The sequence below is a fragment of the Vulpes lagopus genome, chromosome 22, assembly GCF_018345385.1.
Source record: "Vulpes lagopus strain Blue_001 chromosome 22, ASM1834538v1, whole genome shotgun sequence".
In the NCBI taxonomy this organism is placed as follows: Eukaryota; Metazoa; Chordata; class Mammalia; order Carnivora; family Canidae; genus Vulpes; species Vulpes lagopus.
In genome coordinates this window covers 23,809,792-23,881,699 of record NC_054845.1, presented here as the reverse complement: position 1 = coordinate 23,881,699, position 71,908 = coordinate 23,809,792, and the positions used below count along the sequence as shown (strand labels likewise).

The following is a 71,908-nucleotide window of genomic DNA, read 5'->3' as shown; positions in this document are numbered from 1 at the left end:
TTGCTTTCAGCTTTCCCCTCACTTGCCTCTTCTCTGTGTCCTCCTTCTCTGGATTTAAGGTTTGAGCAAAATATTCATGCTGATGATGGTGTTTGATCAACTTTTTAACATCTCATCTCACCACCTTTTACCTGGGGCCTTTCTCCTAGCCTTGGTGCCCGAGCACAGTAGGACCTTGTGTCTGTAGTCATCTGCCACAGTGGTCTGACAGATGCTCCCCTGCCACTGTCACCCAGGCACCCAGAGGCTCCCTGCTCCCCTGGTCATCCCAACCTTGACCTGAATCACAGAGGGGAACCCTGGCCCCAAGCCCTGCCCTCTGGATTGCTAGCAAGATCTCCAGCATTCATGCTGAGGCCTGGCAAATCTCCACAGATTGCGCAGAGGAGTGATGTTTCTGCAGCCAGACACCCTACATCCCAACCCCAACTACTTTCAGATCACTGCCAAAGGGCAGAGGACTCCTTGCTCTTCTTCATCAAACCATATTTTCTCCTCTCTCTAATGCTGCACCCACTGTACCTCCTACATGAAATCTGGAAGGGAACTCAGAGGATGTGGGCTATAATTCTGAGCTTCAGTCCCCACAGGGCAGAGGTGGGCAGTGACCACAGACCACCACCTGGGCTGGCATTCTGTGGCTTCGTGGGTCACCACACAAAGGTGGCTCGAGGACAATCCCTTCCATTCTTCAGGTATCCTGCCAGACACACGGGCTTCCTTTATTTGACCATCACCAACAAGTCATGAAGCTGGCCAAAGGCACATATCCTGGCCCTACAGGGGAGAAAAGCTGAGATTCCCAAGAGGAAAAGATTTGCCCAACTTTGCATAGCTAATTATCAGTGGGACTGAGAAGAGAGCCCAGGTTTCTAGTACTTGAACATGCTCTTTCCCTCATAGCAAGTTGGTCCTTGGGGATGTCACCTGATGACATGATGAGTTAACTGATGAGTTAACTGCATGTGCCCACATGGGTGGTGCTGGGGCCAGGGAGGATCTCACTGCCCCAATGGACTATAATGAATGAGCTCTCCAAGCTCCTCAGCTGGGGAATAAGAAACATCCTATATCCCATTCTCAAGGGGCCTGCCACCCCATCCCAGGCTCTTGGGCCCCTCCCCATTTCCAAAGCTCAAGGTCCCAAACCTCTTCCCACCATCCAGTCCCTTATTGCCCCTTCTTCCTGGCCAGAGGAGGCTGCTCAGTAAATAGGTGTGTCCTCCTGGGGTTCACGCTACTTGCTGCTGGAGACAGGGTTCAAACTCCAGATGAAGAGTAGATTCTCCAAAGTCAAAAGCAAAGCTGGCAGAAAATCCGTATAGAAAAATGTTTCTCCAAAGGCATTTCACAGAATACTAGCAATTTTCCTCAAAGCTAGAGTGCTACAGTCAAACACACTGGAACCTCCCAAGGTCTGGTTTGGGAGAGACATGGTTCCCATTTACAGAGGCCTGTGAAGTCCTTGTAGGAAGGGATCTGCTTCCCAAACTTATTAGATTGTGGCACCCTTTGTCAACACTCTCAGAGTGATCCTCTGTGGAATTAGGGCTCAGCACGACTCAATCTAGGCCCAGAATTAATTTTGGAGACATTTAAAACAGGTAACAGCCAGAGAGAGCATCTTGTCCGGGGGTCAACACACTGTGGCCAAATCTGGCCATGGCCTATTTTCGTACAGCCTCTTAACTAGCTTGTTTTTTTGTTTTGTTTTTGTTTTTGTTTTGTTTTGTTTTTAGTTAACATTTTTAAAGAGCTGGGGGATCGGGGAAGGAAAGGAAAAGCATATGCACCCAAAACGTATGTGGCCCTGCAAAGCCTAAAATATTTACGGACTTTTCCTTTACAGAAAAAAACAAAAACAAAAACAAAAACCCCACAAAACTTGCCAAGCCCTGAACCTGCCTTTCCATCTCCCATAGGAGATGTGGCCACAAGCATCCTCCAACTAGAGAGGAGGAGGGAGCAGGGCAGCAAAAATGCGGAAAGGAACCGAGCCCTCAGCCCCGGGTGGACAGGAGATGCCTCTGAGGAGGTGAGAACGCATCCTCCCAGCATCCATCCCTCGGAGCCTGCACCCCCTAGTCCCCTGGTCCAGGGCTGGCTGGGGGGAAGCGAGCTATGTCTGGACCCAGGACCGACGGAAGGCGGCGGGAGCAGGGACAGGCCCGGTGACAGCTCCCCCCTCCCCCCCGGAGAGCCGGAGGCGGCTGCAGGGGGGGTCCCGGCGGGCGGCGGGGGGTGAGGCCTGCGGGGGGCCAGGCTCGGCGGCGGGCAGAGGGGCCGCCCCGCTGCACCAAGGGAGTCGAGGGATTCGGTTACAAGCTGCACCAGCCGCTTCCCGGAATCCGATGGGAGTGAGTTCTGAGAACTGGACGGGGGAGGAGAGCGAAGCGGGAGGAGGCCTGCGCGTGTGCGCCTGTGCCCTGTGCCTTGCAGGTCGGCCGCGGTCCCCGCGGTGGGGGGGGGTCCTGGGGCCCCCGGGGCTGGAGGCAGCCCAGGCCCTCCGCGAGCCCCCCCGCCCCCCCATGGTGCAGTCTCAGCCCAGCCTCCCTTGCCCCAGGAGGCCGAGAACCAGGGTCGCGGGGTGCCTGCGGCCTTTCCCTCCATCCCTTCCTTCCTCCTCCTCTGCCCTGCCCTCCCTCTTCTGTTCCCTCCCTGGAACTTCTCTGCACCTGAGCCTCCCTCCCTGGGGCCCAGCGCCTGGCCGAGCCTCCGCGGACAAGGGCGCAGCTGGGCCTCAACAGCGAGGGGAGACGGGAGGTCGGAGCAGAGGAACTAGGGAAGCCTCACTTCGAGGTGCTTCTGGAGCCGCCCCTGGGCTCTCTCCAGCCAGACAGGAAATCAGGAGGAGCCCTAGAAGGTGACACACAGTGAAGGCTGGATTTCCCAGCCTGCTTCCTCCCAAGGCAGCGAGCCTGCGGAGCCCAGTCACCACTGGTGGGCAACCCAACAACCCCATTTCTCCAAGCCACCCTACCACCACCAGACACACTTCATTCGCCTTTTTCCTCCCCTTTCCCTGTCACCCACCAAGACCAAGAAGGATGTTGGGAGCACTCCCGTGCCTGGACCTCTGTGGTAGCCACATGCATCCACATGAAAACACCCCATGATAAGACAAGGTGGCTTCACCTGCTGTTAGCAGGCTTCCTGAGAGGACAATGTGTGGCTTGTGGCAGCGGGGTACAAGGCTACCGTGGCTGCACTCCCAAAGCAATGCATCTGCACCCGGGACCATCCTGGAGAATGTGTTACATGTGGGGATCGAGCACATGCCCCCAACCAGGTCTGGGAAAGATCTGGAGTAGTTTGAGCAAGGTGTGTCCAATTGCTTCATTGTTTAGCTAAGGAAATCAAGAGGATACGCTGTGGAAATCTGAAGGGACTCATTCCCCACATCATACATCACAAGCCTCCTGCTGTGTGACAGCCTATCATCAATTGCAGATGTACCTAAAAATATAAACTAAGTTGGGTGTCCCTTCCAGGAGGAGCCAGCAGACAGGGTGCCATCCCAGGTTCATCGAAAGTGAGTACAGGGAAGCCTGATCCCTTTCTTCAGCAAGCACATCTTCTTGTTTCCACCCCAACTTGCTCCCGGACCTGCCTGGTGTGTGTACCGTGCCTGAGTCATGTATACAGATACGATTCCAACACACAGAAGCAAAGTAAAGACTCCAGCAAGTTCCTTGGACTCATGTAGGAGGCTTCCCCCAAGTCAAGTCTGTGTTCCTGGACTTGCCTCAACCACTCTTGTCTCTGGTTTTCCAACCTGGAAAGCATGTCCGCCTCTTTCTGTCTACCTCTCCAGGAGACATTCTGATCTTCCTTGACTTGACTGATGTTTCCCTTCCCCGAGCTCCTGGAACACCATTTGCCGGGATCACACATCTGGCCCCTAAGCCTCTGTGTGGGGTAAACTAGATTTTCCAATGTCCACATAGTGGAAACCACCAGGGTGCTGGGCAGGTCCCTTCAGATCCCTCTTACTGGTTCATTGCATGCTTTTCCAGCTCTACTGCGCTTCTTCTTCCCCAGTGCTTTGTACTGGCGTCCATTCTCCTCTGGAGGACTACCCTTGGCCTATTGGAGCCACTTCACCTGCACACAAGTAGAGAAACTGGCATGCCTAGGATTTTATGGCCTCATGGGATGACCTCTGTCTTCCTTGTTATGGGACCTATATCAGTCGGTATCTAGGCTTGGGAGACAGAAAACACACGAGTTATCTTCACGGAGAGAATTTAAGGAATAATTAACTTAGTACTAAGAACCGAAGAGGCCAAGGGGAATATCAAAGTGGCAAAGAGGTGACAATTATTAGAAGTACCTACGTCTCTCAGTGTGAGGGATCGAGAGGGAGTAGTAGAATTCTGAAAACCTGAAGGCCTGAAGGAAGACACCTCCAGAGATGAAATTCAGCCCCCTCAGAGAGGCTGCTGCTTTGCTGGAGGAACCCAGAGCCCTGAGAAGGGACTGCCAGCCCACCAATAATGGCATTTTGGAAGGGGAGAAATGGGCCTCCTTTGGCAAGCTGGAAGCTGCAAAACCAGCTGCTCCTGAAAGGAAATGTCAGTGTGGAATAGCACCGCTAAGTCATGCCCACAGGAGCCATGAACATATAGAGCAATAGGAGGCAAAAAGGGAGGAGCCCTGGCCACCCCAAAGTGGGGGCTGCCTGGCAGAGGGGATTAAGTTTATCCCCCTAGGGACGTTAGAATCACTTTATCTTCCATGTCGTTGAGTTCCAAGGGCCACTTGAAATGAACAGGGGTGGGGCCAGAGCTAAAAAAAGAGAGCTTGTGTCTTGTTTCAGCATGTGCATACTCACTCTGATGTGGGCTCAAGAATTGGACTGTTTCTCTTCCATGTATGGGTCAGTTTATTGTGGGAGGCAATAAAGAAGACTCCTACCTCAGACACTTAACTACCCAGGTCCTTGAATATGGAAACTACAGAACATCCCAACTAGAGTGGACTCCAGTGACTAGCTAGTGGGATTTCCCTTTCTCCTCCCACCCACTAGTACCCGGATGAGGGGCCTGAGTCCCAGAGAGACCAGGGAGGGTCAGAGAGTGGCAAGACCAGCCCTGGAACTGGAGTCATTCCTCTGTTCAGCAAGTATTTATTAAGCACCTGCTGTTCCAGCCCTGGGTCTAAGCCCTTGGAAACATCAATTAATAAGACATTTTAGGAATGGGCAGACATGGAATGTAAGCTGTATAGTGGCAGCAATGTGTCTTCTCTATATCTCTTCCTTCCGGAATGCTATTAGTTTGGGATGGATTCTTCTTTTCACTTATTGTATCTGCAGACCTCATCAAGAATCAAAACATTTAGAGCAGGGATTCGGGTGAAAAAGGGGAAGTCTAGGGAGGCAGCAGCTTACAGATACGATAGAAGCTACATTTTCCTCCATGGACATTGGCCACCATAGTTCTGGAAACTCTAGGGCCATCCCAGTTTCAAATATTCTGCTTTCTGTGACTAGTATATCCTCGGTACTTGCATCCTGTTGGTTTGCATATACTTACATCTATAGCCACACTCCCCTTAGAAACCATCTTGGTGTTGGCACTGGGCAGCACAACAGCTCCTCCTGGTGTTCTGGAGGAATGGCCTGTCTCAGACACTGGTGGGGACCTACAAGGGTTGGAAATCAGCTGTTTACCAAGTTCTTTCGTGAAACTAACCAGCTATCGGTGTTGAGAGCTTTAAAAGATCTAGCAGGAAGCCTCAGAAGAACTGGGGAAGTCAGAATTTATTCTGGGTTTGAGAATCCTTAGATTCGGTTCCCCTTGGTTCCGGTGACACCCAAGCCCATTTCTTGTTGATGACAGATGTGATAAGGAGGTCAAACACGAAGACAGAGGAGGTGCTGGAAAAAAACATAGATGTGGCTGCAACTCGTTGTTCACCTGAGTTCTGATGGAGAACTATGGTCCCTGCTCACTAGTCCAAGGGCTCAATAGAAATCCAAGTTATCTACATCTTTGTTTTGCCTCTTTTCTTGACCACCTTTTAAACAATTATTTATTTATTTATTTATTTATTTATTTATTTATTTATTTGACAGAGAGAGAGCACAAGCAAGGGGAATGGCAGGCAGAGGGAGAAGGAGAAGCCGGCTCCCCACTGAGCAGGGAGCCAGATATAGGGCTCCATCCCAGGACTCTGAGATCATGACTTGAGCTGAAGGTAGACACTTAACTGACTGAGCCACCCAGGTGCTCCATTTATCTCTTTCTTTGATTACCAGTCAGCTCATGGGAAACAGAAGAGACCAAGGAAAATCAAGTCCTTCCCAATCCTGATGATCAATAGCTTGAGAATTTTCCTTGTCAGACTTTCCTCAAAGCATTTGGTAATGTATACTGAAATTCCAACAATCCTAACATATATCTGGTTTATGCTTTTCCACACAGTCATGGAGATTTGAACACAGACTACCTGGCAATTCATTTATTACATGGATCAACAGAAAATAAAATGGAACACATGATGGCACCTTTGAAAACTCAAATATCCCCAAACTGGGACTCTTTGCTAAGAATCTGTTCTCTGGGGGATCCCTGGGTGGCTCAGTGGTTTAGTGCCTGCCTTCAGCCCAAGGTGTGATCCTGGAATCCTGGGATGGAGTCCCACCTCGGGGTCCCAGCATGTAGCCTGCTTCTCCCTCTGCCTATGTCTCTGCCTCTTTCTCTCTGTCTCTCTGTGTCTCTCATGAATAAATAAATAAAATCTTAAAAAAAAAAAAGAGTATGTTCTCTGTGTTTAATGTGTGCAGATGGATGGCCATGTGCTCTTTCCAGCAGATATAATTAAAAAAAAAAAAAAAGCATGCTTGTCATAGAGAGATCGGTGAATCCAGAATGAGTATCATCCATCCCTTTTCTATTTAAGTAGAATAACCCCCTAACCTACCTTAACCTATCCTAAATAAGTAGACATCTCTACTATGCTAAAAGTTGTCTAAGCAATAAGATTTACAAACTGTCTTAATTACCCATTCCCGGTCATAGCCAAAGTTCACTGTAAATACTCACACTGCTGATGGGAGGATAAATCAATGAAACCTCTAGAAAAAATGATTTTGAAAAAAAAATGTATTAAGAATCTTAAAGATGTCATCCTCTTTGACTCTGTAGCTTCATTTCTATAGCTGTATCCTAAGAAAAATTTTAAAAATACTAACAATGCTAAATAAATATGTACATTTCATATGCATTTTTCAATAAAAGCAAATAATTAGAAATGCAGTAAGTTGGTTGGTTAATTATTTTATGTAAATCCAAATAACAGAGCATTAAGCAGATCCTGCACTACAGATATGTATCTAATAAACAATGTATCTAATATATAAATGCAGAAATTATATATATTGTGTATATAAAATGCAGATATAAATAGATTAATCACATATACACAACGTTAAATCTTAAAATGATGCATTTTCCAGCTCATTTTTGGCTGAAGCCCAAAGAATAAAGAACAGAATAACAGGGAGAAAGTATTCCCACATACCAAAGACTGTAGGCAGCCGGGGAAGGAAGCAGTTAACATTCCCTAGGGGAAGCCTTCAACTAGTAGGAGATGAAAATCAATCAATGGATAAATGTCCCAGCCTCCCATCATCAGGAGGGACAATTCTAAGGTACATCTTATATAGTTTCTACCTCCCTTGCCTATGACAGTCATCAGCCCCGTAACATATTCTATGCTCCCCCTTTCCAGGCCTACACTCTCAATTCCCACCATTCCTGCTTCCTAGAATCTACTTCATAATATAAAACCTGTACTCAAGTCCTTGTCTCAGGCTCTACTGGAGGGTGAGAAAAGTCAAGTCACTCCCACAATGTAATACCTTCTTGAGCACCGGTTTTTTTAGATATCAAAAACTCAGGAAGGAAGCAATCTTCAAAGAGCTTTTGTTTTGTCCCCCAGCCAAAGCAAGGAAACAATAGGAAAATGTGGCTCTAGGATTCAAACAAGGAAGAGGAAATGCTCAGAGGATTCACACAAACTGATAATTCAGTGAACTCTCCTGTCACAACATTATCATCAGTGCTGCCGTTGTTACTGTCAAACACCAGAGATGCAGAAGTCGGACAGGGTCCCTGCTGGGCGGGCATTCAGGACGGTGGAAAAGACTCCTGGGGCTAGGACCTGTTTCAGGCAGTTCCTCTGCTTAACACAATTACCTGGCTGCTCCAGCTGTGTGGAAGGGGACTGTGTTGTAGAGACCGCAGTGGGATACCCATCAAGATGTAGTGCTGAGTGTCAGGGATGGGAGGACTCTGATTTGTGACAAGTCTCTCATTCCCAATATAGAACCCGAGGCACATCTAGACAGCTGGCTCTCTTCTTTTTCCCCCATGGATTTCAAACTGTGCTTTAGAAACAAACAGGGATTCTGAGGCCAGGAATGAAATAGCCCCAATAATGTGTGGTCCTTGGGATCTGAATAGGAAGCCAAAAGAGAGCAAACTCTTGCGACTCAATCCCAGGCTCTTACCCTTAGCTCCCCTGCCTACAATACCTAACTGGCCCCCGAACTATTTGATAAATATGGGCAAGAGAGAAGTGGAACCAACAAAGTCAGTAGTTGTAGGTTCCAAAGGTTTAGGAGAGAGGTTACAAAGTCAATGTTCTTCAGGGTTCGGGCCAGTAATATGTCAGTGAAACAAGCAGAGATTTGCAGAGATGATGGTGAAGAGTACATGCCCCAACTCAAAGGTACTTCTGAACTCAAGGGGGATGCAGCGTTGTAGAACAAATTTTTAGGAGCAACCAAGAAGTCAAAAAATCCAGATTGTATATGAAAGTCACTGACTTCAGTGGTGGCACCTAGTTCGAATGTTTATTGCTCACCCCATGTTGGCCTGCATGGTCCAAACACATCTGTGGACTAAAGTTAGCTCCGAAGCCATCAGGTAAACATAATCACGGGAGTAAGATAATCTGCTGTAATTGGAGAGTGTATTGAAATAGACATCAGATGGCATAGTAACAGACAACCATAAAATTTTTGAAAAGTGGAAAGAATGGAGAAAGTCTTTAGAAAATGGGTTGTAGACAGGCAGAAGGTATTGCACTTGAATTAATAAACTTACAAACTTCCATTTGGGGCCAGTTTCAACATCTGCTATTATGAGGTATAAGGATAATGGTGACTTTATAGAGCATTATGACCACATGACATCACATAATGTCCTGACCCTGGGAATAGCCAGTTAACTTTCCTCCTGTCACTGGCTTAACTGCCTCAGGACACCGGGTTCAGTACTAGTAGGTTCTGTGCCCTAGCCCCACTCGCCTAGTCCTACCCTCAACCCCCCAAATGACCTCTTTTACAAGAAGCCTGACTACCACCAAGACAAGCAGAAAGACGGCCCATTGCATGAAGACATCCAGACGGAGTTGAAGGTCCATAAATAGAAAGGATAAACTATCACAAAGGGTTTAGAAAAGGAAAAGTGAAGTTGACACTTACACAAGACCCAAAGAAAGAAGATCCTGGTCCAGGCAGAGCCAGGATGAGTCCCAGGGGCTTAATGAAGCCCAGGGGACTGTGAGAGTAGAAAGGACACTCCATTACCTCTGCCTTTCAGTGATTTTTTTCAAGTTAATCATTCACTGTGTTTGTTCAGTGTGTTTCAGTTGTAAATTTGATATCATTGTTACAAGATAAGTGAAATAATAGCACAAGTTCCAGATAAAGTCTTGTTGGAATGTGGCCATATAGCCACTCACCGTGGCAGCTTTTGCCTGCAAAAATTAAGACATGTACTATCCAGCCCTTTATTTTCCAGGTCCCTCCAAGTGGCCCTGTCACCTGACATAACTCACAAAAGCTGCTGTGAGGTGTAACTTCAGTCATGATTTTTTCACTTCATACAGGACTTTCATCAAAAAATATTTGATGCCTTAGACACTATGATTCAAAGTTCTTGCACTTAATTTCAACCTTGGGGCACCTGCTAGGCAGGTGTCCCTGTGCTGTTACTTTGACTCTGTAGACTATAAGCTCTTCAATAACATATGCACGTGAACAAGGCCAAGTTCTATGTAAATCTGGCAAAAATGGTGAGGGTGATATAGGTGACTGGCACCAGAATGAAGCAGGAAAACCTAATGACCTCCTTTGCTTTCTCCTTCTCTCCCAGACTCCACCAGTGTATGCAAAACATGTGACTACAGCACATTATTACAAGATACAGTAGAGCATTACAACATGGTACCACCTCAAGGCAGAACTATGGCATATTACTACAGGGCACCACTGAAAATATATTTAGTTGCAATGTTATAACTAACCTTTTACTGTGGGGTCCCACTGCAAGATCTGCTTCTATCTACTGTTATAACTAACATTTTGTATTAAAGTACCATCGTAAGATATACTTACGTCCGGTAATGTAACTATAACATTATTGTAAGATGCCTCTGTTCTTGGGCCCAGGGACACCTGCCATAACACCTTGAAACTATAATCTCTCCCCACTCCCATGCTAAGACCAAATGCACCCACCAAGAACAAATCGGCCATCAGAGAAACCCATGTTCCAGCAGGAACAAGCAGCTCATCGATATCTAGAAAGTAGGACAAAACACAGGGACCTACCTAAGATGGCTCAACAATAGGTTCTGCATCTTTCAGGTTGCAAAGAAGATGGAAGAATTGGGTTTCGAGGCCTCAGTCTTATAGATCAACTTTGGTCTGGCTGGCATATGATTTTTTTTAAAGATTGCAGAACTTTTACAATTTAAGGGTAATGCATTGGGGGTAGGAGATGATGTGGTACCTTCATGTGAATTATTTATACAAGTTTCAGGTTCAATGACACAAGGGATTCCACACAGATATCAGAATTACTTGACCCCAAGGGTCCCAAGACTGTATTATATCTAGAGTATACTGTCAGAAGATGCTTGGGGATGTCATCCTTAAAAAAAAAAAAGTTCTAAATACTCATATGCCATTCTAGGCCTCTGTTATGTTTTTGCCCTTCTTCATGTTCACAGTTCCTGGGCTCCATCTTGACAGGACCTGAACTAATTTCTAGAAAAACTGGGCATTTTCATTACTAATTACCAACAAGTGGAGCTAGAAGTATAAGCTGATGATCTGGTCATGGATTTTCTGGCTGTTGTACCCCAGACCAGCCAGCTTAGAAGATCTCTTTCAAACCAAGTTAAGTTCTTTTCACATCCAGAAAGCATCTCAACCTATCCCAAGCCAAAACCCAATCATACATTTCATTAGCAAGCCTCTTAAGCAGGAAGTGTGTATTTCCCCCTGACTCCCTTGTTTATCCCTCTATCTATCATCATACCTCACTTATCCTGTTAACATGAAAAAAAGGCCAGGGTACTCCAGGTTGTCACTCTCCAGCTAAGCAAAAACACACAAAACACCATTTGTCAGTGAAAGGAGACAGATTTTACTTAGAGACCCGGGGGCAGAGAAGTAAAATCAAAGATGATTATGGTGGTCTTGGGCCGGCCACAAAATAGGCTTTTCTTTTTGCTGGCCGTGGAAGAAAACAGGACATGGAAAAGCATGACGTCAAGCAGTGTCTTCAACCAGAGCATTGGTGTATGCTGCTGACTAAGGAGACAAGAATGACAAAGTATAAGATTTACACTCAGGAAACCCATGTATTTTTTTATATATTTAATTTTATATGTATTATTTATATTTTTTATATATTTTTTTTCTCAGCTCGGTTTCTCAGATTTAGTGAGACATAGGCCAGAAAGTTTGAGAAATCCACCTTCAAAAAGGTAGGCTCCAGTGGTTATGTCAACCTCTCTACTGAATGGGAAGATTCATGGGAGGCTCTAGCATAAAGAAGACAAGTAATGAATGCAGAATGTTTAGGGTTTGTTTTTGTTTATTTGTTTGTTTGTTGGTTTTGCAGGACTGGTGGGCAAGTGGGAGAGCGCTGCAGTTTTGCAAGGAGCAGGGAGGCTGTCAAAGAGTTGGAGACAGTCTCTGGAAGGCAAAGGGAGAGCTTTGCTTTGACAAAGGCATGACACTTTGGAACACCTGCAAGCTAGGATGGCAGCTCCTCAAGTCTGAGAGTCCCCTTTTGTAATCAGAAAATGTCATCAATACCTTGTCTTCCTGTTCTTTTTCTGGCATAATTTCCTTGCTTTTTTTCTCTGTAGTAAATCCTTCAGATGGCACGATGAACACTTACATCTACAAGCCTGCACCATCTTCTTACATTTCCCAATTCTGGCCAGCCCCAGGGGTCTTGTTGCAACAGCAGCCTCTGTCTGCTGTCCCCCTCCTTCACCCCAGGTCCATGTATCCAAAGCAGCCCACCCATCACTCCCTTTATATAGAGAGACAAGTGGCCATGACATGGGAGCTCCTGGTAAAAGGACCTGATGATTGGTGATGCCTGTCACAATGGCTGAAAGTCAACAGAAGAGCTTGGTTGGGTGGTTGGGAAGCACTGAGACATTTGGATGAAATCAAGAAAGGACCTGTTAGGACTACTAGAATCAGCTGGCTGCCCATCAATGTAGCCCATACAAACCACCCTGTAGGATACAAACCAAGTAAAATTGTACTAGTCTTTCAGACTCCGTATCTTCAAAGTCTTTATTGGCTGGCACATTTAGGTATGCATTCCTGGTCCCATCATCTTATTTCTAGAAAGAACTTTTTTAGCAAGGATTTGAACAATATGGATATTTTTAAAGAATGTATTGAGGACAACTGACATACAATAAACTGCACATATTTAAATGTACAATTTGATGTTTTGATGTAGGTGTACGCCCATAAATCTATTTACACAAATCGATAATAAACATATCCTCCACTCCCAAAAGTTGCCCTGTGATCCTTTGTAATCTCTCCTTCCTGCCTCTCCCCTCCCCAACTCCAATCTCCAACAATGTAGAGTTCAAACCTGTAGCCCAATTTATCTTGATTATCTACTATCCCTGCCATGTCCCCCAGAACCCCGCAGAAATAGGGCTTCAACCCCAAGAAACTAAGTCTGGGAAGAGAAGACATGCATACAAAAAAAAAATTCTGGACAGAATCTGGTAAATGATGTAAAATGTGCCCAAAAGATGAAGAGTTTGTTGAAGAAGTAATTATAGAATTCGGGGCCTTTGTTTTGAGTTTTGAAGGACACATAAAAATTCAGTAAGTAAAGATGCTAAAAAATAAAAAATCAAGTAAGATACTGAATTTTTCATGAACACCTGTACTTTTTCTGTTTCAAATAACTCAACTTAGCTGGAACAGCAGAGATTACCTGAGGTGGAGAAAAGAAGACATGGCTAAAAAGCAAGGTTGAGGTTGAGAAGGCAGATATGAAACCTTGTAGGGTGGTAAAGAGTTTCCCAAACATTCTGACCAAGAGTGACATGATTAGTCTTGCTTTTTAAAGTTTCACTGGACAACAGTTGGCATGAAAATAGAGATCCAAGTAGCTTCCACAATATGTCCAAAATTAACAAGTAATGGTCAAGGGTTGCCACCCCAGAGCATGAAAATGTCAGGATCATGAAGGAAGATTCAACATGGACAAGAAAGGAGAGGGAAGAGTCCAGGAACACACTTGGATGGTTGTTAGGTAGTGCCAGAAGGCAAAGACCTGCAGGGAGGCCCCAGGGGACAAGTCCTCTCTCTTCCTTTAAAGCTTGGTTTCAAACACACTTCTTGAACAATGGCTCATCCTCTTTAAGAGGATCCACCTCTTGCAGGGGCAAGGGAGATGATAATCCAAGCGCCTCCCATAGTCCCTCTAGTTTTCTGCCTCTTGCAGACACTAGAAGGCAAGAAATTCTACAATACTCTTGTTCTTGGGCAGCCTGGGTGGCTCAGTGGTTTAGTGCCATCTTCAGCCCAGGGCGTGATCCTGGAGACCCGGGAAAGAGTCCCATGTCAGGTTCCTTGCAGGGAGCCGGCTTCTCCCTCTGCCTGTGTCTCTGCCTCTCTCTCTCTCTCTCTCTCTCTCTCTCTCTGTCTCTGTCTCTCATGAATAAATAAATAAAATCTTTAAAAAAAAATACTCTTGTTGTTCTTTTAATGTAAGACCTGTGGTTTTATTCCTAGGGAATGCAATATAGGTTGAGAAGAAAGAGAAGAGAGATACATAGAATTGTATTTTAACTACCTATGTACACATATGTGAAGTTGAGTTTAATTTATTCTATGTCCTCTTTCATCAAAAGTTACTAACAGTCCAGTTGTTTCCATACCTAAAAATTGAGATCTTTAAACTAAAAGGATTAGAGTGGATGATCATGATATGCCCCAGAGATGATTTGATAGAACAACTGATTTATTCATCCAAAATTGTATTGAAGATCTGCAGTGGCCTCTGGGCCTATATGTTTCTGTGTTCTTTCCTATGCATTCGCGGTGGTGTGGGTCAGAGTGAGGAATGGGCAGAAAGGAAGTGATGGAGCCATGTTTGTGAGATCCCAAATTATGACAAAAATCTACCTAAGAATTTACCAGCCTAAGTACATATCAACTTGGATCCCTCTCCCTTACACACACCAAATACCTGAATAAATCCTCACTTTGTAAATAAGATATCTTTGTTCAAGAACTTTGTTTTGACAAATAATAGTGATCCACCTCTCGATTAGCAGGGATTTCTTGAGAATTTCTTGAGTGCCTATCTTTATGCTTAGCATTTTTTTAATGTAAAATATGTATGAAACAGTCTTACCTGAGAAATTATTCCAGTTCCTTATGCAAGAACAACTCAGCTCCTCCATTTGTTAGCTGCAGAGTCTTGGACAAATAACCCAACCACCCTAGTCCTGTAATGCAGCAATAATAGTACCAACCTCACAGGGTTGATATAAGGATTAAATAAATAGGTAAATATCTCTAGAGTACTTACCAATTCCTGCCACTGCTCCAAGCACAAGCTATTATCTTGGCTCTGTACTCCCAGAATATAAGGTGCCTAAAGGAAGACACAGAGTGAAATAATAAGGACCAGTCAAGATTGGATGTCCATCCCAAACTACAGACTTATCTCTAAAGGAGGAGGTTGAGGGCAGGTAGAGGCAAAGGACACATGGGTAAAGTGAGTCTGGAAGAACCTTCTATGTCAGAGCAATAATGGTTGAATAAAGCCTCTTTAGAGAAGCTTGGCTGTAAAGCAAAGGACAGAGTGGTTGCCACAGAGAGGGTTACCTTCTTCTGCTCCAAACAACCTCCACTCTCCACTACCTCACCTCCTGTCTCTCCTCTACCCACTGCACTCCTGACCACACCCCCTTCCCCTTTGTCTTTGCAGGAACCTAACAGTCACGTGCTCCACAGGGTCAAATAAGGATTGGAAAGCAAGATGACCCTCCTCCAGTGCTAGGCACAGTGCCTAGCACTCAGTAGGTCCCCAGTGAGTAATATGAGCACCCCAGGTCTGGCGCTTCCATGTATGAACTTCATATAGTTACTTTGCAACCTCACTCTTTCTTTTTATTCTGCTGTCTCCTTCCAGCTACGTCCCCTAAAACATCCAAAGGCTGATGACAAATCCTGTAATTTTGCCCCTAGACCATCTCTTCTACTCCTGTAGTTTCAACTACACAAAACTCTACTTTACCAATGCTCAGCTCTACATCACCAGTCCCCATTGCTCTTCTCAGCTAGTTATCTATATCTCATTTGTCCTCTGAGCACATGAGTGAACATTGGGTCTATTCAGTAGGCATCTCCATCTGTGCAAAACTAAAACCAGTGCTTTATATACAAATATAGGTGCTATTTCAGTATCTACTGGTTATTCACTCAGGACAGAAGTCTAAGACTCAAACTTTCCCTTCATAGCTCTTCCCTTTACCTCCTCAGTGTTTTATAATCCATCCCTTCTTCTCCATCCCCATCACTGACTTGGATAAGTGTTCTCTGGGTTTTAATATTCAAGCCTTTTGTCCATATCTGTCCTCTTGATAAACATGAAGTGTGTGCCACTCCCTGGGTGATGAAACTCCCTGCCCCTATCCAGCATGGCAGCAAAAATACATGAGGAGACACTGTGCAGAAGCACTAAAATTAAGTAGACACAGATTTAATTCCCACCTCAGCTATTTAGTATTTATGTGTCCTTGAGCAATTTCCTGATGCCTTTAAGGAAGTAATTTCCAACTGGGCATTTAGTTCCCTCATTAGTAAAATAATAGGATTGCCATTAAGTCCCTGTCCTTCTGGCTTTAACTAAAAGAAGATTTTTAAGACCAGAGAAATGAAATAATCTGTCCACGTTTAGTAGATCAAGAGGCTTGGATCAAGAAAATCAGTCTGAATAAATGCTGAAGGAGATCATCCCAGGTCCTACTGCTCAGCCCCTCTCCCATAGGTTTGGTCGCTGACCTCATGTGGACTTTGTGACATCCCAGAGTGGGGAAATCCAAGTCCACAGTGGCCTCGTTTCTTCCGATGATCCCCCTCTGCCCCATCTCAAGGCTCAGAAAATCATTTTCAGGTAAATAACCAGAAAACCCACGTTGGGATTCTAACATCTACCATCACTGAGTGCAGCCACTCTAGGATATAGCATTGTTGCCCATTCCTTAGGACTCAGAGGGCTTTCTTCAGGAACGTAGAAAAATGTACCACCAAGAAAAGGGGGGGGAGCAACTGTCAAGTTCTTGAGTGTGTGGTCCTGAGGGAGTGTAGAAGTAAAGGGAGCAGTTGGGGAATGTTTTGTAAAAGGAGGAGAGAGAGAGGAAGTAGTGATGGAGGCATTACTGAAGAGGCTTCATTCATTTTCAGTCATGAGGCATTGCTTCAGTGAGAAGCAAGGCATTTGCAAATATTCATCAAGCCCCCATTATGAATAAGACATCGATCAGCTCTCCTGGACTATAAAGATAATTAGATAGAGATTCTCTGGATCTGGATGTTTACCATTAGAAGTGCCTTAAGTGAAAAGGAGCTTCAGAGGCTTACAAACAGCCCTGTACTCAGGGGACCTGAGGCTTGGTTTATGCTCTGCTATCATCATCCGGAACATCTCTTTTAACAAGAGGCCAGTATAATCATCTTGCACTGGATCCCACCCACAATGTAGCTTGTTCCGGGGACACATGGCCTATGAGGAACAGGCATCACAGGAAGTTTCAAGTAAGTCAGGCCAAACTATAGCTAAAAAGGTAACAAAACCATAAAGGAAAACCTGGAAAATGTCAAGTTGGCCTTATGTGCCCACCTAAAGAACCTTCTGAGACTCTCCTACCCTAATCAGGGATGTTTATAACCTCCATTTGTCTTTGCTTCCTTACAGCATGGCGAAACCACCCAGCACTATTGCAGGACAGTGGTCTATAGGAGATACAAATATTTCCGCACGGTGATATAGTCCTTACCAGACCTCCAGAGCACCTCTGTGGCATTACCCTCCACGTTTCCTCCCAGAACAAAAATAAGACTGCCCATCATTGACAAATTTTTTGATCAATAAAATCTGGTCACTGCAACACACAAAGAATCCGCATCTTTGGGGTCGAGGGCTGGGGGAAGGAGGTCATTATCGAAAGCAAAGCCTTTGTTTTGAAGATTTCCCTAGGGAGTCATCCCTGCTGTCCCAGGATAGGGTGCGAGGGGAAAGGGTCACCAGATCTTTGTGTTTTGGACCACAGAATTCTGAGATCTGTGAAAGAGTTACTTTGTTCTCCTTCTTTAGTATAAATACAGCTAAACTTACTTTTCAAAATATGAGCAATTCTGCCCAAAAGAGCAATGAAGAAACCAAATAGGCAACAAGTCTATCAGGCAAGATTTCTTTGTCACTTCCAATTTTCAAGATCCTCAAGAGCCAAAGTAAAATTGTTCTTCCAGCATATCTTCTCTCCTTCACCCTTATTGCTCATCACTAAGAGTAGGAAGTGGAGTTTGGAGTTTCTTCACAGCAAGCCAAAGAGATATAATTGGATTATGATGTTCTTTCTTGACCAAATATTGGTCAGTGGAGTTATAAGAGACAATTATACAAAAGATAATCCCAGAAATACTGAGAGTCTCCTCTGGCCAATGTACCCTACCAACATGTTGGTCACAATGCCTTGCAATCAATTATAAAGGCATTGACCGTCAAGTGTGACAACACTCTGTCACTCTGATCCTTAGCCCCTTTGGGTGTCAACTCTTCTCCCTTTCACAGGGCAGGTACTCTCAAACTCAGTGACATGATAGTGCTTGGTGGGTGGGATAATATGAAGAGGGCAAGAGTTCATGGCTTGTGGCTTTCAGAACATGAAGGGTGAAAAGAAAAACAGAGAAAGAGCACAGGGGAAAAAAAAAAAAAAAGACCATAAATCTCAACAGTAGTACTTCATGGCACAGTGGCAAGAAGCCTGGCCTGGAGATGAGGAGATCTGGGCTTGAGATCTAAGTTTGCCTATAATTTGCGACTTTGGCCAAGTTACCCTTCATCCCCAGACCTATTTATTATGAAACTGTTCTCTAGCAACCCTACCAACTCAAAGTTCCTTACTCTGGTTGGTAGATGGATAAAACACATTTGTTCCTAAAGACCACATGAGGCCAAATGATTGAATATGTGTGATATTTTCATACCATAACACCCCTTTTGTATTCTGAGGCCACAGCCCTGTTTTTGCCTTATTACTGAAGGGAACTGTATCCCCAGTGCATTCCAGCAAGAGACAGCTTTTTCTTCATTATGGTATAGACAGGGGTTAAGATCAGTGGGATCAGGGGAGTAGCTAATGTGGAAACTTTATTTGGAAGCTTCTGAAGCCTAAAATTTAGAGTTACTCTGTGCACTATTACACCATGCAGCCTTATCGCTAATAGTTACAAAACGAATGGACGTATTCAAACAACATTTTGAAAGTCCAAAAATAACAAAAATAAAACTTTGAATTTGTTCCAAATGAGAATCTCAAATTTGTGCAGAAGACCTCCAAATTCTCACACCCTACCTCTAAGAATTCACTATCTTCCCCCACCCAGTCCTCCATCTTCCTTCAGTATTAGATTCCTTCCCTATGGCCCTAGTGTACCTGTAAAAGAGAAAAGGCAAGCAGATGGAAAGTGAAGGCCACATCTACTCCTGTCTAGCAAGGAGGGTAGTAGGGAGCAGTAGGCAGTCTCTGGCATGGGAATCAACAATCCCCGGTCCAGCCATAGCTCTTGCACTGCCAGGGTGTAGCCCTTGGACAAGCCTCTTGACCTCCAGAAGGAGGGGGGGTCCAGGTGACTCCTGAGGAACCTCCCAGGGCCACTGGTCTTGTGATGTGTCTCCTCCCTTTTAGCAGCCCAAACTCTCTCTTCCTGGAAAACAGAAATTGTTTATGGAAAAACAGTTTTGGGAAAGCAATTCAAAAAGGTTGGGAAAGGAGCCTGGAGGACAAATGGGAAAGAATCCCAGCAAACCTTCAGGCAGAACCCAGTCATCCTCAGAACCAAGATGCTTCCTTGTTTCCCAGAACTATATGGGAAGAGGCAAGTGGAGTTGAGATCCCTCCTTCTTTAGCTTTGGGCTCTGGGTTCTCTTTATTCCCTACAGGAGACAGCAGATGAGTCTTGAGCTCAGAGACCTCTGCCCCTGGTGGGACCACTCTCCAGCAGCGTTCCCATCCCATTGCCTGCCCCTAAGCCCCCTTCGCCTGCCCAAACAGCAGCAGCAGCAGCAAAAGCAAAGGAGACAGGGCGTGCATGTGAACAGGGTAGAAGGTCCCCACTTCCCAGCTGAGGTCAACATCTGGAGAGACTTAGGTTTTAGAGAGGGATTCAGACTGAGTCATCAACATGTGTAAGGACTGTCAGCAACTTTTCCATTTTCCTTCTTAATAAGCCCCAATTCCCGGCCTGCTGGGGAGATCTAGCCCTGGGAAGACATCTATTGGACTAAACAGGAAAATTATGGAGTGAGTTGGAATTGGAGAAGTGAGATGGGACCCCACCAGAGATCTGACTTCTAAAACAGTGATGCCTAAAGCCCCTGCCCCTTCCTAATCTAAGAAAAGGGCTGTTGAGAGTACTGACCTCCAACCCCTTCCCCACAGCACCACTTTGGCCATCCCTCCAGGAGATAAAAGACTGCTATTCTGTTTATCCACCTGTTTTCAGGCAAGATAACACTCAGCCCAAAGACAGAGGGAGCTGATAGCTCCTCTTCTAAAAAGACAAGAAATTTAGTTCTCTCTCCATGTCCCCTTAGCAATACCAGAAAATATCCATTTCTTTTCAAGAGAAACAAAACTAAGACCCACCAGGGAAGCCAAAGTATGGAACAAATAGTTTTACTGGGCGTCTCTGCTATTCTTGTGCTGGATTATTTGAAGGAGCTCATGGAACCACTCTGTGCCTCAGTTTCTACATCCAAAAAAGAAGAGGAGTTGGGCAGCCCAGGTGACTCAGCGCTCTGGTGCCTGTCTTCAGCCGAGGGCCTTATCCTGGAGACCTGGGATGGAGTCCCACATCGGGCTTCCTGCATGGAGCCTGCTTCTTCCTCTGCCTGTGTCTCTGCCTCTCTGCTCTCTCTCTCTCTGTGTCTCTGTGTCTCTCATGAATAAATAAATAAAATCTTTAAAAGAAAAAAAAGAGGAGTTAAAAAACAGAATTAGAGATAAGAAGACAGTCAGCAGACTGGATTCACAAACACTTTGCAAAGGTTAGCTCCAGGTCCCCTAAGGGTCAGGAGTGAACTCCCTGTGCTCTATCTAAATCTCCCTTGGCTCACGCAACACCGAGGCAGAAATGGAAAGAGAAACAGAGACGGGCAGCAATGCCTAATGCTCAGCTCCACTCTGTCCTCACTCCAGGAGGCCTGACCCAGAAGCCAACCCAAACACCCACAGCCCCAGCCCCGACTGGCCTGCAAGCGCCTCCCCCCACACAGGACTCTGCTGCTGGAGTTTCTCAGCATGTGTGTCTGAAATCAGAACTTCTCCTTAATCCTAGGCAAAATGGGACTCCTCTTTGTTCATCAGTTCTCAAGTGTGACTGCCTTATTCCCTGTGATGTCAGCTTCCCGTTGGCAGAGTGGGTCTTTGGGGATGGGATGGACTTAGGGCACTGGGGATAGAAATATTATCCAGTCTCCAGGACCATCCAGAAAATGTATTTCCAACTAATGAGGCCAGTTCCTCTACAAATGCTTCAGCCAGCAGGCTTAGGAATAATGGGGCCTATGATGGAGACAACGTCTTTTTCACCCTTCCCTGTCTAGAAATGCTCTTGTATGGTATCCAGAGTCACTTTGTGTCTTACTGTCTGTCTTCATAATGCCCAAGAGGCAAGAATGAATGAATGTTCATTGACCACCTATCGTGGACTCTGTCAGTACCCATGGAAAACACAGTAGAAACTTAAAAACACAGCCCCTAACTACAAGCAGCCTACTACAAAAGTCTGAAAATGTCAGGGATCACCTAACCCAACCAGTTTATTTACAAAAGAAAGGACCTGAAGTCCAGAGAAGTGATGCTTATGGTGTACTCAGGACTGGAACCAAGACACTGCCTCCTCTTGAGATCATACTCGCGCACACTACACGGCAACATGGGCATGGATCAGGGTGCCACACACTTAGATTTGGTTGACTTTAAGAACAGTATTAAAGGACCATGGGCCCTGGACAAATTACCAAGAAAAATGAAAATTTGAAAAGTCAGGAGCACCTTCCCTGGAGAGGTGGGACAAAACGGAGAGGAATGAGGCAGTTGGAAAAATAGAAGGACTTTTTATTTATTCAACAAATACCCTACACATCCTTATCAGGCTCCTGCTCTGTGGCAGGAATGTTCAAGGCCTCAGGAACATATAGCAGCAAACACAATTTTTAAATGTGTGCTTTCACGGAGCTTGCTTGTAGGGGTGCACAGGAAAGTCCCAAGATACAAAATGACAAGGCTGCAGCCTGTTTCCTGGAGCTCCTCCTTCTTTGAGCAAATCAAGGTCTCCCAACAGAACCCTCCTGGAAATAGGATAATAGAAAGTATCATTTCTGATGGCTTTTCAAGGAATCTAGGTTTCAAAACATGACGTGTACTTTTACCTATAGACATCAGAAACGCCAAGAGTAGAACTTGAATGAGTTCTCTTTTCTATTCAACCCACTTTTGCTAAGAGCCTGCTGCATGGAAGGTGCTTGGTTCTTGAACGAGGATGATAGCAGGGGAGAGAGAAGGGGGAACAGAAAGAGGGAATTCTTTTGAAATGTTTTTCCAAAAGACTGAATATAAGGTATGAATGAGGAAGAAGAAAAGGTTGGATATTGAATCCATTACTGGGGAAGTTGGAGATGGTGGTGATCTCCAACTCACACTACCTGGAGCTCCACGCCCATGTACCCAGCAATCATGCAATATCTCTATTTGGAAATATCAAAGGCACCTCAAACCTAAAATGTTTTCAACCAAAATGCATGATGACCACTAGCCTTTAAGCCAGTGTGTGGCACCAGCATCCAGCTAGCTATATTACACAGGAACAAAAGCTACACTTTGTACACCTTCTGCTCTGCTCTCATCAACCAAAACCAGTCCATCCATCACCAAGTCTGTGCCTGTTGTCCACATCTCTACATCCTAATCAACACCCCTTCTGGCTCAGGCCTGAGCCACAATCAAATATGCCTCCTCCTGAACCACTGCAATTGGCACTAGACTCTCCCTTTATTCATTCTACATCCCCATCAATCCACCTTCTACCCAGCAACCTCTAATCTCATCACATTACCCTCTTAAACAATTTTCTGTAGCTTCCCAATGCACATGAGCCTAGTCTGGTCTCTGCCTCTCTCTCCAACCTCATCCTGCACCCTGTCAAGATGTAATTATCCTGCACCATGTTGGGAAGTTATTGTTTACTGATTTGTGCAGATTTCTGATGACTTTTTCCCTCCCTGATGAGGCTGAGGGCCACCATGAAACCAGGCTCTATGTCTGGTTTTATCCACAACGATTTTTCTAACACCTAGGTGCATAATGCATACTATGTGATCAATAAATATTTGACGACTGAAGTTTTTTAAATGGTGAAGCCAATGGTTCTCAACGGAGGGTGATTGTGCCCCTCCCCCAAGGCAATGTTTAGAAACATTTTTGGTTGTCACAGCTACTGGCATCTACGGGTAGAGGGTCAGGGATGCTGCCAAATATCCTACAATACACGGACAGTCACAAAATTAGCCCATGGTGTCAGAGTTAGATGAAAGAGAAAGAATATTTATATTTTGCTCATATTGAATTGGGTCTCCTAGAGTCACATCCTTGCAGAAATACATTTGTGATCTCCCAGTGGTGTAAGAGAGATTTAAACACACATGCACATACACACACGAACAGTCATTAAACTTCCTACAGGCAGGAGATACCTATTTTAATGGTCTCTTGTACTCCCCCAGAGGCCTGACACAGAGCAGAAATTGAGTTGTTCAATAACACCTGTCTGGAAGTCCTCATTTAACATAAAAAGGGCCTCAAAATTGAGGATAGCCTTGAGCTGCACTCAAGGGGCCAACTTATTTCTCCTATATGACAAGTGTAACAAAGCTCAGTGACATCACAGTGGAGCCCCACCCACCTGCTAAGCCACACCCCTTCACAGTCACAATGGCTAAGGCCTTAAATACCCAGACTCCTGGCCTCCGGGCCCTGCAAAGCCCCTCATTTTGGCAGAAATTACAATGTCTACCAGCCGCAAGTTAAAGAGCCATGGCATGAGGAGGGGCAAGAACCGAGCTCCTCACAAGGGAGTCAAGAGAGGTGGCAGCAAAAGAAAATACCGGAAGGGCAGCGTGAAGAGTAGGAAACGGGGCGATGATGGTAAGGATGAGCAGGCGAGCACTCAAACAGGAGCCCTCCCTCGTGGAGAATTTCCTGTTTAATTTCTACTGGGGCAGGAAGAGGAGAATGGGGACGTTCCAACTGGTGTCCCTGTTGACTGGTGTCCCTGTTGCAAACATGTCCTTCCCCTACAGCCAATCGCAATTACCGCTCCCACTTGTGATGCCACCCGTGGGCTCTGTCCTGGTGGACTTCACACAGCACCAGGCAGCAAAGAGAGGATGACGGCCAGAGAAGAGCCTATCGTGTGGGTTAAATGCCAATCGTGACGAAATGAGGAATGTATATGTTGGCTGTTTCTTCTTAACATCTCAATAAAACTTTGAAAACTGAACATTCTTTTTGATCTGTTGGCTGGAAAATGGGCTTGGGCAGACTTGGGAGAGAATTGGCAGGTATGAAACCATCCAACAGGTTGGGAGAGAATTGGCAGGTATGAAATCATTCAACAGGACTTGGAAAATATCAAGAGTCATTTGTCGTTCGTTGACTCTCCCCCCATGCACCTCAGCACTGGCTGGGCACCATCACCATACTCAGGTCTTCATTTCCATGTGCAATCTCCCTCCCCACTATGGAAAGGGACCAGTGCTAATAGACCACCTGGAAGAAATGCAGGGCCAGTTCTGAGCTGTAAAATATAACGAGAGACCTTGAAACTAGAGCTAAAAGTAAAGCTAAGAGACAGGTCCCAGGTGTGGAGACACTCTGACCGTATGGGTAGGACTAGCAGACTGTTAGAGATGGGGAGACACTCCAGGGGGCCAACAGTCTGCTAGTCCTACCCATACAGTCAGAGTGTCTCCACACCTGGGACCTGTCTCTTAGCTTTACTTTTAGCCCTAGTTTCGAGGTCTTCACACTCCGGGCAGCCAACATGGTGTTCACCCTATGTCAGCAGGGATATTGCCTGTGTGATCCACTGGTGCACCTGTGATGTCATAAATGAACCTCAGCCACGTGTGTTTATATCACACCTTGGTTATATCTGCAGCCAATATCTCTGGCCAGGGATCCAGCACCTCTGCTCAACATCCCCCCACTAAGGGGATATTTGGCTTGAGTTACCTCCGAGGTAGCAGGCAGTACCAGGGTGGCACCAGGTGGCACTGAGACTCCCTTTAAACCAAGCCACGCCTTTGGGATCCTGAAGGGGAAGCAAGCAGGAAAAGGGAGAAGAGGGAATGAGAGGACCGTGGGTGTGAAGTTTTCACCAGCGAGGGAGCAGGTGGCAAAACCACTAGTTAGGAGCCGCATGGAGATACAGGGGTGGTCAGATGATGAGAAGGCGACACAAGCCACAGAAAACGTCTAGGTCATGGAGCAAAGATTTTTTTCCTGTTTCCTAACCCTAGCGAATGCACACTGCTTCAGAGCAAAATCTCACCTGATGTTAAGACATTGACACTTCTGGATGCTTCTAACTCCTCAAACTTGTGTTTCCCTCCAGTTTCTACTTTTGTAAAGAGAAAAAAGTATCTAAAAAATACATATAAAATGTACTCCCTCATCTTCCACGGTTTTACTGACACTTCTGGACGCTCCTAACTCTTCAAACTTGTGTTTCCCTCCAGTTTCTACTTTCGTAAAGAGAAAAAAGTATCTAAAAAATATATATAAAATGTACTCCCTCATCTTCCACGGTTTTACCTCCTCTAATATCCCTTTTGTTTGTTTTGTTTCGAACCCTCCGGGTTTGCACAAAGCCCTGCCGTCCCTAATCAGAAATGACAGGCTTTCCCTACATGGAGCCAGAGCTCCCAGGGGGCACGAGAGAATGTGAGGGCCATTAGCTGCCTTCCCGGAGTTCTCTTTCCTCCATGTAAAGAAGGCTTGAGGGATCCTTGCGACATGTCAACCTTCTGCTGCTCTGGATATAAATAGACGAATTTATTGGGTTCTGAGGACACAGTAAGATGGAGTTTGGGTGCCAGATGTTTAATAGAGACCAATACTCAAGAGTCAGGGCAGTGCGGGACCCAGGGCTCAGAAAGGAGGTGAACAAAGCATCGTCCATCAGGGACCCAGCTCAGGTTCCCACATGGGACCGAAGCCCTCATATTCCCCAGCCGCCCAGTCAGGCTGCTCTGGTTAGGAGAGGAGCTTGGGCAGAACTTGCAGGCCCCCCACCCCCAGCCTGCTTTTCCTTTTCCCCTGCCCAGTGCCCAGCTCACCGCCCACCACTCCAATGCCTCAACTCAAGACCCTTGACTTCTGCCTTGACCCTTGACCAAAGTTGCTCCAGAAAAGGTGGAGCAGTGGGCAGGTGCAAAGGGGTGAAGTCAAGAGTCAGGAACAAGCGAGAACAGCAACAATGCTGGCAAGGGCAGCTCTGAAGGAGCGGGGGAGCAAAACAGTGTCCCAGGAGCCCCCACGAGAGCCCAAACTGTGTGTGTGGTGCAGGAACGGGGAGGCCGCAGCTGCCTCCAAGTGGGAACAGACTGGAAAAATCCCAACATACCTCTCCCTCAGCCCACGGGTCTCCACCTGGTGCCTCCACTGGCCAAACTCGGCCGGAAGCCCTCAGGTCAGGGGTCCCCGGTGATACAGAACCCAAGGCCCAGCCTCGCAGGGCGTCAGGAGTGGTAGCTAATGCAACTCTGGAGGAAACCGTCTTCATTAGCCGTCCTGTTTGTCTGATGCATGGTCACAGGCCAAGGTCTCTTCAGGAAGCGACCAGCAGAGAGGCCCCAGACCATGTTACCTCAGGGCTCCAGAAGCCTTGGCTTCAAAAGCCCGTTTGCCCATCATTTGCCAGACTCATGTTCTCCCCAGACAGAATGTTCGAATACACTGTTGTATTTCAATAATTCTCTCAGCATTGAAACAATCTAACTAATTGGGGAACAGCCCCAGGCTAGTCAGGGCAGCCAGACCCTCGCCTAGTGACTTCAGTCAGGTTGTGAAAGGAATAGCAGCCGCCCGGAAAACTCTGTTTTGCTGCAAGAACATTTTCCAGGCCCACATGCTGGAGCTTTTCCAGCACGAGTGTTGATTTAGTCCCTGCCCTCCAGGAACATTCATTCTGCCTCTCTGTTGACAGCTCCTTGCAAGCTCAGCACCCACCAGGCAGGCCCTGGGAGCTGAACCAGCACAGGGGTCCTCTGACCACGTGATGCCCAAAATCTCGCCCTCTCAGTACTTGGTACTTTTGCTACATCTCCCCGAGCAAGGGGGACTCTGTTCCTCCCTCCAGTTGTTTCTGGAACGCCATGTCCTGAAGTCATCACTTACTTGGCCTTTGTGGAAAGGCAAAAAATAAAAAAATAAATAAATAATAGTAAAGTAAGGGATCTTGGCCAGAAGCCCTTCTGGGTCACCTTGACCTTCTTGGGAGCTGACTTGGATACAGGGCCTCTGCTCCCCTGGCCTCAGGGTGCAATGAGAGTGGTCCCAGAGGACCCGGCTGTGTGGGTGGACGGAACCCAGAGGAGCGGTGTGGAGAGCACGGCTGACCCCCATCTCCCACTCGGGGCTGCACCAGATGACCCTGGGTGGGACCCGTGCGACTCTGCAGCGCAGGCAAACAGGAAGTTCTGGAGAAACACTCAGGCCTGTGCTGAAGAGAAGGTCCAGCATCGGCAGCTGGGAGGGGACTCCGCATGCCCTGGGGGCAGTCAGGGCAAGTCAGACATGGCCTGGGGCTCGGCTGTCAGGGGCACCCAATGGTTCTGTCCTTCAAGACTAGAGGAGAGCAGCAGCCTGGCTCTGGAATCTGAGCCCTCGCTCCCCAGGTGCGTCCTGGGGCAAGAACCCAACAGAGCAAGGTCTTCATGGCCAACCCCCAGGAGTTGGTCACTTGGTCACTCGCCTTGTGACGAGTGGGGAAGCAGGTTACTCTTCAAGAGAGCCTCTCCTCACTCTTGGACCCCCCCAAGCCACTCTCCGTCTCCAAACTTTCATCAGTCCAACCGTAGAGACCTCACCCTCAGCTGAGCCCTGCAGCCAACCCATTCCTGCCACTTGGCTAGCTCAGTGTCCCCAAGGCTAGACAGGTGACAGTTCTCACTGTGCAGCATTATACCAGGGAGAAGGGTCCAGCATGTGGATTCCATCGACACCAATCCTCCCCCTTTGTGACTTGATGTCTCTTAGTCCTGCTGTAGTCCCAGCCTGGCACGCCTCCTCTCCTGCAGCTGGGGCCACTTCATCTCTACCTCCAGCCCTGTGCCACCAACACTGTCACCCAGCCGGACTCGGGCGGAAGCTCAAGTGACCCACCTCTGGGCCGGCAGCAGGGTAAGGCAACGCACCTGGGCACTGCCTCTACCCGCCGTGGGATCTTGGCTGAATTTTGCATCCTCCGCTAGCCTCATCTTCCTCATCTATAAAACATCAGTCACAAGATCCACCTCACAAGGGCTTGTAAGAATATAAGCTGCTATGAATCACAGCCCTGAGTAAGTTGGACTGTGCCTTTCGGTATCATTGTGCTTGTCCGGCCCTGACTTGGGACCCTGCCTCCCGCCTCAGCCTCTGGATGCCCCACAGCTGAGGCTGGGCCCTGCACCTGTAGACAGGCTTTCCCTCGCTCTTCAGAAAGCTCCAGACTCCCACTGTGACCTCCTCTCAGTCTCTCCTGGCCCTTTGGCCTAGGCCAGGTCTCACAACTCTTAGTGGTTTGTCTTGCTCTCCTGTAAAATGTAGGAGTTGAGAACGATCTTTTCTCTCCCATTAGAACTATACACTATAAACTCCAGACTATAAACTCCTGGGAGCAAGGGCCACACCATCCACGAGTGCGGGATGGAAGGGTCACATCAGGACATACGAACACCATTGTTTCTTGGGAAACAAATCAGGGAATCCATCTCTTAACCTCATAGGCGGTGAAGAATAAAATCTGAGCATGGATGTCAGTCAAAAGGATCAGGGATAGATTAATAAACTCACCGATTAGGATCATGTTAAGTTTTTCCATTTGCAACAGGCAAGTATCTCTGTAATTAATTAGCTATAAAGTCCTCAGGCCTAACACACAGGTGGCTTTTATTGAAAAGACAAAGAGATTGAATTTCACAATTTGCAAGGATCCTCCTCAAAAGTGACTCCAAATGGAAGCTTTCAAGAAGAGGGAACTCCTCGCAGGACTAGACACCAGACCCTGATGTATTGACTTACTGTTTCCTTCAGGAACACAAAGCACTAATATCTCACCGGGTATATGAAAAGCTTCTGAAAACTTTCACATGCGTAGAACCACCTGGCATCAGATAAAAATGCAGATTCAGATTCTGTAACTCATTCTGTAGGCCAGGTAGGGGGTCGGGGCTGGCACAGATTCTGCATTTCTAAGAAGCTCCCAAGTGATGCTCTTGCTTCTGGTCCAGGGACCACACTGTGAGTAGGGAGGAGACCCAGAACACTCCACTGGAAGCTCGGAGAGTAGGTTCCAGCTCATCTCCATCCAGACTTAACGTGTGGCAATAAGGGCCTCTCTCTGTGCCTCTCTCCAAGAGTCCCTTCCAATTCTTAAAATGGTAAGAAGTCCTACAATTCTAAAGAATACGATTAAGGAAATGTCACCCAGTAGTGGCCATCTCTCTGATTTTTTCTGTCCTAGGAACAGAAAGCAGTGGCAAGCATCATACGTAGGGTCTGGATCAAGGTCTTTCTGTGCCACCTCTGAGCCATTGGGCAGGCCGCCTCACTTAACGTGGGGATCACACTTCCCAGGGATATTGTAAGAAGTGAGCGAGAGGAGGAGAAAAAGCTCTGGAAACAGAGAGCCCCCTCCCACCCTTGCCACCACTGGAGGCCAGCAAAGCAATCTCTGGTTTGACGACTTAATCCCCCTTCTTTTCCTTTTCTATTTGCTACAGAGCCTGAGCCAGACCACAAGTCCACCTGCTGCTCAAAGTGGGCATCTGTTTGTGTTTGGTCGAGAGCAACAGACATAGATCCCAGCTAAATTAAAAGAGGGGAAAATGGAATCTACTGGAAGGATGTGGGATTGCTGGGAGAATAGAAGGTAAGGCTGGGCAGCTGGGCCTCGTGATGGGAGCCAGGCCAAAAGCAGAAGAAAGTCAAACCGCTCTCTTTGCCTTGCAGTGGCTCCAATTGTTTTCCATTCTTACATCACTCCCCTGCAAAAGTCAAGGTCCCAGGAGACAGAAAATGATGGTCAAGTTTGGGTTTGCAGCCGGGCGGGGTTGGTCCTGAAAGGCAAATGGAGGAACAGTCGCCAAAGAAGGGCAGATGTGTGCCAGGCAGCCGGGTACAGCGATGCCCACTGCGGAGTGTGGACCGTGACTTCCCTACGATGCATACAGTTCCAGGGGGCCCGCCTCGTGGGGAAAACAGCCATGTGTGAGTGCACCACAGCCACCTCTCGAATCCCTTCCTCCATGAACCCTTCTACCATATGCCACCTGGCCTGCGAAACTGCCATCTTAACACACAGAATTAACTTAGAACCTACAGATTACATTTTGCTTTCGCTGCCAGAACCAGAGGTGGGCTTTATTCTCAACTCCACTTTCCCCCCACAAAGAACATTTTCACTCTATTGAACGAGTTAGCAGCAAACAGGAGAGCAAGGACAGAGTCACGGAGCTACATCTAGGGCTGCTGCTAGGGGGACACTGATGCCTCAGCAAAAGTAAATGGTGCCTGGGAGTCACGGATTGTAGGGAAGTGTTGGGAGGGAGACTGTGAGCTCTTTGAAAGTCAAGACCACAGGGATGCCAATTTGGGCACCAAGGAGGCCTTTCTTCCCTTGCCTGGCTCCTAAGAAGAATGATTTCTCTCCTTCCACTCCAAATACTCAGGCAGCAAGACATGTTCTGGAAGATTTAGCAGATAGAAGCTTCTGAGAGGGGTTGGGTCTATGCAGTCCAGTCTAGGAGCCACAGGGCACACACAGCTACCGAGCACCTCAAGCATGGCTTAGGTCACATTGAGAGGTGTGCTGGCTGTCACACACACACTGGCTTTCAAAGACTTACTATGAACAAAAGAATGTAAATGTAAAATATCTCATTAATAATTTTGACATAAGTTGTACATTGAAATAATATTTTAGATGGCTCCAATTAAATAAAAGAACCAAGATTAATTTACTTTTGCTTTTTTTTTTTTTTTTTTTGCTTTTAAAATGTGGCTACTAGAAAATTGAAAGTCACAAACGCAACGGTCATTATATTTGAATTGGACAGGGCTAGCCTAGGGTCTCCCGTCTGTAATTCCTCATTCCCCCATACTCTCTGTTCTTTTCATTTAGTGCAGAGCCTACTAAGCCAGGGCCTGATCCAAGCAAGCACCACAGAGGAGTGAACATTACCAACCTTCACCTTTCCCATCTCTTTATCACACTCACACACACAAAGATGAAAATCAGAGAAAGTGGTGGCACCCAGATTTAAATTCTCAGTATGTGTTTCCCATACGTTTGTTTTAAATTAATAGAATTTTGGAAAGTTTCACACCCAGGAATAATAATAATAATAATAATAATAATAATAATAATAATAGCTTTGTACATATTAGCTTCACCCTTACCACAACCTCATGAAGTTGGCAGTTATCTTATGACCTGTGTTTCAGAGTTAAGAAACAGACCCGGGTAGATCAGGCAATCTGTCCAATCAACCACCTTTCTCTCACAGGGGGAAAAATGGGGTCCTCCAGACTGGAAAAGACACGTTTCTGGTGGCAGGACCAGCACTCTCTTCTGTGCGGCCTCCTTCACCGTCACAGTCTCTGGCTCCTGCCACCAGACCATGTCAGTCCAAGGCAAAGGGGTATTTTGATAGGAGTAGCCTAGGATCCTTGGGGGTGGGAGACGGGGAGAAGTAGGCGCAGACATTTCTCATCTCTCCTGACCTGGTAAAATCCAGGCTGTTCTTTTCAAACCCTAAGCAACGAACTCTAACAGGAAAAAACAAAGGCTTTGGCATCAACCAGTTCTAGACTCAAGTCTTGCTACAACCACATTAACAGTTATAGGACCTTGAACAAGTTGCACAACATCTCTGAGTGTCTGTCGCTTGCTGAGTAAAATTGGGTTAAGAACACCTCCTTCTGGGATCACCAGGAGGCTCTTCAGAGGATCCATATGCAAAACAACCTGTACAATTCCCAATGTATCCTGAGCAAGTGTTTTATAAATTCCTCTTCCTCTCCAGACTACCCCTGCCTCAACTTCAGCTGGAGCCAAACAGGGACCCCTGGTATTTCTGCGTAAGGTCTATACTGGAGTGGAATAGGCGTGTAGGTCTGGAGCAGTGGCCCCAGGGACTGAGGAATGGAAACATCCATGCTGTTTGTAACATAGCAAGTCAGGCCAGGGTTGCCTCCTCGAGATGCTCCCCACAACCTCACCCTGTTGCTGGAAAGAAAGAGGAGGGTTGTGAGCTCTAGCTTGAGTCACAGAAGCCCTTTGTGTCTCCCAGGAGAGGGGTGGGCCTCGGCCGGGGGAAGTGTGGTGGGCGGGGTGACCTGGCAGCCTGGATTTCGTCTAAGAAAGGCTGGCCTGATGCCCAGCCCCCGGTGTTGCAAGGGCTGGCGGAGGCGCCCCTGTGAGCTGGGGGCAGGTGCAGACAAAGAGCAAAGATGGAAAAAGAGAGATGTCTCTTCCCCCATTTCTTTCAGCTTCCAGTTTCATTAATTAAAATTCGTTTTTAAAGCTTTTGGTCTTAAAGAGGTCCTGCTTTGCATGCCTTGGTTTCTTTAACTAATAGACTTTCAAAACATCAGAGAGCTCTTAGAAGTTCCTCTAGGGGCCATCTGCTCCTTTTCTCTGCCTGCAGCACAGACTGCACCTCATCTCTACCGAACAGCTGGAGAGCAAATGAGCAAGACTCCAAAGGTCCTAGAGACAAGAGGGCATCTTCTCTCCTAGGTCTACTTGACTTTCCGTGGTTTCAACTGCAAGGTAATCAAGCCAGAGACTAAGGGAAGGCTCCCTTCCAGAAGGAGAGAAGGAGACCTCTTTCATTTTTCACTATCACCTCTCTAACATTCCTCCCATATTTTAAGACACAGCTCCCAGGATTTTTTCCTAATCAACCTGGCTAGAAATGAATGGGCTTTATCACCTCTCCGTTTCCAGCTCACTGTGTTTGCCCTTCTAGCAGACCTCCCTGAATACAGTAATAATATAGCCACTGAGATGTGGTCTCAGGGCCCTAATGGAGCATAATTTCCCTGAAGACAGACCAGCATCAGCTCGGATCACTCGGGTTGGAACAATGTCCTCCCCACTAAAGGGGGTTTTATTGAATGTCTACTCTGTACCCAGAACTGTCTTTATACATTTCCACAGCCATCCAAGACAGCAGCCAGTGTCCCATAAATATCTATGGAGTAAAAGGCCATTATGTTATGCCAGTACTTATGTTGAAAGAGTGGTCCTTGGTACCATTTGCCAAGAATGTGTCAAGTACCTGTAAGATGCAGACTATTGTCTTGGGCCCTTCAGGGTACCCACCAGAAGTTCCCAATTTTGCTGAGTCCATAACATCTACATGCTAAATGTGTCCATTTGGCTAAAGAAGGAAAGGGAGGGCTCCATGAACCCAAACTGGTAGTTGAGACCTGGACACTGCCATGAGGGCAGGTAGCATGAGGTTTTGTCCATCACTGTGTGTCCTGCCCCTTGTCTAGTGCCTGGTATGTCATGGTTGCTTAACAATCATGTTGAATGGATGGACACATGGATGAGATAAACGCTGCTGACAAGTGACCACAGATGTCTCCCATAAGATAGAAGCAAAGAGAGAAGAATATAGCAATTAGAAGGGATTGTAGAACAGCCTCTTCTGTTTACATAAGAACCTGAGGGCCAAGGCCGCATGGTGGAGTGGAAAGGAGCAATGAAAGGGTCTTGGAGCCCGGAATGCTTTTGTTCTGACAAAAGGAAAAAAGACCTGTAAGTAGCAGGTGCTGTTAGGGTAGCCCTCCTGGCCGCTCCTCCATCACTGGCTAGCTCACACCCACTTTTATACTCTCAACACACACGCGTAGTCTTTGATATGTCTTTTCATATTCATGATTTTATTCTACTATAATTCTCCGTAAGCTTCCTGAAGCTGGAGGTCATGGTTCTGGGTTTTTGTTGTTGTTGTTGTTGTTTTAAGATTTGTTTATTTACCTGAGAGAAAGAGAGAGAGCACACCAGCAGGGGGAGGGACAGAGGGAGAGGGAGAGGGAGAATCCCAAGCAGACTCCCCACCAAGGATAGAGCCCAAAAAGGGGCTCAATCCCACGACTGAGATCATGACCTGAGCCAAAATTAAGAGTCAGATGTTTAACCAACTGAGCTACCCAGGCATCCCTGTTTCTTTCTCACTGCCCATAGAATCCCTTACATCCACCTGAATCACATAAAAAATAATTATCACATACATGAATTTATTAACTATACATCCCTTCTCAGTTATGTTAAATTTCTCATGGAGGCCCGAGGGCTCTCATTGCAAAGGCAGTCATTTTACAACTATTAATTAGTGTTTGAGAAAACTGATTAGATCTGAAGAGGATTGAGTCGGGAGCTGGAGAGGAGATGTAGAAAGCTGTATGGCTGTCAGAGCAAAATAATGAGGTTCTGCCTTAGAAGACGGGGCAGAGGAGGGGTGTCTTTCAAAGCTCAGACTCACACTAATCTGAGTGGAGAGAACAAACTTGAGGGAGTTGCTCTAGAATGCAGGTCTGGCGAAGACCAGAGTGCCGAAAATTCTGCTAGTGGAACTAAGAGTGGCCAAAGTGGCAGCTGGGAGAAAAGTTTGGACCTGAATTTGGGAAGGTCCAAACCACCAGAAAGGCCATCACCTAGCATCCTCCAGACTCAAGACTAAGAGAGGTGGTGGAGTCAGCCAGACAGTGAAACATAAGCCTGACATTTTTATTCTGATTGTGTTAAGTTGTACCAAGCCGTGTGCCTATAAATCATCCTCCAGTGTACAGAGTGTATACTGAGATTTTGAGCTTTAAGCAGAAAAGTGAGACCAGTATCATGAGGCTGATTTCTCTGCAAGGAAAGCTTTCAATTTAGAACATGAGTGAGGAGCCAGTTCCTGGTTCTAAGGTCTAGTCTGAGAAGAATATTGTGACCGACCAAGCAGTGCAGCCGAATCATATAGGCACCCGTAAACTGAGAGAGGAGACACAGGGCTACATCTGGGTTGTTCAGGCTGACTCAGGCCTCTAAGATTTTTCAGACTCTGAAAGGTAAAAGAAGTAGAAACCAAAAAGAAAAAAAGAGAAAAAGAAAAAAAGAGTTTAAGAGCCTATCCATCAAAAATGCAAATGGCCAAACTCTTAGACCTACCTGTAGACATCTATCTATTCTAGAGAAATCTTTCTATCTCTACACAAGTGGGTGTTCAATAATATTCATGGCAACATTTAAAGTTAATAAGACTCTTTTGCAGAGTGACTTAACTAATAAAAGTGAGCCTGCTGTAAAGTCTGATAGGGGACTCGGCAAATAAAGTAAATGACATCTACACCGCGATACATTCTGTAGAAGTTAAAATGTAGATATAAGGGACGCCTGGGTGGTTCAGTGGTTAAGCATCTGCCTTCGGCTCAGGGCGTGATCCCAGAGTCCCAGGATTGAATCCCACATCAGGCTCCATGCAGGGAGCCTCTCTCTACCTATGTCTCTCTCTGCCTATGTCTCTGCCTCTCTCTCTCTGTGTCTTTCATAAATAAATAAATAAATAAATAAATAAATAAATAAATAAATAAAATATTTTTCTAAAATGTAGATATAAGTGCATATGTGCATAAATCCACATATACATACCAATGTTGCTATGGAGAGATCTCTAAGACACATTATTAGATGGGGAAAGAAGCAAATAGTGAGATAGTACCTACAGAAGGATCCCCTTTAAGAGGCTAGAACTTTTTATATGTAAAAATAGGGTATGTGCATGTGTGTGTGTGTGTGGATAAACACACACATATATATGCATATGCATATTTATATATTTACAGGCACACACACACGCACACACACAACTTTGTACATTTTTAAAATATTTGCACCAAGCTGTTGACAGTGATCATCTCTGGGGAGAAGAATGAAATTAAGTGGTGAACAAAGAAGACTTTTGATTTATCTATATTGTTTGAATTTTATTACATATTACTTCTGTAATTAACTTTTTTTTTTAATTCCTTCAAGCTGCAAGCAATTTCTGTCTGGCACAAGATGGAAACATCAACAGCCCTTTAGTATAGAGAGTCTCTTTGTTCTGAGGAAATTGTTCAAATGAAGGTTTTAATAATATAAATGGAAAGTAAAGACTGGCTTCTGCACTCAGAATGTGGTTGCCAGGAGAAAAAGTTCTTGGCAGGGGTGGGGGTGGTTTAATATTTCCCGTGTAATATGTCCCTGTATTGGAGCAGAGCGAATTGGACTGGGAGATTTGTGAGGACATGTGTCCTACCTATAAGAAAACAGAGGACCCAGAAGGATGGTGGGGCGTTTATGTCTCATCCAGCAGCAGCATGCTCTGGGTTAGAAGTTTGAGGACAAGAGGTTTGGAATATTTTCATAAGATCTTTCATGAGACCCGGCTGCAAGCTATGTTCTTTCTATGTCCAGGTGACAAAGTGAAGCCCTGAGTCACAAAGATGCTCTTCCTTGCTGCCCTATGTGAAAATGCTCCTGGACTGAAGATGAGTAACAACTGTGAATGGAATCTCTTTTTCATTTTATTTTCTAATAGGTCATTACTGGTATGCAATAAAGGTCTCCATATTTTTGGATATTTATTTCATATCTGACTGCCTTATTGATCTCTTATTAGTTCTCATAAGTTTTTAGTTCAGTTTCTCAATTTTTTAGATACTTCATCTATCACGGCTGAACTGTAGTCCTCCCAAAATTCATATATTGAAGCCCTGGCCCCTTATACTTCAAAATGTGGCTGTTTTTGGAGGTAATGCCTTTTAAAAGGTGATTAATTTACAATGAGACCTTCAGGGTGGGCCTTAATCCAATCTGACTGGTAACCTCATATGAAGAGGGAATTTGGACACACAGGATGTGTGTGCACAGAGAGGCAACCATATAAAAAAAGGTAGCGAGAGGGTGGCCATTGGCAAGCTAAGGAGGGAAGTCTCAGAAGAAACCAAACATGCCAACACCTTGATCTTGGACTTTTAGCCTCTACAACTGTAGGAAAACAAATTCCTGTTGTTCAAGTTAAGCAGTCCGTGGTATTTTAGGTCAGCCTTAGCAAATGAATGCATCATCACATAAACAGAAAATAATAACAATTTTGGCTGTTCTCCCCCCCACACACATAATCCTGCTACTTATTTCTATTTCCTGCACTATTGCATTGGCTACCACACACATTCTTTTAGACCTTAAGGTGCACCAGGAAAGTAGATCCACATTCAACTTTCTAACACACACACTTCTATTAAGTCATTTTATCTGAAAGCGTTTTGTTGACTTTGGAGGGTATTGCATTTCATTCAATTAATTCTGTGAAGTTGGCATGTTATCCTAGTGATTAGATGAGCAGATGAGATTCCATTAGGGTAAACGACTTATGTCTGGGGTTACAGAGCATGACTGGACTAAAGTTTTCAGATTCTAAATCAAATCCTGTGCTTTTTTTTTTCTATCTTAGCCACCAAACAACTAACCAACGATAAAAAAATTTATATTAGGGGAAAATAAGTATTTACCATTATCATGGTTTTGTCTTTCTGGGGTTTAAAGCGTCCTTTCTGCCTCTAACTCTTGTTCTACCTTCCTTGAGGAGAAGAGTGTTTTCTCCAACTCAAAAGCAGAGAAGAATGGAACACCCACCTCCTAGATTTCTGCTTTCCCAACCCTTTCTGCCGTATTGCTGAAGGAGGCAGCAAATAATAGTGGAAAGTATTCGGTACGTTAGGCAGCTTCTAAGATGGCTCCTAAAGATCCCTTCCTCCTGCTATTCAGGAGTATGGTCTGCATGTAGTGACTTGTCACAGTGAAGGAGATAGAGCAAAAGTAAGAATATATGTCACTTTCAAGATTAGGTTAGAAAAGGTCTCTGGCTGCTGTCTTGCTCACCTCTTTTGCTTTCTTACTGATACAGACTGATGGAAGTCAGCTGCCATGCAGAGAATGATATATGGCAAGGAACTTATGGAGGTCCCTGGCCAATAGTCAGTGGAGAACTGAAGTGCTTGGTTTCACTGCCTGTGAAAACCAGAATCCTGACAAGTGAGCTTAGAAGTAGATCCTTCCCCAGGAAAGCCTTCAGACGAGGATGCAGCCTTTCCTAACACCATGATTGCAGGACTATGAGAGATTCTGAGCCACAGGACCCAGTTAAGACCCATAGAAACTATGAAATAATGTGTTCATGGTTTTGTGTCACTAAGTTTTCGGGTAATTCCTTACGCAGTAATAGATAATGAATACACTCAGTCTGGAAGTAAAGAGGCCTGGGTCCTGTCTCTATCAGTAGCTTACATCGAACTCTTAGGCAAGTACTTCCTTCTCTGGAAGTCAATCAGCATCCTCTCGCATGAAATGAGGAGTATAGGAGAGATGATCTCTAAAAATGCTTTTCAACTCTCAAACTTTATTCAATCTGTGACTATTCCTGGCTCAATCTCCCAAATCTTTTCCTATGCCCCACCCCCTCCACCCTATAGTCTTGTCATGCCCAACCCCCTTCCAAGCCCCAGTTCTTTCTAAGGGCTCTGTTAACCCTGCTCTTTTCAATCCTGAAATAAAAGACAAGAAATCTTACTGGGGCAAAAATCCCAGTCCCTATAAAGTAGCCAAGACCTTTATTAGAACTCCAAGAGCTGAAGCAAGAGGAGACAATGCTGCTATACACCATTCATTAATTGCTCCTATCTTTTAGACTCCTATTGATTGCTACTGACTGCCAGGCCCAGCCCTCAGTCTCCTTTCAACTTTATGATAATTCATGTCACATCTGCTTCTGTGCTCTTCAGAAGGGAACTCCCAGAGGTCCTAAAACCCTGTCACCTGACTTTTAAAAGCACCTGGAGCCAGAGTCAGCCCAGAACAGTGAACTGAGGAAATGGCATCTCAGGGGAGCAGGCCTTTCCGCCTAGACTGCTGACATAGTGCTTTCTCTAGAACATCTGGTTTGGTTCCAGGGGAAGCAATGAACAAGACAGGAGGAAGCAAAGAGGTCATCTAGAAGGAGAAGACTGATGGGGGAGTTCAGACTCTGGAGCTCAAACCTCTATAATGCTACTGGGTTGTCTGAGTGTTACAGGAAGGGGATCCAAATCTAAGCCTCAGTTTATCTTCCTATGAAACAGAGAGACATCCCTGAGAGATATCTCTGGGGGTTGTACTAAAGTCTTTCCTCCTACCCACACTCTACAACCGCTCTCCTCACACCTTCCCCTTTAAACTCCACCCTTCCCCACAAACCTTCCCCACAAACCTCTCAATCTCGAAGAAAAAGGATGAGGGAGAGACAGTCTGCTTTCCTAAAGATAGTAAGCATGGAAAGAAAAGCTGCTAGTGAAATGTAAATACAGAATCTCTACCTCTACTGCCTTCTGCTCTATTTTTTTAAGAACACTTGTCCATGCAGCCCAATATAATAACCAATAGGTTCTGGCAGCCATGCAGGTGGCATTTGTGTTCTCCAGAAGAGGAAATGATATACAGAAAAAGAATTAACTTTTTAAAAATCCATTTTAATTCTCTTTTACTCCACCTGCACCCATGAAAGTAATTAAAGAGGCTAAGTTGTTTGTTCATGTTTAGAATACTGTGTGCCAGAAGAGCCAATGCATCCTCCTGCTGTGTCTTTTGACTTCATGTAGAAGAAAACCTGACTCAAATAGCTTAAACTTTAAAGGGAATTTATTGGCTCCTCCAATTAAAAAGATGACAGATATACTGGCTTTAATAGTTTCACTTAGAACCTCTTCTCTTTCTATGTCTCTGACCTAACTTCAACTTCACCTTAACACTGGTTCCCCTACTGTTCTTCAGAAGGCTGCCAGCAGCTCCCAAAATCATGAGCTTCCTCACTCACATCTAGAAGAAATGCAGGAGCATCTTTGTCCCAACATTCACAACAAAAGTCCTGAAACTCACTCAGACTTGACTACTTTAATACACATGCCACTTCAGAAATGATCATTGCCAAGACACCTGGATGGCTTAATCAGTTAAACATTTGACTCTTGATTTAGGCCCAGGTCATGAACTCAAGGTTGTGAGATCAAGCTGTGCTCAGTGGGGAGTTCTGCTTGAGATTCCCTCTCTCTCTCTCTCTCCTTCTGCCCCTACCTCCCATGCTGTCTCTCTCTCAAATTAAAAAAAAAAAATCTTTTTTTTTAAAAAAGGGGAAGAATTATTATTAGCAGCAAGTAGGATAGCCTATCTGATTAAGTTCCTACTGAGTCAATAGCAAAGTATCATCCTCCAAACCAATTGAATTCCCAAATAAAATTGGACAATTGGGTAAAGAAGGGAAAACAGATGCTGGGAAGATAACCAATTAGTATCTGTTATAGATACAAAGTATTTTTTTCAAGTTCAGAGTCCCAGGGTGGGCAGATTGATTGGTTGGCTGGTTGGTTGGTTGGTTTTAAGGCTTTATTTATAGAGCAATTTTAGGTTAACACTAAATTAAGAAGAAGGTATGGAAATTTCCCATACACCCCCTGCTTCTACATGTATGCCCTTCCCCTTTATCAATATGCCCTCTCTCTTTATCAATATTCCCCATCAAGGTAGTACATTTCTTACATTTGATGAACCTACACCAACACATTGTAATAGCCCAAGTCCACAGTTTATATTACAATTCGCTCTTGGGGGTGTACATCCTATGGGCTTGGACAAATGTATAATGATAGGCATCCATTATTATAGTATCATACAGAATATTTTCACTGAACTTTAAGTCCTCTGTGTTATGCCTATTAATCCCTTTCCCCAACCCCCAAGCCCCTGGAAATCACTGATCTTTTTACCTGTCTCTATAATTTTACCTTTTCTAGAATGTCATATAATCGGAATGCACTTGTGTGGTCTTTTCATGTTGACTTCTTTCACTTTGTAGCATATATTTAAGGTTCCTCCATGTCTTTACATGACTTAATAGCTCTTTTTTTTTTTTTCAGAAGAGAGCGAGCAAAAATGGGGGGCAGAGGAAGAGGGAGAGATAGAGTCTCAAGCAGGCTCCATGCTTAGTGTGGAGCCTGACGTGGGGCTTGATCTCACAACCCTGAGGTCATGACACTTAACCAATTGAGCCACCCAGGTGCCCTTTAATAGCTCATTTCTTTTTAGAACTGAATAATATTCCATTGTCTAGATGAACCACAATTTATTTATCCATTCACCTACTGAAGGTTCTTGGTTTCTTTCAAGCCATGGCAATTTTAAGTAAAGCTGCTATAAACTTCCATGTGCAAGTCTCTTGTAGACCTAAGTTTTTGGTTCCTTTGAGTAAATACCAAGGAGCATATTTGCTGAATTGTATAGTAAAAGTATGTTTAGTTTTGTAAGAAACTACCAAACTGTCTTCCAAAGAGGCTGCACTATTTTGCATTCCCACTAGAGATGAATGAGAGTTTCTGTTGCTCCACATCCTCGTCAGCACTTGGTGTTGTCAATGTTCTGGATTTTGGCCACTGAAGGAGGTATGGAGTGGTACTACACTGTTGTTTATGCATTTCCTTGATAACTTTTGATGTAGAGCATCTATTCATATGCTTACTTGCCATCTGTGTATCTTCTTTGGTGAGGTGTCTGTTAAGGTAATTGGCCCATTTTTTAATCAAGTTGTTTGTTCTCCTATTGTTGAGCTTTAGAAGTTCTTAGCATATTTTGGGTAATAGTCTTTTATCAGATGCACCCTTTGCAAATATTTTCTCCCAGTCTATGGCTTATCTTCATTGTCTTTTGTAGAGCAGGAGTTTTTAATTAAATGAAATCAGATTACAATCCAGATTATTATTATACTTATTAATAATTATCATTTTTTCATGGACCATGTCTTTGGTGTTGTATCTAAAAAGTCATCACCATACCCGAGGTCATGTAGGTTTTTTGTATGCTGTCTTAGAGGAGTTCTACAGTTTTGAGTTCTACATTTAGGTCTATGATCCATTTTGAGTTAATTTTTATGAAAGATGTAAGGTCTATGTCTAGATTCATTTTTTTCCATGTGGGGTCCAGTTGTTCCAGTACAATTGGTTGAAAAAAAATCTCTGCACTCTGGTACTACCTTTACTCCTTTGTCAAAAAGCAGTCATCTATATTTGTATGGATCTATTTCTGGGCTCTCTATTTTGTTCCATTGATCTATTTTTCTATACTTTCACCAATGCAACTGTTTTTGATTACTGTAGTTTTATAATAAGTCTTGAAGTCTGGAAGTGTTAATGTGAGGCATTCTAGGCTCCAGGAGACCAGTGAAACATGCCACATTTAGTGCTTCACAGAGTATTAAATGACCCAAAAGACTATGTAGACAGATACAGTTGGCTTCTCAGGTTTACTTGTAAGTATATATACATACAAACCCACAGCTTGAAGGTAAAGACCACATCTATTTCATTCCATTTCTCTATTTTCCATTCATGATTCTCGTGCCCATATGGTGTCTTACATACAGAAAACATATCAAAGTTTAATGAATGAATGAAGGAAAGAAGAAATGAATCATTTGGTTACTTAGTGAATTCCCAGGCCATGAGTTTGAGCCAAGAGAAACAGGTTGCTCTTGGATACATCAGGAAATCCCTTTGCTAATCTACCATTCCAAATAGGTGCAAAACACTAGCCTGAGAATCATAAATCTGTGGGAAAGACAGAATTTGAACCAAATTGAATTACCTGTGCTGAGAACTGGTTCAGACTTGTCCAAGTTCTTGCCCACAACCCTCAGACACCCTCGTTTCCAGTGTACTTGGGTATGTAAGGACTAAGTGATTCTGTTAGGTTATTTAAACGTCTTCATTTGATGAGCTGTTAAGGCAGCATTGTAAGTGGTTAGACACAGTCTGGAGCCAGCCTTCCTGGACTCACATCCCAGCTGTGCCACTCATCATTGGTAGAATTTTAGGCTAGGTGTGTTAATGCCTCTCTGCCTTGGTTCCCTCATCTGTAAAACCAGGATAATAATAGTACTACTTCATAGGGTTTTTGAGAGGTTTACATGAGTTACTATTTTAAAACTGCCTAATATAGAGGCTGGCCTAGAAGAAGCACTATATAAATATTTGCTGTTATTATTCCTCCTTTTTACGTGCAGGTGTAGCCTGCCTGATGGACAAACCCAGAACCCACAGAGCTTGACTCTTGGCCACATAGTACTTCAGTGTCAGAAGGACTCAAGAATCTGTAGACATGAATTCAAGCCAGGAAGCCATGCCCATTTTCTTGTCCCATTGACAAGCTTTTGCCATATCCACTGCCCATGCCCTGGCCCTCCTTTCACCCATGATAACCTGCCAACAAAGTCTGAGGAACTAATACTACAGGCTGAGGAGAGAGGAGAGAACAGTAGAGGCAGGAAGAATGTCCTCCATTCTCCAATATAGACAGAAATATTGAAGGAAGCCCTGCTGACTTTATATCAGATGGCTTCTTTGCTTTGCAACAGCCCCCAACTCCTTTTCTTTCCTTCTTTTTTGAGCGGAGAACACTGTCATTTTGTGAAAAGAATAACAAAGATGCATATATGCCTATAAATGGAAGATGAAGTGGTGGCTGAGGGCTTCCTCCTGCCAAAGAAAACAAGTGCAAGGCAGCTGGAATAGAGGAGCCAGGGGGCCTGCAGAATCAGAAGCTCTCCATCTCCTTGGGAGCCGGCACTAGCCGGTGTAGGCCAGGCTGTCTGGGAAATAGCAGTTCCTCAGTCCTGCGGGAAAGCCCTGCCAGGAACCTTGGGGCCATGGACCAGGGGTTGCCGGGAGCTGAATGCTGAAATTTGCCATGGGAAAGGAAGAGACAATTGGAGGCTGGTGTCCCAGAGAAACCACGGTTTAATTCGACAGGCATCAACTAAATGACTGCTGTGCTCAAGGCATGGGGTTGTGGGGCAGAAGAAGCAAGGGAGTCATGTTTTCTGTCCACAGAGACCTATAGTCAATGGGGATGGGCTCGTGAAAGTGAGGGCAAGACGCACATAGTTGTAACAATACCTTCCAATCAACAAGAACTACAAAGTTCCGGGACGCCTGGGTGGCTCATGGTTGAGCATCTGCTTTTGGCTCAGGTCATGATCCTGGGGTCCTGGGATCGAGTCCCACATCAGGCTCCCCACAGGGAGCCTGCTTCTCCCTCTCCTATGTCTCTGCCTCTCTATATATGTCTCTCTTGACTGAAAAAATAAAATCTACAAAAAAAAAAAAGAAAAAAAGAAGTAGGAGGTTTCAAGGAGCAAGGGGTTCCATTCAATATGAGGAAGTGATATTTGAGGTTAGTTTTAAAGGAAAGGTAGGATTTTGACATATGGAGAGATGGGGTCATGGGTGTTATGAGCAAAGTGACTCATGCAACCAGGCACAGAGGTAAGGAGACAAAGTCACCTCTCAGGGGAAAGATGGGGTCCCAAATGACAGGCTGAGCAAAAACATGAGAACAATGTGTAAGTGCATAATGTGGCAGAGGACTGTGAAAGCCAGATTGGAAAACCAGTGCCTGTTTCAGGAGGTACTGGGAACTCACTGAAAGTTTGGGATCCGTGGAAGCACATGACCAATACTGGACTTTTAGACAACCCAATGGCTGAGAGTGGGGATGGATTGGAAGAAGGAAGAAAAGAGACTCCTTATGATCATCATCCCTCGGAGAGCAAGATATTAAGGTTATTGTGACACTTTTTAAAAATCTAAATTCCTGTGATGCCTGGGTGGCTCAGTGGTTGGGCATTTGCCTTCAGCCCAGGGTGTGATCCCAGAGTCCCAGGATTGAGTCCCCACATCAGGCTTCCTGTATGGAGCCTGCTTCTCCCTCTGCCTGTGTCTCTGCCTCTCTCGGGATCTCTCATGGATAAATAAATAAAATCTTTTGTAAAAAAAAAAATCTAAATTCCTCACCAGAGCTTAGCTATAAGTATCCTGCTCTGCCTCTCATTCCTGCCTCATCTTGAATGCCCTGTCACTATAGTCTAGCAGTACGGGCTGTCTTTCCAGTCCACTAAGATACCAAGCCTTTTATATCTCAAAGCCTCAGCTTGTCTCTAAAATGACCACCATCAATCCTTTCCCTCCTTGAATAAACCAGTCATTCTCCTTTTTACCAGGGGAGTCAAATCCTCCAAGTCCTAGAATCTTGGCTGCTCTGTGACAGCTTTGATGTATAGGTTACTACAGAAGTGACACTAGACCAGATCTAAGTCTAGTCTTTAACAAGATGGGCAGTTTCCTCCTTCCCATTCATAGGAGAAAGCTATCCTCCATATAAGAAGCCCAATTATCCTGATCCCTCTGTGCTGTGAGGAAGCCCAAGCTAACCATATTGGAGAAGTCACATGAAGAGGGAACCTTGATAGTCAACCTCCAGTTATTCCAGCCAGCCCAACCCACACACCAGACAAATCAGCAAAGAAGCTCTTGAATATCCAGCCCATTCGAGCCTTCAGATGACTCCAGTCCCAACTACCATTTGACTACAACTGCAAGGGAGACCCCCAGTGAGAACTGACACCCGGCAAAGCCCAATCAACCCACAGAGCTGTCATAGACAATAATAAATTGCCACTTAAGCCACTACATTTTGGATTAGTTTGTCATGTAGCTATACACACCTGAAGAACTCGTTGTCTTTCTCTGGACCCTCTTTCCCTTTCTGCCATCCTGTCCCATGTTCCTCATCATTGATCATTGTTTAACTCCAGGCCCCACCCTCACTGTAGGACATTCCTTATCCACCCCATCCCATTATCCTGGGTCCTGCACCACTCTGAACATTATTATGCTGCCTCAGTTGTCTTTGCTCCCTCCCCAGCATTTCTCATAATTGAGTTATTCTGTTCTTGGCTTTGGTCTCTCTCCTTTCACTAGACGTGGGCTCTGAGAAATCAGAGCCCATGAACACTTTGATCACTATTTCATCCCCATTTCTAGCAAGTAGCATGTGATCAATAAATATTTGTCAAATGGATGGATAAGTTGTAACCTATCCATACAACACAGAGCCACTGGAAGGTTGATGATGGGTGGGAGACATATTTTCAGAACCTCCATAATCTACCAAGCTGCTACGTGAATAATTACACATAGTGTTGGCATTAATCTTGATCCAAGAGGTTCATACACTTGCTGAAAAGTCTTAGTAGTGTTTTTTCCTTATCCCCCAAATCAGCTGATTGAAGAATGGCCTCAGAGAAGCTGTCATTACATATTCGCTGATTAATTAATAGAAAACTGTTTTTAAAAACTGATGATTTTATGGATGGGCAATAATAGAGACAGTTCTGGAAATGACTCCTGCCACAAGGATCTCCAAAAACCTGGGAGACATAAGTCAACAGAGAAATCCTGAGATTTTGTCCTTTTTTGCCAATTCTCCTTGACATAGAACTTCACCTGCACAAACAGAATTCCAGGAGCATGTCTGTCACATGCCTGCAGTTGCCAGTTCCCAGGGGGAGAGGGGTCGGTGGGAAAGAATCTGATGAGAAGTCAAGAGTAAAGTTAGGTAGTTTTGCTCTTCAGATCACTGGACCCTAGGGAACCAAATCACAGGCAGTGTTTGTCACACCCATGATTATTAGAGGCCCAAGCCACTTTGTGTGTGCCATCTCCTCCCTTACCACAGCACTTGTTTTGATTTATACAAACTATTCCAATTTTTATGTGGGAGGCTGTCACAACATCGGCAAGGTCCATGCTCCTGATTTGATTCTCCCTGGGGCATGCCTCTTTCTTCTCCAGTCTCACCAGTGCCCCTTACCTCTCTCAGTGCTCCTGATCTTTCCTAAATTTTCTTTGCCTCTGCCCTCATGGTCTCTGAGTTCCTGCCTCTTTCCTACATTCTGATAGGACTGGGCATAACTGCTAAGACTGCTCAGGGTTTCTTCTCAGTCCTCTTCAACCAGAGGTGGCCAGGGAGGTACAGAGGAGAGAGGAGGGTGGCTGGCTGGTACAAGCATAAATTTTGGTGTTATGGGCACGTGATTGAAAGTCAGAAGACCCCCGCTCTGCTACCTCTAGTCGGATGACCTTTATTAAATTCTTAACCTCTTGAGCCTCAGTTTACTCATCTGAAGAAATGAATAACCATGTGGAGGCTATATATAATATACAGATAGAAATTATTATGCCTGCCCCCTCCCACAGGGAGATGGAAATCAGACATGCTGTGTATATTTCTAATGCTACGTAAATGTATTAAAATATAGTTTCTGCTGTCTGGTTGTAAGGGGGTCTGGTTTCACATAGGCTGTTTCTATGTTCTTATCCTAGTTCTGCCCTTAACTCGTGTCACTTTAGATGAGTCATTGCCACAAAATCCTCAACCATAAAATAAGGGAGTCAGAGTAGATGATCTTCTAGAGTAGAAGATGCCATCTGGGACTGGTATTCTGGGACTACTTTACCCAATCTTCTATCCCCAGCATTGTATGTGGTGTGTAGTAGGAATTTAACAAATAATTGCTGAATGAGTGATATGTAACATGTACAGTCAAGCCATGAAAAGAGCCATCCATCCATTAGAATTACTAAAAGAAATCTGGGAGGGAGGCTCGGCAGTAGATAGAGGAGGATCCTAATGAAAATCCAGCAGGCCAGAGGCCACATCCCACCCCTCCTTCCTCATTTTCACATCCTCTGCTCTGGTTTCCTTAGAACCTGGCCCAGGATGCACTTTGGGCAAAGACTGACCATCTCCAAGTCAGATCAGAGTAGAAGAGGCAAAGGTAAAAAAAAAAAAAAAAAAAAAAAAGAGGCAAAGGTAGTAGAAGACAGATGGGATGGATGCACAGAAGATGAGAGCCCCAGAGAAGAAGGTAGGAGGTTTCAAACTTTAGACTCTGACAACATGAAAACCCTTTTTCCAACCATGTAATCATATAATAAAGTTGCTCACTGGCTCCTGGAGGAAACTGAGAGACATCAAGGTCTCATGTAAGTTCCCACCTAGCCAGATCATATGGACCTTGGAAGCAGGGACAAAGTCATACCACATCCCCTCTCTTTCAGCTCTCTTCTCTCCAGACTCAATTCCCTACCCCTTCCTCAAAGCACGCAGCAAAGGGGCTTGGATGTGGAGCAGATGGCCTGTTAATCATGAGGACCCATGGGCTGGGAGCAATTTTCGACTCACTATATAGCCACTCTCTGTCTTAATGCCATCATATCATCCATATCATCCCCCACCACCACCATCATGGAGTGGACCTTTGATCTCAGAGAAGGAATTCACAGAGTTTCTCAAACACCTACCTGAGAATGGGTGGCAGCCAGAGGACAAGGGCCATTGTCAGAGCTCATGTGAGCACTGGCCTCGCAGCCTTGGCAGCGGAGGTAGCTGCAGAACTTTCACCATGACCCAGTCCTGGGGGAACATCTGCAGAGCCGTGGTTGTCTTGGAATAGGCCATGGGAAAGTCCAAGAGAAGCCACGGCTCTTGAAAACCATCCCAGAATCCCACTGGAATGCTTTGCCAGAGTACGCTGAGCCTGAAAGGTCTTGGGTTTTAAGCTATTTTATTCATTTTTATTTTGGGGCTGGACTTTTAAGTTGGAAATTCAGAACACTAAAGCTCTCCCAGGCTATTGGTTCCAAGCTGATCACTAGGGGATCTATGCTCAGGCTGTTCAGCTCACTGTTGTAAATGTACCTTGTCCCCGCGCCTGTGACTGAGAGATCCAAGACCATGAGGCAAGAACGGAGTCCAAAACCCAAATCCCTGCCTCCAGGCTGTAACTCTTCCCTGATGGCTAGGGAAATGTAAGCTACCTAAAGCAGGCACTTTGCCTTATTCATTTCTGAAAGCCCGGAACCCACAACAGCCCCCAGCACATAGTAGGTCCTCAATAAGCATTTGACTGAATAAATGGACAAATTGTCAGACTATACAAGGAAAACCTCCAAGCAAAGTAACCTCATCTAACCTCTGTACTTCTCTTCTTAGGCTGCGATAGAAGTGATGGCTTCGCCGACTGTAGCCTGTGGGCCAAATTCAACTTGTGTACAGCCCATGAGCTGAGATTTCTTTTATGTTTTCAAAAAGCTAAAAAAAAATGCAAAGAGACATATTTTGTGACTTAGGAAATATATGCAAGATCTGCATTTCAGTGTCCATAAAGAAAGTTTTATCGGAGCACAGCCACACCCACTCACTTACCGGTATTCTCCATGGCTGCTTTTGCAGAGCGACAGCAAAGCTGAGTAGTTAACAATGGAGAACACAGGACCCGCAAAGTGGAAAACATGTGCTAGCTCTAGACCTTTCTGAAGAAGTTTGCTGACCCCCAACGCAAAGACTTTTCCTGGTAAAGTAAATAAATGTCTAAATCGCCAATATTTGTGGTTTGGATCAAGCACTACTCTTGCTATCAATATCTTATCTCTATCTCTATCTCTTTCTCTGCCCTTCTTTTTATTTTTTTTTAAAGATACTTATTTATTTATTTATTTATTTATTTGAGAGAGACAGAGAAAGCAAGCACACAAGCAGGGTGAGAGGGTAAAGCAGACTTCTTGCTGAGCAGCGAGCCAGATGCAGGATTCCATCCATCCCAGGACCCTGGGATCATGACCTGAGGTGAATGAAGGCAGACACTCAATCGACTGAGCCATCCAGGTGCCCCCCTGCCCTCCTTTTTAAATAGAATCTTTCTAGAAGTGCTTTAAGTTACCTTTAGTGGTATAATTTATTTGTCTGACAGTTTTTCTCTGTCGCGAAAAAGAGGCCCTGTTCAAAGACAAAGGGTTCTAGGGAAGAATTTCTAAAAGACCTAGAAGATTCAAAACAGAAGACCACCAAGAAAAACTTGATCTATTTTATATATTGCTAGAGCCTTCCACCAACTTCTCTGAGCTCACCGAAGGACCCAGTGGCTTCCCCTGAAACAGCTATGCCCTCTATCCGGTCCTGCTTTTCCCATCTTGCCTCCCCAGACTCCTCAGCCATCGTGGGGCAGCATGAATGACACTCCTTGTGAAGGTCTTCCCTGGGCCAGGCCACAGTGCACACGTGGCTCCCTTGAGCATCAGGATCATGGTATGGTTCATCTTGATCCAGACATAGCACAGACACACATAGTCGTGGCAGGCACAATCAATCACAACAATCTAGTCAGCAAACAAAATTATAATCCCTTGTCATCTCTGGTCACATTGATGTAGAAAAGACATTAGGGTTCAGGACTGACAGCCAAGAAAGAATTCTGAAGATATCTTTGGTGCAAAAAAAAAAAAAAAAGATATCTTTGGTGCAAAAAGGTGGTTTTATTAAAGCACGGGGACAGGACCCATGGGTAGAAAGAGCTGTACCGGGGTAATGAGGAGTGGCTCATTATATACTCTCAAGTTGGAAGGGGGTTAGGGAGAGCATAAGTCTCTGAGGAGTTTTGGAAACAAGGTTTCCAGGACCTTGAGGGGCTAGCTATCTTTGGAAAAAGTCATTTATGACTATCTAGTAAAACCTGAGTCATGAGACCCTTCAGATGTATATCGGTGGGCCATATGCTTGGGGGACGATCGCCAACAAGTATCTTGGCAGGGGAGGGGGTAGAGATAAAAGAAGTTTCCGAAGGAATTTTTATATGTTAAAAGTAGACTTACAGGGGATATTGACGGGCTGAGATTGCTTTTTGCTCTTAGCAAAGTATTAATACTGAGGCAGCTGAGTCCCTAAAGAAATGTCCCTCTGCCTGTTTCTAGGATGTGTCAATGGGCTGTAAGTGGGAAGGAAATTTAGTTTTTCTTTTGCCTTGGTTTTCCTCACCAACATGAGCCTCCTCGCGTGTAGAAACTTTGCCTTATTGATTTTTATTTCCCTGCACCTAACACAATGCTGAGGTCGAGGTAGGTATTCAACCCATAGCAAGTCCTCTCCTCCTTTCCTCCCACTGCCTTATGATGCCACCGGAAGGTGCAAAAGGGAAGCGATGCTCTTGCCACTGAAGTGCTGCTACCCAGCTCCCCAGAGTCCCTATAAGGGAAGAAAGTCTTCCCAGATGAGAGAGGACTAGGACCTCAGCCCAGGAGTTTGGCTCAACCTGATGTCAATACCCATCCAGGGTCACCCGGTGTGGCTTTTGTCGCCTTGGATAATGCCGTCTGTGCTTCAACTTGCAGAAAGAAGAGCCTTCGTTTGTGTTTCCTCTCTGATCTTCTGATGAGCTAGGAAGGTTCCCCATCCCATCTGAGTCCTCCTCTTTCACTTGGGCAGCAAGAGAAAGCAACAGTCACCTCTACATACACAACTCAAACCCCTGGATCTTTCCACGCCAGAGGAAAGTAACTTCCAACCTCTTCTCAACTAAGAAAACTCTCCTCTTTTTATATATATATATATATAAATTTATTTTTTATTGGAGTTCAATTTGCCAACATATAGAATAACACCCAGTGCTCATCCCATCAAGTGCCGCCCTCAGTGCCCGTCACCCAGTCACCCCCACCCCCTGCCCACCTCCCTTTCCACCACCCCTAGTTCGTTTCCCAGAGTTAGGGGTCTCCCATGTTCTGTCTCCCTTTCTGATATTTCCCACTCATTTTTTCTCCTTTCTCCCTTTATTCCCTTTCACTATTTTTTATAGCCCCCAAATGAATGAGACCATATAATGTTTGTCCTTCTCTGATTGACTTACTTCACTCAGCATAATACCCTCCAGTTCCATCCACGTCGAAGCAAATGGTGGGTATTTGTCGTTTCTAATGGCTGAGGAATATTCCATTGTATGCATAGACCACAGCTTCTCTATCCATCATCTTTCGATGGACACCGAGGCTCCTTCCACAGTGTGGCTATTGTGGACATTGCTGCTATAAACATCGGGGTGCAGGTGTCCCAGCGTTCACTTCAACTCTCCTCTTTCAACAGGTATTTTCAGAGGCTAGCAAGGGAGCTTCAAGATATTTAAATATAATGGCCTGTCCCCTGGCAGCTGCAGTTACCCTGACAACCTCTAACTTTTACGAATTGCCTTGGATACCGAGGACCTTGGTGACAGACTTCTTAAGCAACCGAATTCCTCAGAACTGACTCCTCTGGGGACTTTTACAACTCTTGCAGAGCAGAACCATCCAAAACTTCTACAGAAAGAGAAAACTTAAAATCCCCATTTGCAAAAATAACAGAAACCCCACTAGGTGTTTTCATGTCACAAACCCACAATGCTATGGACACGGAAAATTTAGAATTTAGGTTTCACAAGTCACAAAAATCATGACCAAGTGAGAACTGAGAACGGGAGCTGGAAATCAGGTGGACCAGCAAATGGAAGGAGAATGTTGGGGGTACCGATTCCCAAACCCAGACTGGAATAGACTTACCTGGGGAATGTGCTCCCATACAGAGTCCCCAGCCCTGTTTTCCCCGAGTCTCTGATTCTCTTGGTCTGGAATGAAACCTGGATCATTTTTAAAGGCATTCTCGGTGATTCTGATAAACATTCAAATTTGGGAGCCAAGAACCTGAAGAATACTCCTTCCCGCCCCCCACCACCACCCCCACACACACCATCTCCCAAGGGTCTCCTAGGCCTCAGATCCCTCAGTTGCTGCCAGCCTGAATTTCTAGAAGAACAGGAATTCATTTTCTTTAAAGTGAAAAGAAGCAGCAGCCACTAAGTGCTGTGCTCGGCCCTATGCCAAGGAAACCTGGGAGCTCGAAGCTGCATCTGGCCCTGGGCTGTTGCAAGGCTGTGTGGTTTCTTTTGGGCTTGCCGCCTGGTTTATTTTAGGTGCTGGGTCTGCAGACTGGTAGGCTGACCTTCCTTGGCTCTTCCCCAGGGAGCAGGCTAGCAGGCCCCTGCTGTCCCTGCAGCTCCAAGGCAGCATCTCCATGGCATCCAGGTAACGGGAGTTGACTGGCAACATGGCTGGGACCCATATTAAACCTGGAGAGACAGCCTGCTGGGGACAAAAGGCTCCTACGGTGAGGCTTTACAGGCAGTGTCTACACTGCTTCTCACAAGCTGAGTGATTTGGGGCTAGTTACTTCCCTTCTCTGGATCCCACTTCCCCCAGCTATGAAACAAGGGGTTAAACTAGGTAGGCACAGAATGGAGTAGTAGAAGGAATGTGGGTTTTGTGGCCAGACTTCCTCATGAAATTGTTCTGCAACCTTAGGCAAGTGACTGAATCTCATTGTGCATCAATTTTTTTCACCTGTAGACTGGGTCTTCCTTCAACAGTACTTCCTTTGAAACATGGAAGTGCCAATCTAAGGAGATAATACGTGTCAAGTGCTTGACTTCAGCTTCACTTGAGATCCAAGAGACACGCACATATACACACACACGCACACCTCTCACCCCTTAAACAATGATCTGGTTAAAGTAGGTTCCATAATCCAGTAGAAATGGTGAGGTTGAAGGGAGTTGAGGAGACAGACAGATCTCTACGCACACAATGGATAGGGAGGAAGGGACATGTGACCTTCTGAAGAAAGCAAGGTTTCAGTCAGGATTTGAACAAATGACCAGAATTTGAATGAGCAACTGAAGGAAGAAACACGGAAGTGTAGAAAGAAGATCAGTAAATTTAGATTTTAATGTCAGCCCTCTCACTGCCTCTCACTGCTCAGGCTTGTGGTCTTACTGATTCTCTGCTTCTTTATCTATAAAATGGAGTTGTGGTGAGAATGGGTAAGACGACATAGGGGAAAACACCTTGTGTGGTGCCTGGAACGTGGTAGGTCTTAGATGGGTGGATGGATGGATGCAAAGAAGAAGGCTCAACCACCTTTACAGGTCAGTGAGTATATTAGTAGAGCTCAGCAATTTCCAGAGTATTCATGGAACACTAGAATCCCAAAACGCTCCTGAGCGAGAGGAGGTGTTCCCTGGTCAATTAAATTTAAAAATGGCAGCATGATCTATTCCTCTCTTAAAGATTTGCAATTTAATGTCAACACATTAATGATTCTGCAAAGTCTTTTCTAACTTTATTTACACCCAGTAGTTCCCAAATCTAGTTCACTTCTAAACCAATTTTCCACAGTAAGCCTACGAGCCTCCCAGTGAACTTGACGGGGGTCTTTCTAGGGTGAATGTAAGAGGATGGTGGCAGAGAAAATTAGAAAAATTGCTTTTCCTTTGTGTTTCCACTGTGTGCAGCTTGAGGGATGATCTGTGCAGTGGTGTGGAGGAGGGCAGCCCTGAGGAACAAGCATGTAGGTTTGGAAACAGAGAACCCCATGCTTAAATGCATCCCAACGCTTGCCAGCCATGTTGCCCTGAGCAAGTTCCTTAGCCTCTCTTTCCCTCTAACTCCTCTTCTATAAAGTTGCAGCTCTTGCCTCCTAAGATCATTGAGACTCAGTTGAACTAATGTACTTGAAGAGGTTAGCATCGTGCTCGGCACAGAGCGGGCACTCAGGAAGCAGAAAAGGGTGTTGTTATTGTCACACCCCCGTCTGGACATTGTCTACCAGTCATTTTACAATACCCAGCATGACTCGGACATTGAGCCCTGGGAGCAGGAATCACGTTAATCTCTGCCTTCCTCTCCTGTGTGTGGGCCAGCCAAGAGCCCCATCGAAAGGGGATAAGAGAGGCCATTTTAAAGGAGACGGTGGTGGTGGTGTCTGCTTTGTGCTTTTTCTGAATACAAGCAAAGGAAGGGGGCTCTTTCAGAAGGAGGGCATGTCCTCTCAAACCAGTCTGAGCTGGCAGTGTCAACCCACAGGCTGGCAGCTGGCCACTGGGAGATGGAGAATCTGCTTAGTCATTTCTCAGCAGCAAGAGCAAGTGGCTTGAAGAAGAAGCCAAATATGCCCTTTGGGAGGCCAGCCAAGTGCCTCCTAAAAAGAGAAAAGGAGGGGCAGTGCAGAACTCTAGGCACCGGGATCCGATCAGGGCCACAAGGCAGAGACAGCTGGCCGATGTCAGAGACCTGTGTCCTGCTCAAGTGCCACCATCCTGGGCTGGGGGAGTTTGGCTGGGGTTCACCCTTGGCCATCAAATCCAAATACCCAGCCCTACTCACTTTGCTAAAAAAAAAATGTTAGCCACCAGGAGCTGTGGTCTCTGCAGAGGTCCTACGGTCAGTTTATCTTCATTCACCCATTCACGCAGCTGATACTCCCTGAATGCTGACTACATTTGCCAAGAGGCACGTAATTGTACAAAAGATAGACAAAGTCCCAGCACTTATGGAGTCAACGTTCTAGTGGAGAGAGAAAAATACACAAGTGACCAAGTAAGAGAATAATCTCGAGGAATGTGAAGCACTTGAAAGAGAAATGAGACGGTGAGGGGAAGTCGGTGGACTGGGAGATAGAAAAGGTTGGAGAAGGTGGACACTCAGGCCCCCTCAAAGAAAAGACATATGGGCTAAGACCTCCATGGAGCCAGGGAAGGAGCCAGAGAGGCTTGGAAGGAGAGTGCCCCAAGCAGAAGGTAAGCGCCATGGCCCTGTGACAGAAGTGAGCCCAGGGTTTTGAAGAAGGGTCAAAATGGGGGCAACCAAGTTAGGTAGTGGACGGGAGGGTAGGGGGAAAGGTTGAGATGAGGTCAGAAATCTCAGCAGGCCAAGGCAAGGAGTTTGATTTTTTTTTTCCAAAGGTGATGAGAAGTCATTGGAAGATTTCCAGTGGAGGGGAGAAAAACAAACTGTCCTGACTATTGTGTGAAAACCAGATGGAAGAAGGCAGGAGCGGGAGCAGGGAGCGTGGTTGGCCCAGTACAGGGGAGAGGCGATGGTGGCTAAACAAAGTGTTGACAGGTGGGGTGAGATCTGGAATGGATTTTGCAGGTAGAGTGATAGGACCTGCTGGTCAGTGGGATGTGGGCTGTGATTGAAAGTAAGAGGTCAAGGACACTCCCGGAACAGCTGCCATTTTACTGACACGTGAAAGGCCTCAAGAAGAGAGGTTCCAGGATAGAACATGGCCATAATGCCGACGATGGACATGCAAGGCTCCAGACATCTATTGGGCCTCCACAGTGAAGTGTTCACCTGGATGTGGTGGCCCACCTGTAAGCACTTGGTCATCAGCATGGCTGTCTTAGGCCCTCGGAATCCCTGCACTCTGACAAGATTAACGCCTTCAGAGGTATACTCTTTGGGAATGGGACTTGAGCAAAATTTAGTTGGTTCAATCCCTTTGTTTTATAAGAGGGACACTGAAGCCCAGACGGGGGAAGCAGCTCACTCACTCAAGATCAAATAGTAGTTTGCTTGTAGAGGCAGGACCCGCCTCCATGTCTCATGTTCTCCCTTCCTTCTACAAACCATTCTCCAAGTCTGAGTCCTTTTTCTGCTGATCTCAAAACTGTTTCACCATAATTTCTTGAAGCTATTTGCACATTCCCTAAAACCTTCCCTTGTTCCACCATGGAGGAAGTTATATGTCATCTAACTTAATTTTCTCTGCCTCTCATTAAAGCTTATTCTCTATTGTTATCGTTCTTGTATTTTTTCTCAAAATGTACGTGGGGTTGCTATACCTGACTCTTAAGACGGTGGTGTCAAGTAATTAAGCGCTTTGGTTTCCATTTACATCTGAAGAAATTGGAGCATAATAGTTAAGTAAATTCTATTCAGGTAAAGAAGATACTCCCAAAACTGGAAACTGGGGTGTCTTGAGTCTTGCTTACTTACTTACAAGTCTTTGTGGGGCAGGAAATCTTTTTCGGCCCAGGCCCTGCCATTCTTCATCAGACTGTTCCAAGTTCCTTATAAACAGGAGGATAATTGGCATCACTCCCACCTTACTCTTTCCCACTCCAAAACACACCTTTTTCTCTTTAGCTTTCCTCTCTGTGGCACAGATCGGTTCCTACTGACCAAACCCACTTCCTCTTTTTCCTGGGCACACAGGTAAACTACCTTTCCCAGGCTTCCTTGTAGGTAAGTACCTCCATGTGACTCATTTCTAGTCAGCATAATTAGAGCAGAATTAACACACACCTTCCCAGTCCAGCCCATAAAAATATCCCTAGCTCCATTGTGCATGTTTTTTTCCCCTTCTATCAGCATGGTGCAGTTGAGCATTGTTGCCCTAGAGCATGGATTCAAAATGGCAGAACCTGAAGATGGAAAGATCTGGACCCCTGATCACTACTTGGGGGAAAGCGGCCTGCCAATCAGGAAAACACATTTTACACTTTTTATGAACAACAAACTTCTACCGTGTATGAGCCATTATAGTTTTGGGGTTTGTTTGCTACAGCAGCCAGTGTATCGACCTGGGTTAGAGACAACTTGCACTGACCCAGGAAAACACTTTCCAACACTTAGACTCTTAACATGAGACTCATGATTGAAGAAGAAGCTCAGAGACCAGAGGCCATGGACCATGCCCTTCTTTATCCAAGAGAGGAAATGAGATCCAGAAAAGGACAAATCTGGCATCGTCTAAGGTCATGGAGATCAAAAGGTCTCTGCAGGACTAGAACGTTCATTTCCTGGCTCCTTTTCAGGACACGATGTTGCCATTCTACTGACAGATGTCAAGTACAGTGTCCAAGACAGGCTTTAGGACAGGACTCAGACAAAGCTCGCTGTCAGAAATGTCTTCTGTACTTGTAACCTGAATCTCCCCATTAGCAGTTTATGTCCTCCTGTTTGTGCTCTGTCCTCAGGGAAGTTGATGAGTGTCTAGTCACCTGCCTTCCTATAATAACCTTCCCGACACTGAAGGTCAGCGTTGGATTACCCTTCAGTCTCCATTTCTCCAGCACAGCTACAGTCCCCCAAACATGGCTCCTTTTCTAAATAAAAACAACCATGACCACAACAGCCCCACACCCTTGACTAGGGTGGCTGAAATGCTGGTCTAGCCTGAACCGGCCCCATCACGCAATTGTTTCTTCCATCACTCACTGAGGCCTGTGGTTGTCCCGTAACTCATAGGATTTGCTTTGGCAGAAGGACCAGAAGAGGGTTTGGGTTGAGTCAATCTGCCCACCCCCGCATTCCCTGAAGCCCTCTGAGCACTAAGCTAGAGACTATAGCTTTGGTCCTATTTCAGGCCAGGTGGTACAAATATCTGCTTTTAAGGACTATCCCAGCAGTCTGGAGCCTTTTCTGATCCACATTTCTATCAATAAGATATTTTGATCACAAATCCCCAATATACACAAATAATATCATTTAAATATGAATGAGAATGTATATGCACTATGTGAGCTAGCTATGTACCTACGACAGCATTTGCAAAAATAAGAATTTTTAAAGCACAGGATAACAAAAATATACAAATAAAAATGCTAGGAGTTTCTTCCCTGGCCCTAGTGGGCCCATCTGCACAGGCCCCTCTTTGGGGAACACTTGGTCCATCAAAATCTTTGAACTGAAGTCACAAACTGGCAGCCTACAGGCCAAATTTAGCCCACAGATGTGTTTTGCTTGGCCTGGACAATGTTTTCTAAATTTTCTATTAGTTCTCAAAACTTAAAAATTGGACAAGATCACATAAAAAGCCAGAGATTTTTTATCCATTTTATTTGCTGCTTTATCCCTGATACATGATGCATAGTAGGCACTCAAATATCTGTCTAATTGAGTTTCCAGCTTCTCTCAAAAAAAAAAAAAGCCAGGCTGACATTTCTTCCCAGGAATAATCACCTGGAGCTGAGCAGTGTTTAACCCCCACCCTCCTCATTAGCAGGGCATGGATTCGCCAGTCCTGGACCACAGTCCCCACCACTCCCTGCTGTCCCATATCTAACCAGCTTCACTCATACCTGTTACCAGCCTGGCCTCCATTAGTATTTGAACACTAATTACCTTAATTAGTTTCTAGTTTCTACCTTAAGAGTTTCTAGTTACATGATGGCCTCAGTCACCTTTCAAGTCCCCAAACAAAACCAATAGTTTGTCTGGAATCCAAAAACAGAGATTTGAGCCTGATTCTGCTGGTTACCATCTTTGGGGAATTCGCTCTCTGAGCCATGATCTCCTAATCTGGAAACAGGAATAACAATACCTTCCTCACAAGGTAGTTGAGAAAAAAAAAAAAAAATCAGATAATATCTGTGGGCCATTTTGTAAGTTGTAAAATGTCATGGAAATTAGAAAACATGGTTATTATAGCTATATTCATCCTCCAGAGGGACTAGTTGAGGTAATGGGGATAGAGACTCCAAGTATCATTCCCCAGAGCTGACCATACTCCCCTACATTAACCATGTCCTTCTATACCACCCTCCCCCCACACTCACCTACCCACCTAACCTACCCAGGTTACCCTAACCACATCCAACACTTTGGATGTGGACAGACAAATGTAGAAACAGGCCCAAGAGTGAGGAAGAAGCCACCACCCTAAAGCTTGGGTTTAATTTCTCCTGATAATATTAACTCCTTTATTTCACTCAATTTTTTTTTTTTTTTTTAGATTTTATTTATTTGTGAGAGAGACAGAGAAAGAGAGAGCACACAAGCAGGGCAGAAGCAGAAGCAAACTCCCAACTGAGCAGGGAGCCCAATGCAGGGCTCGATCCTAGGACCCCAGGATCATGACCTGAACCAAAGGCAGACGCTTAACTGACTGAGCCACCAGGTGCCCTTATTTCACTCTTTCTCCTGCCCCAGTCACTTAAGGCTGGTGACTTAATTCACCATCCAATCTAGGTCTCAAAGCTCCTTGCCCAGAGACCAGTGGTGTGCCCATTCTCCACACACCTAATCCTAAGGGCAGGTCCCTACAGTCTCCTTCATCTCCGTAAGTCAAGACCTGTCATGGATTTCTAATCTTGTTATTCACCCCTTGGAAATATGCTTAAGGGAGCATTCCTCTTCCACCATTTTACCAGCAGGGAGACTAATTCTGCTGCATATAAGCCTGGCTTTCCAGCGACACACCCCTACACACACACACTCACTCACACACTCACTCTTCTCTCTTCTGGCTTTCCCATAAATATGTGCCAACTACAGGCTGAAATATACAAATTTACCAATATTCAACCATTTCTGACCTAAGAAAAGGGGCAATTTTATACAGTTCAACTTCATACATGTAATACAGAGGCCTAGCCTTGGAGGGGTTTCCGTGATCTCCAAATCTTGCTGTTTTTAAGCCAAAGTGAGTCGTTCTTGTCCATTTCTCACAGTGAATGACACTGAAAAAAGCCTGAGAAAAATACTTCAGCCTCTCAGATGTGCTGGGGGGACTTCCTCACAACCCTGAGCTACAGTTGCAGACAGTTCCATGAACTAGAAAACCCGAATAAAAATATATATTCTAAGATGCAACTGATTCTTGCCTCTTCTGTCTCTCTCCTACTCCCTGGGGGGAACGAAGGACAACATATTCATGCTGGCTCAGGGCTGGCGAAGGGAAAGCCTTTTTAAGGAAGAAGGGCATCGCCTCAGGGTCTTCCAAGGCCCACCATCTCAGAAGTTCCACATTTCCCCTCCCCTTGCTCTTTCAGGGCTTTATGAAAGAGGTTCCTGAATCCCTATCTCTGGCTTCTTTTGTTCTGTTGGTTGGCAGGTGCCCTCCCCCCCACCTCTCCCCTCTCCTGGAGCCCTTTCCCTTAACATCACTCACTCTCCAGCAGAAGAGGAGAGTGGAGACCCCAGGAATGCTGGGACAATTCTCCCAACTGCCCCAGCAACCAACACCTGAAATGTTAGCAGAAATCCTATAGCATTAAACATCGTTTTCTCTCTTTCATGGGGTCCCCCTTAAAAGGCGAATTCACTGCATATTAAGCATTTCTCTTTTTAAAAAATATTTTTTTTATTTATTTGAGAGAGAGTGTGAGCAAGAGATGACAAGCCAGGGAGGAGGAGAGAGACAGAGGACAAGGGAGAAGCAGACTCCCTGCTGAGCCAGGAGCCCAGTAAGGCTCCATCCAGGGACCCTGAGCCTAAGGCAGACGCTTACCAACTGAGCCACCCAGGTGCCGCCTATTAAACATTTCTGAAACTACTCCCCAGATGCTAATGTTCCAAGAGATATTCTTGGGTGTTCGTTAGAAAGGGTTCTTCGGTCCGATAAGTCTGGGAATCGCTGTATGCCCTCGCTAGCCCCGTGTAAGAATTTTGAAATACAGCATCACATGAAAGACTTAGAGACCTCGTGGCAAAGGACCCTATTTAACTGTGTTTAATCTAGTGTAGCCTACATTTATTCAGCCAAGGAACCCTTTTATTGTCACTGCCTGGGCCTTTATGTTCCATAGAAAACACTCTGCTCTAATTTTTGAGGGTGAGCGGGTGGGTTTAACAGTCCATCTTCCCCCTGGGTGTTTAGAGAGCACAGAGCGGGGCTGGACACTGGACCTCTTATCAGCCCCACCGCCCCTGCAATGGAACCACTCACCCAGGCCCGCAAATGGCTTTGCCCCTCTGCCCTGGACACACACAATTTCTGCAAAGAGCAGAGAACTCCCCAATGCCTATTACCCTTCATCAATCTGGGCCCTGAGAAGCTCAAAACCAGCCTGCAACAGACACAATGAAGACAAAGAGATCCAAGAGGACTCCACCCAAAAGGGAGGATATGGGAAGTCCAAGTATGATACATTCTGTGTCGTCCCATTGCCCAGTTTTGATTAGGCACATCCTGGCCTCCGAATGTGTGCGTCAGGGCTTGAACCTGGTCCCACCCAGGTGGGAGCCCCTGCAGCGCCCTGCAGAAACCACAGACTTGGATGCGGTGCCTCCTTCATCAAATTCCTGGTGATTCATCTGGATCCCCCCACTGTAGTATTTGAATTCCTTCTACTTTCCATTACTCTGCTTCATCTCTGTGGCTTATCTCTCCACCTAGAATGTAAACTCCAGGAGGCTTGAGGTCACACCATCTCCCTCCTCTTTTTCTCCCCACAGCGTCTGGTTCTCTGTAACAGGCACAGAGGAGGTACTTAATGAACAATCCCAAATTGTATTCGCAGAATCTCTTCTGCTTCCTAGCCACCCCAGGAAGGAAGGGAGCTAAAATAGGAAAGCTCTTTTAACCCAGCTCCTCGCAGACTCACAGACTCAACCAACGCCCTCCATTTCGGAATAAACCAGAAAAACCCACGGCACCCTGATGGCCCACAGCCGCTGGGCCACACTCTCATGCCCTCATAGATGTCTGTTCTCTGGAACTGAGCTATTTGCTAATTAAGAAGAGTCTGTTGTGCCCCAATTTGTTTGTGCCAGTTGCATATACCCCTATAGTCATGTATTTCAAGTAAAGCTACTGGGACAGACGCTTGTTCCCAGCTAGACTAGATTTCTCCACCTGGCCCTTCAGATCCATTCTGCCAAAACCACAGCACCTGCTGGCATCTAGCTCCTATAGCTACCTGACGACACCGCCCTGGTGATGGGAGCGGCCCCCCCCCACTGCTTCTGTCACTGTGCACTCCCTTATCCTTCTTGGTTTCCCCCAACCTTGTTTACATTGTGTCATTCCTGTGCTGAACTCTTCAACCATTCCTTCTGAGCGTCCCATCTCTTTTCCTGCCCCCAGGACCCTGATGGATTCACGTCCCAGCAACCATCTGTCCCTCTCTCCTTTTCTAACACAGCCCCATGTTGTTCTAATTCCAGGATTCTGAGTGCTTTGAGGAGCATCTTCCCCATGCTCCGGGGAGGAGGAGGAAGACAAGACCTAAGTAAATAACATAAGATCTCCCAGCTCCAAAGTAGCAAACCTGGGAGTCTCAGCCTGGGCTGCCTAGAGAAAGCACAGCCCCAGAGGAAGGCTTAGCTGTGAGGAGTTTATTCAGGAATGTGGTCCGAGGATCAAGAGGAAGGGAGAGGGGAATTGAAACAGGGAAGGTAGAGGAGCCAAAGCTAGGATGCGTTATCAAATTGGCCACTGGTAAGGGAACTGCTGCTAGCTCCTGTGACCAGTTGAAAACCCTTATGAATTGTATCTCAGGAGAAGAGAGAAGAATTTCCCCATCAGCGGGCAGTCCCCTCTGTGTGAGGGATATCCCCGGCCCCAGAGCATTAATTGCACTGCGCTCCTGGGCTGCATAAACAGAGGTGCCTTGCAGATTCCCATGTGTATCCTATATTGTGCCATCAGAACACCCAGGGCCTATGAGAGGCACACAACAGGGACAAGAGGTAAGGCACCAACAGATTATATCTCTGGAGTGGATCCAAGTCTCTGTGGGTGTGGTCACTGTGCAGGGGATAAAGAGCGGTGCTCCAAAGGCGACCAATACAGTCCACCCCCGTTACCACTCAGATCTGCTCATGTCCTCTCTCCCCTAAATCTGATCTTACACAGGGCCTCCTTCAGAGTCATGGCCAACCACAATCTCCTCAAAGACGTGATGAAGTAAGGTTAGTGTAATCAGCTAGGGTCCCTACTGCCCCGGCAGTCTGGAAGCCATAATTAATATTCCTCATTGCCTTCCTCCACCACCCTTGCTGGATCCCCTCCGTCTCAGTCAGCACTTGGACTGGTCGTCCGGGTTGCTTTCCTGGTGGGACATCACAGGTCCCACAGAGAAGGATCTGCTTTGTTAGTCGCCTTGCCTCTGTGAGGTCACAGATGGTGAAATTGCTCATTCACTCAGAATAAAGGAGATGGCCAACGACTCCATGAATTTCAGATATGAAAATTCCCTCTCCTTCGTTGTATAGAAGCCACCATAGCTCCTCATATCAGTCAGGGTCTATGACCGCCACCAGTATAGTAACTCCTTTCTCTGCCTGGTAGTCTCTTGGCTTAGGGACCCCAAGTGAGGTAGTGATGGTAGTAAGTGTACAGGGCCCAAGGTTTACCCTAGGTTACCCATAATGTTTGGGTATGCTCCAAATGTCCTTTAAAATGTAGTAGATCTTCGAATCTATGTGGAGTTCATCTCCCTACTTTCTGGTGTGCATGTGTCTTAGGAAGGCCACTTCCTGCGAAAAGGTCCAATTAGCATGATTTGGGATCCCTGGGTGGCGCAGCGGTTTGGCGCCTGCCTTTGGCCCAGGGCGCGATCCTGGAGACCAGGGATCGAATCCCATGTCAGGCTCCCGGTGCATGGGGCCTGCTTCTCCCTCTGCCTGTGTCTCTGCCTCTCTCTCTCTCTCTCTCTCTCTGTGTGACTATCATAAATTTAAAAAAAAAAAAAATTAGCATGATTCTATCTACCACGTGCAGAGAGAAAGAGAGATTGTTCTGGTCACAGGGAAAACACTTAACCCTATACAGACTTTCTCCCTCTTGTGTGTCATTTATTTTGTGTTTTCCTCAATGCAGGTGCTTTCTTAATGGCTGTGGGTCACCCAACCAAGAATTTGGTGTACTTAATTTGCCGCATGCCTTCCTTCTCAGGAGGCCTGGCTTCATAATCCATAGGACCATGAGCTCCCTGGAGCATACAGGTAAGTCGTATTGGTTAATATGAATTCTTCCAACTTTTAGGCAGTTCCTGGCACAAAAATCCATGGAGCTGCACTAAATTATTGGAGTTTGGGATGACCCATGGAGGCTCCAAGCAATTCCCAGGGGATACTGGCTTCCTCTGTCCGCATTCTCTGCCCCTGGTGCAGAAAAATGAAGAATTAGTGTTTCCACTAAGATTTTTCACTGGGTCCCTCTTCCCTAAGGGCTACCCTTCTTGGGATGTTTTTAATCGTATAGAGTTTCCTTGGCATTATCTGTGCAAATCAGAGCAGAGAGGAGCAGCAACAGGTGGACAGAGTTGTGCTCCTGGAGGCAGAGACTTGCCACAGAGACATATGGAAATATTTTACACACTGTCATGGCACACTTTCATTCAGTCCTCTCCCCCGTGTTATGCATACCATGCACCTGCTGTACGTTAAGCACTGTGCTTTTGTATAGATTAGTTCGCCTCAGGAAGAGCAGAAATTCGAGATTATCCCTGCACTGGTAGGGTTGGAGGATGGTCTTAGGTAGTCAGTCTCTGGCCTATTTCCAGATCCGTAAATGGAGTGGGTGTGCTATGCGATCTCTCAGGAGTTTTCCAGTCCACATTTGCTAACATTTTATGTAGCTCTAGGATCTAGTTTCTCCTTCTAGCAGACACCCCAGTCAAGCTCCTAAGCCTCTCTCAACCTGAGCTTCCTCTCCACAAGTTGAGACTCAAGCCAAGAGCCTGAGTGCAGGGACTTAGTTTTTGAAGTGATCCTGGGAAACAGGGGTAGGGTGAGAGGAGGCAGGAAGGGAGGAAGGGAGGAAAGATGGAAGGAAGGAAGAAAAGAAGGAAAGAGGGAGGGAAGGAAGGAAGGAAGGAAGGAAGGAAGGAAGGAAGGAAGGAGGAAGGAAGGAAGGGAGGGAGAGAGGAAGGAAGGAAGGAAGGAAGGAAGGAAGGAAGAGGAAGAGGAAGAAAGGAGGAGAGGAAGGAAGTCAAGCAGGCAGGCTAACACAAGGTACAATATGGAGCTGGGCTTTACTGTAGCAAACGGAAGCCACCAATATTCTCTGAAGAGCCATGTAGAATGTACCTCATAAGTCCATGTGCCGGCAGGATGGAAAGAGGAAGCTTTATCTACTGGCTCCCATCCGCTGCTGGCCAGAGGATGTCCCATGGGGTTAACCAGCTCACCCATCCTGGTTTGCACCCATGCCAGTGCCCAGGAGCTTTACACAGTTACATCAGAGAAGACCCAGAGAGAAGCAAGAGGTACACGGGCGCAGCTGAGAGGACGGTCCAGGGGCTCTGAGCTGGTTGCCATGACTACGGCGTAAAAGGCGGACCAAGAGGATATATGATTAGGGCTTGCCAGGTTTAGCAAAAAATATATTATTCTCGGCTAAATTTAAATTTTTAGATAAGCAGCGAATAAGCATATGCCCCCATGCAATACTGGGGACATGCTTATATTAAATAAATTATTCACTGTTTCCTTGAAATTCAAATTTGACTGGGCATCCTGTGTTTTGTCTGGCCACCCTATCCATGTGCAGTGCACAATGGGGCACAGGAGCTGTGCTATACTAAGCCCCGGTGCCTCCTCCTCTGCTCCTTTAAGATTATATCTCTCTGCCTTGAGGATCCTGGATACAGAAGCGGCTCAGTGATGGGTGATGACCTGTGGGTCCTCTGTGTAAGGACAAGAGAGGCAAGCTGGAGAAAATAGCTTGGTGATATGAAATGGGGCTCAAAGCCCAGGGAAGGACTCTCGTGCTTGGTGCCGGCAAGGCCCCATTTTGCCTGAGCAAATCCAGGCTGGTGCTGGCCCCCGCCACACCCCTCAATTGTGGGAGCATCCCCAGCAATGTCAAATTGAAGGCCTACAGAAAATGGAAGAACAGAAATACTTGTTTTCATTAAAAATTAGAATGCAAATGTCAAAAGCCAGTGGGGTCTTTTTTTTTCCCCAAAAAAATCCATCTGTTGTTTTGGGGCACACTCCTCATCTCAAAATATACCAAATGTGATTGTTTTAAGGACACTGAAGAGTTAGTAGGTGTTTCCTATTCTAAGTTTAAGCATTAAAAAAAAATTAAAGATGCTTAAAAAATAATACTATCTATATATTTTTTTTCCTCGTAGCTTCAACATTTCCAGAATTTTGACATCTGTCTGGTAGTGAGTTCTCCTCCACCCCTTGCACCACCGCTAGCTTCTCTCCTGCTCGCATCCTTAGCCTCGGAGGAGTGACAATTGCACTGGAATCCCTGGATTTCATCCCTCATCCCTGGTGAAGATAAAGCTAATTGTACAAAGCTGAGTTTGCCCTGCCGGAACCTCACCCCCTGCACCTCTGGAAAAGACACGGAAGCTGCTCATCACCTTCGCCTGAGATCAGCCCCATCAGCACCTGTCTGAGCTATAAGAATCCCAGAGCATAGCTCCTACTGAGTCTAATTCCCAAAGTGGGGTATCGTGTTATCTCGTCCAGCCTCCCGGTCCCATCGATGAAGATGCTTCCTCCCACAGGTGGGAAGTGACAGGTGCAAGGTCCTCACTGGGTTTTGCCATTTGACAAAGTCAAGAGAAAAACCCCATGACCCCAGTAGTGGCCTCACCCCACTCCCCAACCTCCTCTGATTGTATGACCTCCTTCCTATTGGTACTGCTCCACTGCGGAAGGAGGTGGGATGTGATGATAGACTGAGCTCCCACGCATAACCCGGAGGGCCCTGTCTTCAAAGACTATGACTGTGAACATCTATTCTTCGTGACTCAGAGGGCAGGTCCGAGCCTTACGTTACTCAAGGCATTAGCCATGAACGGCTTGTTGGAGACGAAATCCGTATGCAAACCCCCCCCTTTCCTGTCATTTAATACTCACGTAACTTTGTACAGATCGCGTAATCTTCCAGAAGCCCAGCCTTCCTGAGGAATGGACAGGTGATCTCTGCCAGACTCGGAGAGTCATTGTGAGCACGGACTTCCCACACGAGACGGGCAGAGAGGTGTACGTGTTAGCTGCTATTGTGGTGGAAGGTATCGTGGGAAAATGCTTGTCTAGACTCCGTATGGTCGACATGATATACCCTACAAGCCCAGTTATGGGTTATAGGCTTTCTCCCAAGTCCACTACCCTCCTGTATCCCCACCCCGTAAACTGCTCTCCATGGCTTATAGATGTGTCGCCCCATAAAATAGCCACTAGCTACATACGGCTACTTAAGTGGAGAATAATAAATAAGGCCAAGTAAAGTAAAAATTTACTTCCATAGCCACACAAGCCACATTTCCAGAGATCAATAGCCACATGTGGCTAGTGGCTACCATAAAGGATGGTGCAGATAGAGATCATTTACCCCATTACAGAAAACTCTAATCCCCAGTGCCATGGGAAGATAGTCAAAACTCACATAAGCCACAGGATCCTCTGTGGTTTAGTCCCAACCTACCCGTCCGGGTTCATCTCCTGCCTCACCTGCCCATCTGCACCCTCTACTCCACACCAACCACATGTTCTTCTTGGCCTGGACTTCCATGGGTCTGTGGCTGTCTTCATGTGATTCCCTTTGTCGGCGATGCCTCTCTACCCTACACCACACCCGCCCCACCTGGACCCCCTGCTCCTGCCTGCCTAACAAACCCTGCTCACCATTCCAGGCCCAGTGCGAAAAGTTCCTTCTTCAGGGCCATGCTCCATGATGCCCCCCAAAGGTATCACTCAGTCTTTTTTCTCTGGTTCCACCACTGGTGTCCCAATTACAACATCTACACCCTGAGACGGACGGTTTGCTCATGGTGTCTGTTGGGGGCAGGGATTGGGTCTCATTCATCGTTGTTCCCACGGGGCCCTGTTCCGTCTGCCAGGGCAGAGTGGAGACCTTGACCAATGTCAAGGCCACAGGTCTTACCTCTTGCCACCATCTCTCTTCCTCGTCCCTGGGGATCAGGGCTCTGGCCCATTCGCAGTTGTTTGCCCTTAAGGGAAGGGCTTAGCCCCCGACCACCGGTTCTCCCCGAGCCCACAAGGATGCAGAGGGAACCCCACTTTGGACGCCAGAACTCGGGCCTTGTCGGTGGCCATGGGGAAGAGGTCAGCTGGAGAAGGCAGGCCCAAGGCGAGAGCCTGCTCCTGGGAGGGAGGGGACGAGGAGAGACAGTCCCCGAACGCACACCCACTGACCATTCTTTCCCAGTGGAACACTCCCTGCCCGACCTATCTGGTGCCCAGGCCGGAGCCCTCCCAGCCTCCCTCATGGGCATGCTCCTCCGGGCACCGCATGCTCCTCCGGGCACCGCTCCCCATGCCTGTCCCACAGGCCCCAGGGGCAGCAGAGCCTCCGGGGCCGAGTGTCCCCCGCGCCCACCCCCCTAAGCCCCTCCAAATGAGTGCATCCATGCCGTGCCCCTCACCACCTCTCCCACCCGCCTCCTGTGCTCTTAAGACCACCTCCAGCCCCTTGTCTTTCCAGCTTCCTGGCTAGACGCTCCCCCCTCTTTCCTTCTCCCCCAAGGCCACCTCCTGCCATCAGAAAGCTCCGCTCCATGCACCCCTGCAGGGGCCTCACCTCTCTGACACTGGACTCCTCGCCTGGGCCACCTCCCTGTATTAGCTTCCTAACCTGGCTTTCCTCCTCTCACCTCTGACCCTCTCCTTCCACCCCATCCATCGGGATCATCTTCCTAAAATCCAAATCTTCCTTCTCCAGACCTCTGCTCCCTCCATTGCTCACAGGGGGGAGAAAAGCAAACTCCTTAAACAAGTATTGGAGTGGCTCCCAGACCTGACCCCCGCTTACCCTGGCTGCCTTCCCTTGGCTGGACCATGCCACCCCCCTTCCCACTGCTGTGCCCTTTCCCTGCTCCCCCTTCCCTCCCACATGCGGGCCTCAGAGTGCAGCTCAAACATCCCTCCCTCTGGGTAACCGGGGGTTACATCCTCACCCAGGCTGCCTGGGCTCACCCCCACTGAGGGACCTGGAGAAAGGCTTCGAGCCTCACCGTGCCTCTGTTTACTCATCTGCAGAATGGGATCATAGGGTCACCCAGCAGTTGTCGAGCACAGATTGAAGAGATATTTGGGAAAGTGCACAGCGTGGCTCCAAGCACATAGCTCTTTCCTTCTACCATTGGTGGCGGTGACGTCTCCCAGGCTTTCCGCACACCCCCACAGTTTCCCTGCCCCCTTGGCCATCCTTACAGCAGCAATTTCTGCGTTTCTGTCACCGGTCAAACATAGTCGTACAAAGCTACAGAACATTCGTCCAGCTTGTTCCCAAGCCCTCCCTCCTCTGCGTTCCCTGCCACTACCCTAACAGAGAGCATGCGGGGCCCGAAGAGAATAAAACGGCATCCCTGGGAGCCAGGGAGCCCTGTTCAGTCATCTCCAGGGGCCTCGCTGGAAACTGGGGATTTTGCTCTGCCCACACCATCAGATTAGCTAATATTTAGTGAGGAATCCCCCAGTACCAGGCACTCCACGTATCAGCGACAAGGCAGCTCTCAGACGTAGTTACTCACGTCATTTCCGTTTTTCCAACTGAAAAAGCTAAGGCACAGAGAAGTGAAATAACTTGCCCAAGGTCACGCAGCGCCAAGTGATGGAGCCCAGAGCCAACCTCGGAAGTGTGACAACAATGCTTGTGTGTGCAGCTACTACGAGATTTACTGCCAGAAATAGCTGATCTGGAGCTCTGTCCCACCCCGGTGCCCCTGAGATCTGAGGTAGTGGGTGAGTGTGTGTGTGTGTGTGTGTGTGTGTGTGGGTGTGCGGGTTCGTGTCTGAGTAACCAGGAAACGAAAACCAGGCACCTCGGGCAGGTGCCAGAAGGAACAGAAGAATCAAGGAGAGGTCTCATGGCTCGCCAACGCTCAAGCAACTGAGATCTCTGAAAAGTGCCCCACACATTTGCACACCCACAGTCGAGTGTAAGCGACCCAGGCCCGGAGGATCAGCCTGATGCCCCGCGAGTGCCAGTTGGACTGTAAGGAGCATCAGTTCGTTCCTGTTTGAAGCCCAGCCACTTGGAGTTGTGGCGTCAGCCGATGTCAGGGCAGGGTGGGGCTGCAGAGGCCAAGCTAGCCATCAACCAATTATATTGGAGTCACTGGTGCTTCCAAGAAGGGCCGCAGCGGTGGTTCTCCAAAGGAGGCCCCAGGGCCACCAAGAGCAGGATCTCCCAGAGAGCTCTCTACCTTGCCGATTCCTGGGCCACCACCACCACCCTGAGCCACAGTCCCTGGGACCAGGCCCTGAAATCTGCCTTGTTCACAAGCCCGCTGGAGATTCTGATTTACTCTCCGAAATGCACAGCCAGCTGTGTCTTAGATCAGGCTCCCAGACACAGACCCTGAGAGGAAAAGGAAAGTTCTTAATGAAAAGACTTATAATGGAAGGGCCGCCCAGAAAAGCCAACAGGAAATGCGGGAGCAGGAGAGGGACGAAGGAACCCGGCAGGGGTTGTGGGCTCAGAGGAGGTCCTGCAGGTGGCGGCTCTCCCCAGTCCCACAGGGGCTCCAGAATCATCCAAGGGACTCCAGCCACCCCAAGTTCTTCCAGGATCGACATCTTAAGCACATCTATGACTTTGCTTATTTGCTGGCCCAAACCGGGTTTTACTGGTGAAATTAGGGAGTTGTGTGTTGGCATGACGAATGATTGAAAATGGGTCCTTCTGCAAAATTAAAGCTATTGACGATATATAGATAAGCTAACGTAGCTTAGAAACACTTGGTATAAGGACCCAAGGAAACCTGGGCCTGTACCTAGGATGGCTTCTGGCACTAACAAGCAATTTGGCATCCAGCCTTTTGGTCAAGAGGATTTCTAATGGTCTAATGCTGATTATCAGCATCACAGGAGCCTGCCTTCGGAACTGTGATTTTTCTGCCTTGAGTAAACTTTCCGTGGGAGAACGAAGCATCTGTAGGCCTCATGCAAGTTAGCAGAGCAGATGTGCAATCATGCTTTTTGATCATGAAGGCTTATTTGAGAACTGGAGGTGTGAACCTGGTCTGAGACTTGTTTAGGAGCAGCCAACCTCACCCAGCTCAAGCGTTGTTGACCTCACCATTAACCACCAAGAAGCATCAAGGCCCTGCCTGAGCAGATCACAGGCTGGCTGTGACAGGGAAGGTGACTGGGAATGACACCCTTACCACGGGATGTGCAAAGGGTATTTTCAGGTGTTCACAATGGGGGGGTAGGGTTCCCTAGACCACCTGCCTCAGATCCCCCAAGGAGCTTGTTCAGGAGTACATTGCAGGGCTCCTCCCAAAAACCTACTGAATTACAATCAATGGGGGCAAAGGGATCTAGAGATTGGCTTTTTTTTTTTTTTTTTAGAAAGTGCCCAAGTGATTTTCTGCACACTAAAACCTGAGAACCACTGCCAAGGAAATTTCTTCTCACTCCCCCACCCCACCCTAGGGTCAAAGCTTATAGCTGGTGTGGTGAAAGAACAAGTATCATCCGTTTATTGTTGTCTTGATTGCATCTGCAAGTCTACTTCTGATGATGATGGAGCCATCTGGGAAGAAGAAGTTGTCAGAAATAGGGGGACTGGACTTCTGTGAGCTCCGATATTGAGAATCCACACTTCCCATTGGCTACCCAGTGCCCACTGCCCCAGCGGAGACCCTGCTCTGCCCACCCTGAAAGCCCAGCCGTGCCCCCATCCCCACCGTCAGCGGCCGGGAGGAAGATGGTGCTGGGGGCAGAG

General features: G+C 46.3%; 1 protein-coding gene and 1 long non-coding RNA gene across 2 annotated transcripts; one reads left to right on the top strand and one right to left on the bottom strand.

The window, feature by feature from the left end:
• Window positions 1–11,464: 11,464 nt before the first annotated feature.
• LOC121480531 lies at window positions 11,465–48,308 on the bottom strand. Its single transcript, XR_005985003.1, has 3 exons — window positions 48,178–48,308; window positions 14,892–14,957; window positions 11,465–11,614 (listed from the first exon to the last, which is right to left on the bottom strand). It is a non-coding gene; the product is annotated as an uncharacterized LOC121480531 (long non-coding RNA).
• TNP1 (transition protein 1) lies at window positions 23,655–23,977 on the top strand. Its single transcript, XM_041737122.1, has 2 exons — window positions 23,655–23,793; window positions 23,949–23,977. The coding sequence occupies exons 1-2, from the start codon at window positions 23,655–23,657 to the stop codon at window positions 23,975–23,977; spliced, it is 168 nt and encodes a 55-aa protein (XP_041593056.1).
• Window positions 48,309–71,908: the final 23,600 nt, after the last annotated feature.

What these genes read in the sequence shown, in the direction of transcription:
- TNP1 (XM_041737122.1), top strand. Translation starts at nt 23,655, where the DNA reads ATGTCTACCAGCCGCAAGTTAAAGAGCCATGGCATGAGGAGGGGCAAG. An exon ending in TAGGAAACGGGGCGATGATG is followed by an intron (nt 23,794 to 23,948) that starts GTAAGGATGAGC and finishes CTTCCCCTACAG; the next exon opens with CCAATCGCAATTACCGCTCC.